A 72,089-nucleotide genomic window follows, 5' to 3' on the forward strand; every position below is an offset into this window, starting at 1 on the left:
GCACGCTGGCCCCGGTGCGCGCCGGCCCGGGGCCGCTCCGTGGTCCCCGCTCACCTGGTCTGAGGACAACGGCGCAGATCAACAGGCAGAAGACCAGACGGCAGCAGGGCGCCGCCTTCGAAGCCATACTCCTCCTCCTCCCGGGCCACCGGCAGAGTCCGCGCCGCAGGAGGGGGCGTCGTTCCGGCCCCGCGCTGCCCGACCGCTCGCGCGTCAGGACGCTGGGGCAGCGGCTTCTCGCGCACACACTGCCCCCGGGCTGGGGCGCGGCACTTCGGGCTTCTGGCGTCGCAACTTTCCAGCCAGCGGTGTCCCCAACTCCTCCTCCCTCGCCCTAGACACCTGCCCTCGGCCCCTGGCTACTCCTCCGGGCCGGGCCGGGCCGGGCGACCTGTCTTTCCGGAGGCACCTGAGTAATTCGGCAAGGTGTGCGTGGCTCTCTTGGCTGGCTCTGGTTTTCCTCCTTCGGGATAGTAAGAGCGGCCCTGGCGCTGCGCGGGGACAGCCGGGCGCTGCGCGGGGACAGCCGGGCGCTAGGAGAAGCCTCGGGCGGCCTGGGAGGTCTCCGCAGGTGGCGGCGGCGCGGGCTCGGACTGCGCCGAGTGGCGGAGCTGGAAGGTGTGTGCGGACTGCCGCTCTCCTCCTCCCGCCCCGCCCCTCCCTCGTCCGCTCGCAGCCGCCTTGGCCGCGGGCTGAGCAGGTGGTCGGAGCGCCGCTGGCAGCCGAGAGGCGCTGCAGGACTGAGTCCCGCCGAGCCTGAGCCTGGGAGCCGGCGGCAGAGGCGGCCGCGCGCTGAGCAGGCGGTCGGAGCGCCGCTCGCAGCCTAGAGGCGCTGCAGGACTGAGTCCCGCCGAGCCCGAGCCTGGGAGCCGGCGGCAGAGGCGGCCGCGGCCCGGGCGCCGGGGGGCGGGCTTCCGCCAGGCCCCGCCCCGGCCCGCCCCCGCCAATGGGGAGCCGGCGCCGAGCCGCGCGCGCCCGGGCCGCCTCCCCGGGTTCGGCCACTTGCCCGGGCAGCGCCAGCGCGCTCTTGGCTCGGGCTCGCGCGCTCCGCTGCGCACCTGTCCGCGCCGCGGTTGGTACGGGCAGACTGCGCCCTTCTTGCCCCCAGGTGCCCGCTCCACCGGCTCACACTCCTGGGCTTGTCCGGGGTGGGGTTGCAGCGTCGCCCTGCTGTAAGCAGCGTGGTGGGCGAGGGGGAGCCTCGCGGGGACGGGCACCCTGGTCCAAGGGCAGGAAGGATGGAGGAGGAAGGAGCAGGAGGAGGTGGAAAACCTGGGGTTTCTCCTGGTTGTTAACGGCCAGAGCTTGGCCGGGGCAAGGGGAAGAGAGGGGGACATTCCAAGTACAGGTTTAATATCCCCTCTTTCTCGGCTGCCAACAAAAAAGGTCAGCAGTCCGAGTCCACCAGCCCCTCTTTGGACACTGGGGGGGGGGCGCCTCTCCCCTGTCCTGTAGGGTCACTATGAGTGGGAATCGACTGGAAGGCAGAGGGCTTGGTTTTTGGCTCTGCATGCACGCAGACCACTAGGATCGACTGCCCAGAAGCAAATACGGAGAAGATATTTGCTTTTTTCCCGGGAGAAATTAAATCAGGAATTTCTAGACCAGATTTCGTCGCGCGAATTTTCCCAGTGTCTGCAAGAGCCCCAGCGTGTGTCTCTGGTATTTTGAATTAAGCGGCGAATTTAGAGTCATAAACAGAAAATTCTCAAGTTACTTAGGTTAAAAGACAGGCTCTTCCTGGTCGGTTCCTGAAAGCCAGGCGTCTCAGCAGATGGACAGGCTTCTCAGACAATATCTAAAGATTGAAACACCTCCCAGGCGCAACACGGGAAGCTGTGTCGCTTTCAGATCAGGCAGAGAGCATGAAGGAGTATTTTTCTCTAGAACACCGTGGTGGAGCTGTCGGAGGCTTAACAAAAAAAAAACACTGCTTAAGTGGCTCTAAATCAGGGATGCGGGATCGCAACTCTCCTCCCCAAGCGCAGTAAAATCTTGGCTCCTGAATCCCTTCCCTGGGGCATTAAATAGCCTTTCGCGCATCACAGGATCACCCCAGTGTGAAGCTGGCCTCCAGCAGAGAAGCCCAGCTAGAAATCATCACGTACTGCGTTCTCATCAGAAGCCACCGACTAGATGCGCAGAAGCTTAAGACAAAAAAAAAAAAAGTACCCAGGCTATTAAACTCGATTTTCATCTGTGGCTTTTGTCAAAAGCTTGCCGATCTTGTACTCTGGGTTATCTTTACATTAACAGTATTCTAGAGTAAGCTTTTATATTTTTCTTCTCAAAATAAGTAGTTTCTCCTACTTGGTTTTAACATTAGCATTTTATTTGCATCTTGTGAATCAACGGGAGGGTTAATTTAAAAAAACTCGCTGACTCACAGTGACTCTGTAGGACAGAGTAGAACCTTAGGATTTCTGAGCAGCAGCTGGTGGGTTTGAACTGCTGACCTTTTTGTTAGCAGCTGAGCTCTTAACCACGGTGCCACCAGGGCTCCAGGAAGGTTAATGCTAGGAGGCAAATGCCTTTTAACAGTACTCCATGAACTAGGTTTGGCTGAATTCCTAACATTCCAATGGGATCTTGTAGGATTCCTTTAGGGAATTACTTTTCTTTCAACAGCGGCTTACATGGAGCGTACTAGAAGTCATCCTAACTATGTACTTAACCTACTCTTTCTATCTGACCGCCTTTATTTTGGGATGAGGATTAATATAGCATAATTGTTAAGAAGTCAGCCTACAAAGATTTGGGCTCTGACATTTACTACCTGTATGCAGGGCCAAGGAGCCCTGTCGGTGCAGTGGGTAAGCTCCGCTGCTAAGACCTTGGCTCGAACCCACCAGCTGCTCAGCAAGGGAAGATATGGCAGTCTGCATCCGTAAAGATTTACAGCCTCGGAAACCCTACAAGGCAGTTCTGCTGTGTCTGATAGGGTCGCTAGGAGTCAGAATGGGCTCAGAGGCAATGGCTTATGCACGGTTAAGTCAGCCTCTCTAAGCCTCAGTTTCCTTACTTGTAAAAAGTGCTAACAATAGTGCCAGTCTCTTGGGATTGCTGTGAGGATTAAATTAAATGAGACCATGCAGATAAGTGACCAGGTATAGCAGGAAGAGATTGGTTTTGGGGAATAGACAGCCTTGTTAGACTTTGCACTTGCTCAGCAAGTGACCTTGAGCAAAAGTCAGTCCGTCACAAAACGTGGTGACACCTTAGAGTACCCCCTTCAAAGGTGTGCTGCTCATTAGGAACAACACACAGTACATAAACTGGAGCTATTTCACATAAAAAAATATATACACGTGAATATATACATAGTCAGTTGCTTCCAGAATTGCATCTAGAGAGGAATATGTCCTAATTTAGGAAATTGCCTTGATAAGCCACTTGGAACAGTAATTCCAAAGGACGTTAGTCATATTAGCTAAGACAAAAAAAAAAAAAGATGGGTAAATTGCTCTATGTTAAACAGAATAATAATAAAAATAGAAATTTGGTAGTGAAGTGATAGAGGAATGCCTCAGAAGAAGGGACAAGGGCCAAGCCGTACAAACATGAGTTTGGAAATGGTAAAAGGCCTGTAAATACAGTTTAATTAATTAGAAATATTTATTGAATGCATGCTATATGTTAGGTTATCTGAAGCACTTTACATAAAGTAATGGGTATAATCCTCTCTCAAAAAAATCCTTTGTTATAAAAGCTGTTATCTTCTCTCTTCTACTCACGGAGAAACTGAAGCCCAGAGATGAAAACACTTTCTCAAATTCACACAGTGATTCATAGTAATAGTAAAGTCAGGATTCTACCGCAGGCCATCTGATTCTAGACCTGCATTCCTACCCACTTTGCTCACTAGAAATGTCTACAATAAACTTATGACTCTTAAAAAAAAAATTGGGGGCCTCATTTGAACACAAATTCTTGCATCTTCCCAAAACTTTAATAAAGTTTTCCTTGAGGAAATTAACTAATAGGGCAGTGTACCCAATCTGTGTGGGCCAGGTACAATGCATATGAAATGACAAGACAATTTCTAAACTGAAATAATTCAGCGTAAGCAAGAGCTCAGAGCCAGAGATAAACATGACTATGTAAAAGCCACAAAAAATGCAGTAGAGGGAGAGTATTTGTCTTTCAAAATCTGTGGAATGAGGGTTGAATCCACCTTAGTTCTTAAGAGTGGTTCCAGCTGCATTTGAATGAAAACTGGTTTGTTACAACTTAAAATACATACTATTACAATGACATTTGTCAGACAGGTAAGTTATGAATCAGAGCATGATGAAGGGCCCTTCTTATTGCAAGAGGTAAAATGAATAATACTCACCCAAGGAAAAAATATTTCAGGTTACCTGGAGCATGAGAAGAGCTCTGCATCCTAAGTATAAAAGAATTGGTCATCAATCAGGACAGTCTGTTCAAAGCAGTGATATAACATAGTAGACAGGTTTCCTATGTAGGGTCTGTTGGTATCAGAAGTCAGGACCCATGAGGCACAGTCCAGAAACTTTTGTCCTGTACCAAAATATAAACCCCACCAGTATGTGACAGCATAACCAGGTCAAGTATGAGTGCCTTCGAAGTATTGAGGGCAACGGAAATGACCCACTGATTTCATGTTAATTTTGCATTTTTATACTAAGAGAGATGAAATAGAACATATAATTCTTTTTCCGGATTAACCTAAAAAATTTCCCACTGGAGATGAAATTTCACCAAAGATGTTGACATTTGTCCTTTATCACCTTACGTCATAGTACCCTGTGTGCCTTCCTTGTCTTTAAACAAAGTTGTCTGCATTTCAGGAGCATGCAACAAATCTGATTCATTTTTTTTCCCTCCCATCCAGTGATTATGCATTTCTAGCCAGTATTTTGAAAATATATCAGGATATACTTATGAATGAATGATAATGAAAAAGCATTCTCTAAGAGAATATTGGAAAAACACTAATAAGGGGGATGGTTTTTTTTTTTTTTTAATAAGGAGACTAATGGGGTTTCCTCTGGGTCTTCAATGACTGAAATAGGGATATAAGGTTTGAAGGGGGAAAAAAAATGTGTCAAGTCCTAGTTAGTCACCATAGTGAAAACATGGACCTATCAAGTAAGGACACTTAACCTATAAGAGGAAGAGGCTTATAAAAACTATCTGCCATCAACGAGAGTAAAACAGAAAAGCTCATGCTGAGAGCAGAAGCCTGATTAGTAGAGGTTCTAAGTGACCAGGTGAGAGATGGGCAATGGCCTGGGATAACATAGTGATAAGGAGTCCTGGTGGTGCAATGGTTAAGGGCTAGGCTGCTAACTGAAGGGTTGGCAGCTTGAACCTACACAGCAGCTCTGTAGGACAAAGTCCTGGTGATCTGCTGCTAGAAAACCCTACAGGGCAGTGCTACTCTGCCACGTGGAGTCTCTATGAGTCAAAAATTGACGTGACTGCACCCAACAACAACAACGTGGCAATGACAGCTATTGAAATAGGGCTAAGTGGGATTTAAGTCTAGGAAGGTAAAACTGTTTTAAAGAGGCATGGAGATTATGTATGTATAAGATAAAGCTCTTTTATTTCTGTCCCCAAGGTTCTTTAAGTAAATGACACCTACAATCGATCACTCTAGATATATACTGCAGAACAGATATTCTCCTAAAAAGTATTCCATTGAATTTTATTGTTTAATTTCATTTGTTAATAGTAATATCAGTTATTGTATTAATAAAATTCTGCAGCTCACATCTTGAATACTGCTAGCTAATACAGATATCACTGAAGGGCAAAAACTTTCAAAACCTGTGGTAAACATTATGTTCTGACTTCAGACTGTAGATTGCTCAGAGTCTGGGCACAGAAAGAAATGCATAGCTTTTTCAGTCTAACTGGAAATCAACTTAGTCATTTTCTTTCCTCTCTTAGACATGAGGAATGGAGAAAGAAATCTAGCTAAGCTATTTGACTCTGAAACTTACACTCTACCTATATAATGAATGTCAAAACCTTTCAGTGTATTAAAAACTCATAATCCATAAGTGATTTTAGTAGGTGCATAAAATTTCTTACCCCCCCCACAAAAAAAACAAATAAACAATCAAAAAACCAAAACCTTAACAGCCTTGGTTTACCCCACTACTTGGAAGTTCCTCTTCAAAGGTTGTTGCATGTTTTTAAGTTTTGTCTGAAAGATGTAGCTCTTTTAGCTTTGAGTAAGCAGAAAGTGACTCAGAGTGAGATTATTCAGATATGTGATACCTTAACAGAAATTTCAACTTGATTAAATATTCTCAAAAAGTTCCCCAGAGTTTCCTCTACTCAGTCATGTATCTACTAGCTGTTATGTTCCACAACAGGTTTCATTCAGGAATACGAGGTGGTCAAAAAATGAATGTAGAAACATGAAAATGATGTATACTTGATTTTCTAAAGCAAACAAATAAAGCATGGATTTAATAAAGTTCTAGAAAACCACATTAAATGTTAGGCCCTCGTTATTCATACTATTCCCTCCTAAAATAAGATAGTTGAGTTTACAGAAAACTATTAAGAGGCAATGCTCATATAAATATGAAATGGCTGAAGAGCAAAAGATCTTCAGTTCTTAGTCTGCCAAAAAAAAAAAAAAAAGATTTCACAGCAGTGGACAAAGACTCATTGATTATGCAATATAAAAAAGAACCTGAGTATTTTTTAATGCTTCTCAGGGCCTAAAGAACAAACCATTTTCTTCTAAATTAGGCCTGTGGCAAAAATTCAATTTCCTAATTCCCACTTGCTCTATTCACTCTAACCATACTGTTCCCCTCACTGTTTCTAAATACACTTGATGTACTCCCACCTCAGGGCCTTTGCACTTGCTGTTTCTGCTTCCTGGAGCTCTTTTTCCCCAGTTAACAGTGTAGCTTACTCTACCGTTGCTTTGAAGGCATCTGGTCAATGTGACCTTCTCACTGAATTCTTCCATGAACAACTATTTAAAATTTCAACTCCCAGCCCCAATACTCCGTATCTTCCTTTCTCACTTTATTTTTCTCCGTAGAACTTATCATCGTATAACATATTTGTAACTTATGTATCTTGGTTAGTGTCTACCTCTCTCATAAAAATGAAAGCTCAGTGAGATTTGTTTCTGCTAATATCGTGGACTGGTGCAAACAGTTAAGCACTGGGCTACTAGCTGAAAGGCTGTGATTTGATCCTACTCAGAATTACCTCAGAAGGAAGTCCTGGAGATCTCATTCTGAAAAGTCAGCCACTGAAAACCCTACAGAGCATATTTCTACTCTGACACGCATGGGGTCACCAAAAGTTAGCATCAGCTGGACGGTAACTGGTTAAGTGCCTAGAATGTTGTTGCTGTTAGGTGTCTAGAATAGACAGGCACATAGTAGGCACAGGACACTATTTGATGAATGAATGCGTGAATGAATAATAAATTATTGTGCAAGGTAATTCATGTACAGATAAAGGTGAGGCTCCTTGGCTGAATTTTGTGGAGCAGCCTGAGGCCTCATCTCCTCATGTAGACACTCTAAGGCTTTTCGGCAGAGTTAAAACAAACCAGCATCAAAACCCCAGGGGAGTCTAACTACACATATGACAGAGGAGGTAATAGAGGTGCCATCAGTCAGAAGACTGACCAAAATTCACACAGTAACGACTCCCATACTGGCTTAAATGCAAGTATACTACCCTCAGGTTGAGCAAATACACAAGATACCCTGTAATTTTTAAGTCAAATTATCAGGATAATAAAAAAAAAATCTGGATGCATGTCAGACAGCACTGATCAATGCCAAACACAGTGCATTTACCCCACCTCTTTCAGAGTAAACGTTCTCAATCCTGTTCTGTGTAACATTTCACTAAGGCGTGATTACGGAGGCAGTGCCGATATTGCAAAGCCTACAGAGTTAGCTCAGGATTATTTAAGGTTTTAAACCTCAGTGTTCTTTATACTCTGTTCTTGACAGGGTGAATTTTGCAAAGCTATAATTCTGAGCAATGTATTCCACAAACATAGGTGATTCCTAACCTGTTCAGCTAACAGTGCTATGAAAAAGAAAAAATATATATATTAATATTTAATTTAAAGTCCAGCATTTTAACATTATCTGAAAGTGTTTAATGTGCCTGCTTTTTTTTGGTCAGGGCAAGAAATTGACTTAATAATTGCACCTCAAGGCAAAGAGCTTATGAGAAAACATAATACGTATTAAAACAGCTATATAAGGTAATACATAAAAAGACTTATAAAGATGCACATACTTTCACTGAAATTGCCAGAATCTGTGTGTGTTCTAGCTGACAAGGAGGTGTGTTCAATTATTTTTGCCTATCGCTTCCAGTTTTAAAATTCTGTTAAAACTAGTTAATTGGTATATCTCTTAAGGGAAATGGCTTGCCTTTTTATGAAGAGTGACATCCAAGTTACAGAGTGAAGCATTCTGTCCAAGAGTGGTTAACATATCAAGTCAGAAAAGAATCCCCAAAGAGCATAAGTCTCAATTATTTTTTCCTAGACTCAAGGACATTTCAAAAGAATGCAAGACCCAGGGTTATTCCATTGAATACTCAGGTCTGAGAAAAATCTTAAGTCCAGGGTTAAATAAATACGAAATTCAACCTTAAAAGGCAAAGCAGCATCAATGGTCAGCTGAGAAGTGTCCATACACAGGGACTCATGCCCATTTAGCCTGGCGAGAAGGTGGGCCTCAGTTACGCATGTCTTTTCCCCATACCAGCAGCTGAGTCACATTCTGTTCTCACTTCTCCCTCTTAATACCTGCAGCTCTGAGATCCTTCCTAGAAAGACTGAAAAAAACCCAGATTACCCCTTCTTGAGGTGGCTTTTCCCCATTTGCTTGAATTCCTTACAGGAGTTTTAAGATGACAATAGCTTTCCTAGTGCTGATTTGTCCTTCCATTTCTAAAATGATCAACATCTTCTTTTTCCTTTTCTTCCAATCTCAATACCTTGACTTTTGCCTATTCTGAAGGCTCAGCATGTTGAGCTAAATAACAAAGCCATGATAATTTATGAATGAAGGAATGAGTGGATCATGGTCTGTGTACCAATGAAAGACAGAGATGTCCAAGGAGAAATGAGTCATAGATCAGAGAAACAAAGTAGAATACATTAGCATATCTTAGAATACAGGCCAAGAAAGAAATTTAGCTCTTGGTGTTTCCCCATCCTCCCTCCTCAGCTTGTTTAAATTAGGGAGATACCATTTTTCTAATCCTTGTCAGTCAGCCAGCAGGAGTCTGTCATCAGGTTGGGAAATTTTTACTAAGGTTTTTGTATTGGTCAGCATACTTTAAGCGGAAAGTGGCAAAATCCCCACTACAACCAGTTCAATAAAAGAAAAAAGAGGCGGGGTGACTTACTGGTTTAAATGACTGGGAATTCCAGAAGTGTGTCTCTGTTCCTGCATAGCTGGACCCAGGCATTGGAGCAGGTTGTCAAGTCTCTTCGCCCCTCTTTCCGTATCTTAGCTCCACATGCCTTTGCTTGTCTTGGTTGAATTTCCTTTGCTGCAGCCCAGCTCCTTCCATACTGAAAAGATGGTTTACTCGAAGATCTGACCCTACAACCGTAGAAATTAAAATTTCAAAGGAGGAGAGCCTTTCTCTCTCTCACAGAAGAAGTTTGATTGGCTCTCCCCATTTCTTGAGTAATTCACTGTGAACAAGTATCATGACTGGTAAGGCCTGAGGCATATGCCCACCTTTGCAGCCAGAGAGCAGATGGGACATCATATTTCACAGAACCTCAGTATCTCAAGGGTAGGGGCGGTGAGCAGTTCCCCAATAAGCAGACCTAACAAATATCAGACGTTCACTTTATTTCCTCTATATTATGTTTTTTTAAAATCAAGAAAGGTGTGCATTAGGACTGCATCCTTTCACCATACTTATTCAGCCTGTATGCTGAACAAATAATCCAAGAAGCTGGACTACATGAAGAATAGTGTGGCATCAGGATTGGAGGAAGACTGGTTAACAACCCGCAATATGCAGATGACACACCTTTGCTCGCTGAAAGAGAAGAGGATTTAAAGCACTTACTGATGAAGATCAAAGACTACAGCCTTCAGTATGGATTACACCTCAACATAAAGAAAACTAGAATCCTCACAACTGGACCAAAAAGCAACATAATGATAAATGGAGAAAGTACCGAAGTTGTCAAGGATTTCGTTTTACCTAGATCCACAATTAATGCCCAAGGAAGCAGCAGTCAGGAAATCAAAGGACTCATTGCATTGGGCAAATCTGCTGCAAAAGACCTCTTTAAAGTGTTAAGAAGTAAAGATGTCACCTTGAAGACTAAGGTGAGCCTGACTCAAGCTATGGTATTTTCAATCACCTCATATGCATGCGGAAGATGAACAATGAATAAGGAAGACCAAAGAAGAATTGATGCCTTTGAATTATGATGCTGGCAAAGAATATTGAATATACCAGATCTGCCAGAAGAAGCACAGCCTGAGTGCTCCTTGGAAGCGAGGTTGGTGAGACTTCATCTCACGTATGTTGGACATGGTAAGTCCCTGGAGAAGGACATCATGCTTGGTAAAGTAGAGGGTCAGTAAAAAAGAGGAAGGCCCTCAAGGAGATAGGTTGACACAGTGGCTGCTATAATGGGCCCAAACATAACAATTTTAAGGATGGCGCAGGACTGGGCAGTGTTTTTTTTCTGTTGTATGTAGGGTCCCCGTGAGTTGGAACTGACTTAATGGCGTGTAATAACAACATTATATTTTTATTGAGGCTTAGGACTAATATACTTTAGCATACAAATTATGTACAACAGGAGCCTTTCGTTGGCAAGGTAAAAAGAAATAGAAATACTCTACAACATGCGAAACCCTGTAAGCTTTATCTTTTTGCTTTCTCCTCTTACAGGGCTAGTTTACTGGCACAGAGGGAAAGAGAGCATTATCTGCAGGTACTAGCTAATATTCTCTGCACTATCGTAAGCTCAGGTGCCCCAGTGGTGCAACGGTTATATGCTCAGCTGCTAACCCTAAGATGAGTGATTCAAACCCACTAGCCACTCTGCTGGAGCAGAAACCTGGCAATCTGCTTCTGTAAAGATTGTTGTTGCTGTTGTTAGGCGCCTTCAAGTTGGTTCCAATGCATAGTTACCCTCTGCAACAACAGAACAAAACATTGCCTTGTCCCATGCCAGCCTAGGAAACCTGCAGGGTAGTTCTGTTCTGTCATATGGGGTCCCTATGAGTCAGAACTGACTTCAGGGCACACAACAACAATCCTACGTGCTGTCTGATTATGTGGAGAATAAGCAAGGACTGGTATTGTTTTCTACATAGGAACCAAAAACTCTTTGCCGCTGAGTCAATTCCAACACATTGGAGACCCTATAGGATGGAGTAGAACTACTCCATAGGGCTTCCAAGGAGCGGCTGGTGGATTTGAACTAACAACATTTTGGTTAGCAGCCAAGCTCTTAACCACCGAGCCACCAGGGCTCCTTATACATAGAAAGGTGTGAAATAAAGTGATAAATATTTGGAGTTATTTGCAAATATATTTATTTTCCCTGAATACAAGGTCAATATAAGATACACTGAGAAAAAACAAGCAGGTGTTTCTTCAGGATCTCTTTCAAAGGTGAACACTGAGTAGCTGTATAATTTTATTGGCCATATTTTGCTAAGGTTGATTTTCCAGCCATGTATCACCTCACCAGCCTGCTGTTGCTCTTTCCATAAAGAATGAGAGAAGTAGATGAATGGACAGGAGATCATATAAATCAATCTTTTTGATTCCTCTAGCTATGATTTTAGTCTCGTAAGTATGTTTTCAATTTTAGAAGTCATTAAGACAAGTGCTTTCCAAAAGTTTCAGATAAAATAAGTCATATTTAGGTCTTTACATAAATTGCCACTCCTTAAAAGTTGTGATTTTCACCAAGTGACTGCCCCTAGCCAATCTTAAATCAGTCTTTCCTCTTGATTCAATGGCAATCAACTCAACCTACAACCTTCCTTGACTATAATTAACCCAATCCCCACTCTAGTTTTCATTCATAAGCCTCTTTTTTTCCCTCCAAAAGTTCTCCCAAGTATCTTCCACTTCTCCTCTAAAATATTGCCCAAGCATCTCGTTCTCCCTGGTCTAACTGTGTGCTGGAAGCTCTCCAGGGCTGATCATGCACATCACCTCCCAGCGCTGCAATCAGTGATGTCACGTCGGCAGCTTGCAATTGGTCTTGTTGGGATTATTTACACTATGGAAATCTGAAATTGCCAAGTGCTATCAAATCAGGGCTACCCCCTCCCCCTCCCCCCGCAAAGGGCTGTTTTTTAAACATTTAGTAGCATCCACAGAGCCGACTTCTTCACTAGCTATTCTAATAGCAGCATCAGGCAATGCTTAAGAAGCTGAGTTTGATGTCGGATAAAGTGGCATTTGAGTTCTGGCTCATCTACTTAGTATTTATGAGGCAGTGAGCAAGCTATTTCACCTCCCTAAATCAGTTTACTTATTATAAGTGTTATAATAACTACACCTACCACACAGAGGCTTAAGTAAAATAATACAAATGAAGCCCCTGGCACAGGAAAGTACTGAATACCATTAGCTCTTTCTCTAATAGCCCTTAATCCTTTGTCTCTACACTATACAAGATGATGATTGCTATGTTTCTGGTTGTATGTTGATGTCATTTATGTCTGCTCTTTCTTTTACCATTAAACCCCTAGTTCTTGGAAAGGATCATCACAGTGCCTTGCTTAGTATTTGGTAGATAACGAATCCTCAATAAATGCTATATTAGGGCATATTGGTAGAGCAGAAAGCCAGGTAGTCAGAAATATGTGCCCAGTGATGTCTGAAGTGCACTTAAAAGAGGATAAAGGCAGCAGAGGCTAGTGAACACTAGATTAGGGAAGGATGTCAAAGTTTTAATCTCGGCACATAAACATTGCATGAACTGCGGGATCAGATGGCCCCGGATTTGCATGGCAGCCCTGTCTGTAATTATCTGTACAGCCTTCACGTTACTGATCCTCAATTTCCTCACCTGGTCGATGGTGTTAATAATAGCTTTGTCTTTACTCTGAAATTTGTTGGGAGGATCAAATGTATTAAAGGATGTTAAGTGTGTGGATAGTAGTCTCTACAAAATAGGTATCAAAAAAACCGAAACCAAACCCACTGCTGTTGAGTCCTTTCTGACTCGCAGAGACCCTGTAGGACAGAGTAATACTGCCCCAAAGGGTTTCTGGTGGATCGGAATTGCCAGCCTTTTGGTTAGCGACTGAGCTCTTAACGATTGCGCCACGAAGGCCCCTCATAAACGATAGCCATTATTATCCTTCCACTAGTTGATTGCATGGAGCCCTGGTGGCACAATGGTTAAGAGCTTGGCTGCTAACCAGAAGGTCGGCAGTTTGAATCCACCAGCTGCTCCTTGGAATCCCTGTGGGGCAGTTCTACTCTATCCTATAGGGTCGCCATGAGTCCGAATCCACTAGACAGCAGTGGGGTTGGTTTGGTTTTAATTGATTGTATGGTTTAATCTTCCTAAGATTAATAGAATTTAACCACAAATGGTTGAGTGCTCAACTACTTGCCAAAAGGTAGGCCGTTCGAACCTACCCAGAGACTCCTTGGAAAATAGACCTGGCAATTTGCTTCCAAAAGGTCACTGCCTTGAAAACCTTATGGAACAGTTCTGCTCTGTACACAGGGTCGCCATGGGTTGGAGTCAACTCAGTGACAACTAACAACATAAAAGTAAAGGGCCTCTTAAGAGACCTTCCTATTTTGAACGAAATTATTTGTGCTTAAGCCCTTTATTCTAGAAACAGAGCAAAGCCTAATGACTATATTCTTGGGAGAACAAAAATCTTCCTTTTCAATCTCACTACTCCTACCCCAGGCCTCACCTATCACAGCTCTACAGCACCATTCCAACCAGCCTGTCTACCATCTGGCTCTCTCTCACTCCATTCTCCAGGTTTTCTCTGGTCATCTTAAGGAAGGACAACACACACACACACACACACACACACACACACATGCACACGCAAACTTGATTATATTACTGACTTTCTTTAAGATCTCTCCTGGAATATTTTTACCTACAAGATGAAAGCTAAACTTCCTAGCAAGATCTCTAAAGATCTTGACAGGTTTTACCCCTAGTTTTATATTTACTTCTCTTCAGCTTCATTTCACAGCCCTCTCTCATGAACCTTATGCTTCAATCACATTGAATGCACTGTTTCCTAGACAGACAATGATGGCCTTTCTCAACCAGCCGCATTACGCGTATGACTCCCTCAGCCTGAAATGCACCTTCCACCCCCATCCTCTTGTTTGCCTAAAATACTCCTGCTCATACTTCATGACCCACTTCATACGTCCAGTTATTTCTTAATAAGCCTTTCCTGATTTCCCAGACAGTGTTAGTCACTGCTACCTATTTATTTCCAGGGTTCTAGCACTTACCACTTTGGATTGTATTTACCTGTTTATAAGTATGGATCCTCCATTGAGACAGTGAACTCCTTAGTAGTGATGTGCCACAACTCTGGAGTCAGACTGTCCGGGTCACAAACCTCTGCATTACCATATACTAGATTATGATCTTGAGGAAGCTACGCCACTTCTTTCATCCCCAGTTCTCTCACCTATAAAATGGAGCTAACATAGTACTGATCTCATAGGGTCCTCTAATAATTAAATGAGGAAATGCATGTAAAGCTCCTAACCCTATGGTGGCATATATTAAGGGCTCAGTAAATGTTGTAAAAGATTAATTTCATGATGATGGTGATGGAGGTGGTAAATCAGGAAGAGAGAAGTTGAAGAAAAAGAAACCCCAATTTCTTTTTAGCCCCCAAAGATCTTCACAGTGCTTGGCACCTGTTTATGTGTTTATTGTTTGTTTTTTGAATGAATAGTTGATGATACACTATGTTAACTTTTCAGCAAAGCCAAATTGAGAGATACCAGTTGCTGGCTGCCAACTCACAGCGACCCCATGTGTGTCAGAGTAGAACTATGCTCCATGGGATTTTCAATGGACAAGGCTTTCTTCCTAAGCACCTCTGGGTGGACTTGAACCTCCAACCTCCAACCTTTTGATTAGCTAGTGTTAGTGCCCAGTGGTTAACAGTTCACACCATCCAGGAAATAAAGTGATACCTGATTCTCTCTCAAATCTGAGTCAACTGTGTTAACTTTTGGAACACCAGAAGTCTTCGTACTGGTGGGGAAAAAGGGAGTAGATAAAGAAAAGGAGAGGGGAAAAGATCTTGGGAAATATTTGCTGAGATGCAGAGTATAGGCCAGATTGCCCTACTCACGCTTTGTCTAAGCATTTCGGTTGTTTTTATTACCAGAAACAAGCTTAAAAAGAGAGAAAGAGAGAGGGAAGGAGGGAAGGAGGGAGGGGGGATGGAGGAAGGAAAGAAGGAAGGAAATTCAGAGAAAAGAGCGAAAATGTGCGGATTACAAATCCAGAGAGCTGCCCCACCAGTAGGCACCGACTCAGGGTGGAAGGGCAGTCAAAGAACAACTCTTTTGAAGTGCTCGGCGAGCCGCAGGCAAAATAGCAACCCAGCGAGGGGTTGGAATGTAAGTGCCCTGGAATGTAGATGTGTGTTCCTGTACAGAGGTGGGCGTGGAGGGAGAAAGGGACAGACCTCGCCTGTTAATGACACCGTTGAACTAGAAAGGACTGAAACATTGGGTGTGGAAGTCCAAATCAGCGAAATAGTAAACTCTGATGGCATTTAAGCAGATAAACTCCCGGTACGCAGGATGTAAGAACTGAGACAAATGCTTCGTTAGTCCAGAAGACCAACCGGGAATTAGGCCAGGAGTGCGGGAGGAAGGGTGTGCCAGAGGATAGATTGGGGTAGGTTTAAAAAAGAGAAAGAACCACTGAAAAGTGCAGCTGCGTTTATTTCAAAGAAGGGAGGAAAAAGCGCTCGTTTTTAATTAAATAATAGATGCCCACCCCCGGGCCAGAGTCCTGGCTGATTCCCTTTTGCGCTTGGTGGGGGAAATTGAAATAAACGAGTCCGCCAAATAAACAAGTACAGCAGGAAAAAGAGGAGTGCTTCTGCCTTCTCTTTTTCTTCTTCCCTTCTTCCAACTCATTCTTTCCTTCTGCCCCAAAGCTCCCGACATTTTTTTTTTTTCTCCCTTTGCTGTTCAAAGGCCTGCGTCCTTCCGCGCCGCCAGCGGCTTGCGATCGCTTCCATCCTCCTAGTCAGAGCTGGGTTTTTTCCCGAGATCACAGAGGCTGGGAAGCTGACCCAGTCCCGTCCTGCCTGCCTGCCGTGCACCGTCACCGCCTGATTTTGGCCATCTTAGCACAGCCGTGCCAGTTCTGACTTCGCCAATGCCCCCAAGTCAGAGTTCCACCTTGCCCAGGTCCCTCGTCTGCTTCTACTGGCTGCCATTTACTGGGCACCCTCGGGGGGCCGGGAACTGCGCTGACGACTTCACAGGCATAGCTTCATTACTCCTCTCTGTCCCTCAAGAGGTGGGTGTTATTGCCATGATAAATGAAGACACTTCGATTAGAGATGGTATTGGCTTAAAATATAAGCAAGCCTACGTCACAAAGAGTGAACATTAATGTAAACTGTGAACTTTAATTAAAATCTCCCTCCCCTCCGCCCCCTTCCCCTTCCTCCGCTCCTCTCCCCAGTGGTCACCTCCTCCCCCGGGCGTCTCCAAGCTCGCTGGCCAGGAGAAGCCGTCGATATTCCTGGGGAGCTGGGAAAAGGGTCCCCTCGCTCTTTTCTCTTAAAGAAACCACTGTCTCTGTGAATGGAAAGTGATTTCCAGGTCCGAGGTACATCCCCGTGCATCCCGCGGGCAGACGCGCGCACCGGCCTGCGCTCGGGCGCCGGGGCTGGAGCGGCTGGAGCGGCTGGAGCGGCTGGAGCGGCTGGAGCGGCTGGAGCGGCTGGAGCCGCCAGGGCAGGCTGCGGGCTCTGTGGCGGTGGCTGCGGGCTCCGTGGCGGTGGCTGCGGGCTCCGTGGCGGTGGCTGCGGGCTCTGTGGCTGCGGCTGCGGGCTCTGTGGCCGCGGGTGCGCTCGCTCCCAGCCGCTCCGCCAGGCCTGGCTAGTCCCCCTCCCCGGTCCCTGTGGCTCCTGTCAGCATCTGAGATCGCGGTTAGGGTGTGGCCCCTGCAAACCCCCCTGGGATTCCATTCCTCTGGGTGAAGGGCCCCAGCCTGCCTCATCGACCACGAACTGTTGACTCATCATTTGGGGGAAGTGGACAGACAGGGCGGAATGCTTACGTCGTTCTGTCTTGCCGTTATCGCTGGCAAAAAGAAGTCCAAGTTTTTCCCAAGCCTTTGCCCGGCAGCGCTCCTGGTACCCCTGTCCCCCACAGACTTTAATGATGAATGGAGCTCTATATTCTAGTTAAGGTTGTCTAGAAACAATGATCGCGCTTAAATCAATACCTGAACCTACCAAGGGTAAACACAACCCTTTTTACTGTAACCAAGAACGTGTGACTTCTAGGGCTACGGCTTGAATTGTTTCTCCGGAAAACGGGTGAGGGCGTTGTGAAATATATGACAATCCAGCTGAGTTGGTTGCCCAAAGTGAAAGGCCTGCTCACTCTTGGGGCTTCTGGGGGATTGTTTTATATTTAGGTGAAAATGCTGATTTTGGCATAATTGATACATAGGAAGTTATGGAATTGATGGGGGAAAGAAAACCGTAAGGAATCCTCGGGCAATTTCTGAAAAGGAGCATTTCATTCTCTGTCACTCAAGAAAAAGGAAGAGTTCAGCTTTCAGAATGTACCCACGTTACACGGTCAGCCAGTAAAACATATTCCCCACTCATATATTAGAGTAAAGGAGGGCTGGCAGTTGGGATTTTCAGCTTGGTTAAAGCAAATAAAATACTGTAGAAGGCATGAAATCAAACTTGTTGAAACTTGGATTTGCAAAAGTATAAGGCAGTTTGGAGAAGATGAATTCAGGTGGAAAATGACCTTTTTTTATGTTCAGGAAGGCATTAGAATGTCAGAAGGAATGCTCGAAAGGAGACTTATTACCATAAGCACAGTTGACAAGTTCTATTTTGTCCAGTCTCTTGGATAGAGAAAGGAAACCAGCATTTTAGAAGGTGATTAGAAGAGCTCTGGGAAGTCTTCAGTAATCTAAACCCAAACCCAAACCCATTGCCTTCAAGTCAATGCCGACTTATAGCGACCCCACAGGACAGAGTAGAACTGCCACAAAGAGTTTCCGAGGAGCGCCTGGTGGATTCAAACTGCTGGCCTTTTGGTTAGCAGCTGTAGCACTTAACCACTATGCCACCAGGGTTTCTTCAGTGATCTAAGGAAGGCTGAAAGAAGGAATGGGTTGTCCTAGCCAGCTTAGAGACCGGGGAACCTCATAGGATCCTATTTTGGGGTTTTCACCACAGATTTCCTTGTGAGACTATTTATATAAGTCAGGCTGTGTGGAATGGGGTGGATCCAATCTGTGTGTATCCTCCTCACACCCTAAAGAAAACTTCTGTCATCTGTCTCTGAAAGAGATCTGCCTTTCTCTCCGTATATACATACACATACATACATATATATATACACACAGAGAAAGAGAGATTCAGAGATGAGGACATTTTCAAAAATATAAATCATTTTTGTAGTAAAGTTATGTTGCATGGATATATTGTTTTACTTTTTGAATGCTGTGTTCAAGTTCAATGACTCATTTGAGAGACACATTCACCTTGTGTGGGAGATAGGTCTAGTGTTAGAATTTCCATGTTATAGATGAGGAAATGAGGATAAGAGAAGGGAAGTGAGGTTCACAGTGTCCTTTTCTCTTTGTCACAAGACCTTTCATGGTATTTACGATTCATAAGCATGAACTAAAAACACGTGGTGCTCAACACATCCCTTTTTTTGTCCATTTTTTCCTCTTTCCTTTTCAGTATCAACATTCCCCATACACTCTCACTTTATAGTCATCTTTCCTGGTTTCTTTTTCTCCTTAGCCCTTGTCAGTATTTAACATTCCTTATCATCTTACATAGTCATCGTCTGTGTATGTGTGTGTGTGTGTGTGTGTGTGTATGTGTGTATCCAGAGAATATACTAAATGAAGTGAAGATAAGGGATTGCTTAAAGGGGAGAGCAACTACTTTTTTTTTTTTTCCTGATATATTTCCTTTGTCCAGAACCAAACTCATAGCAACCCTATAGCCTGGTAAATAATGGGCACTCGATAAGTATTTGTTATATGAATGCATGACTGAACCAATGAACAAATGTATGAAAATAGTCCATTGGATCTAATCAGCATCTTTTTTTCTTGTGTGTGGCTACTTTGTTAAGTGAGGGGTACTATTTAGTTACTTACAAGAAAAATAATGCAAGTACGCTCACAGCAGGACCCTCTGTCTACACTTGGCATGGAGGTGATATTCCTTCCTTATTTCCCCCTCTTCTTTTGGTAATTAGCAAAATGTGTTTGACACCTCATTTCATATCATCAAATGATGCTTCTGCCAAGGCAGTGAACATTTTTGCATGTCTTTGCTGCTTCCTACTCCCCATTCAAGGAGCCCTGATGGTGCAGTTGTTAGGTCCTCAGCTGCTAACCAAAAGGTAGGTGGCGATTTCAACCCACAAGCTGCTCAGGGAGAAAGATATGGCAGTCTGCTTCCATAAAGATTACAGTTCGTAAACCCTGTGGCAGTTCTGTTTTCTCCTATAGGGTCACTATGGGTCAGAATCTACTTAAGGGCACCCAACAACAACACATTGCATTCGAAGGTACCCAAAAGATGTGAGGCTGGAACCCAACAGCTGCTGCTGGAGAAAGATACGGCGTCTGCGTCAGTAAAGATTACAGCTTTGGAAACCCTATGGGGCAGTTCTATCCCTTCCTATAGCGTCACTGTTAGTTGGAATCGACTCCATGGCAATGGGTTTTGATTTACTCCTCATTCGACTTTTTCTCATATATGCACCACCCTTTTTTTTCAGGTAATGCTCCGGTGTCTACAACCATGCCAGGAATGTATTTTTCCTGGAGCAGGGCCCAGCACTTAGGATTCTTTCCAGACTTTCTCCCTCCCTCATTGAATTTTACCTGTTCCCTTTTCCATCCCCTCTGGTGCCTACTTTCCATAATGTTTTATGATTTCAAGGTTATATATTTCTATTTTGTTCTAATCATGGAGTTAGATAAGAAAGAAACATAGAACATCTCCTCTCCCAGTGCAGCAAGTCTTTGCACCACATTGACAAGTGAGAAGCTCTGTGGGTAAGAAGGCAGTCCCTGGAGACAAGACAGATGTGCTTTCTGCCTTTTACTAATTGTGTGACTTTGGGCAAATTGTTTAATGCCTCTAAGCTTTAGGCCCTCCAATTAGAGAATAAGGACAAAATAGTTTCCACCTCCTAAGGCCGCTGTGAGGATTAATGGAGAAAATGCAGGCAGAGAGCACAGAATAATTCTTTGTTAGTGGTAAAGATTAATAAATACTAGTTGTTACTGGTAACCTCCCTGATAAATGGTCTTCCAGCATCCATTTCAATGTCATCAGTGTTGGGGAAGAAGACTACTACTTTTTGAGTTAATGGGTTCTTTTTGAAGACACATTGCCCAACTGCTATAAAGATCCTTCATAGATAACTTCCATCCATGGTGCCTGGTCTTTTTTGGAGAAATATAGAGTACATACGTGTCCTTTCTTTCATAGAGCTACATTTAAAATTGTTAAATACAGGTATCAGGCCCATCTACATCTTCATTTTGAATTAAGTTTTCCCATTTCCTTCCGTCCTTCTTGTGATGAAGTCTAGTTTACCTATGTGCCTCTTTAAGAGTGGCACCAGAGTTAGGTGCTAAAAGCCCTATCATTGTCTAACTAGTATAAATTACAGAGATATTATCTCTCACAATCTGGACGCTCTATTCTCCAAGGAGGCTGAGATACCATTAGATTTCTTAACAACTATGCCACATAGTTGGGGGCATGCCAAGTTTGTCAACGACAAGTTAAAAACAGAGCAAGTATTCCAGGTCTTTTTCACATGATGTGTTGATAAGCCAGTTCTAGCCTGTCCCGTGCATGAGTGACTAACGGTGTATCTAACAGCAGATTTATGCCAATGTATGCCAATGAAATCACACTTAGGAAACTTCTGGAGACAATGCCTTTAAGCAGTTGTTCTGAACCTTTTTTCTCCCACTTAATATGCATTAATGACGGTATTCATATGAAATACATAATACCCATGGGAACACCCGTGATTTATTTACAATTCCCATCTGTCAGTTAAAACTCCACCCTTTAATCTTCTGTGAAAATCAGCATATCAGACACTTGAATGAGTGAAAATAAGTACTATAGAGGTAATATATATAAACTCAACTTTTTTTGTCAAATAAATAATCTCAAATCTAATTCAGATGAAAGGACTGAATATGAAAATAACAAAACTTTTAGAAGATTTCATAGTGAATAGCTTTGTGATATTAGGGAAGAGAAAATTTTCTTTAAAAAAGCCCCCCTCATCCTCTCCGCCAAAAAAAAAAAAAAAAGAAAGAAAGGAAGGAATCATTAATAAAGGAAAAATTGGATGCATTTGACATCATTAAAACAAACAAAAAACAAAAATATCATCAAGGCTCCAAAAAGAGAGTGAGAGTTATCTGCAACACATGAAACTGACCAAGTACTAGTATACCTCCCCAAACTCTGAAGAACTTTTACATATTAATAAGAAAAAGGCAATCAAATAGAAAAAAAAAATAGGCACAAGACTTAAACAAGTACTTCAGAAAAGAAGAAACCTGATTGAAAAAAATCAATAAAAATTTTGGCATCAGTAGTCGGAGGGCTGTAATGAAAACTCAGTGGATATCACTGATACCCGCCGGAGCTGAGCTGTGAGCGGGCAGCGGGGGTCAGTGGTAGAGCTCTCACCTTCCGTGCAGGAGACCCAGATTCCATTCGGGGCCAGTGCACCCCCAAGCGCGGCCACTACCCACAGGGAGCCTTGGTTGTCGCTATGATGCCAAACAGCTTTCAGTGGAGCTTCCAGACTAAGACAAACTAGTAAGAAAGGTCTGACGATCTACTTCCAATGATCAGCCAATAAAACACATGTGCACAGCGTCGCCGTGAGATGGGGACTAACTCCACAGCAGCTAAGGACAACAGAGTTGTAAACGTTAAAAAACGAACACCACCAAATGGCAGGGAGGGGCTGCAGTAACGGGAGTGCTCACACTCCGCTGTGGGAGTGTAAACTGGTACCAAATGGCAGGGAGGGGCTGCAGTAACGGGAGTGCTCACACTCCGCTGTGGGAGTGTAAACTGGTACAACCCCTTCAGACACATTTTGGCACAACTGAGTAAACATGTACATGCTCTATTTATTGCACAGGATAGAGGCTAAGGTGCTGGGGAAAACAAGCAAACAAAACCCAAAAGCAGTGGTATTTATCTCTCACGTATCAGTCCCGAGTGAGTGGTCTGGTTTGGGGGGTAACCTGGTCCTTCAAGGATCAGTGATTCTTCCATTTCATCGCGTGGCCATTTTTTTACCTCACTGTCCACATTTTCATGGTCGATAAGATGGACTGTAGGCACATCCATGTCCCAGCGTGTGAGAAGGCAAAAAGAGCCCAGAGGAGTACACGTCCAGGGTTTTAAGGTCCAGACCAGGGCGTGTCTTAGGTCCTTTTCACTTACACTCCGTTAGCAAGAACTTAGTCACATGGCCACAAATAGCTGCAAGAAAACTGGGAAATACCATCTCCAGCACTCTGTTATTATGGAAGAAGAGGAGAATGGATTTGGGCAGTAATGAGCAGTCTCCACCATACCCTATAACACAATAATTCTACTTCTAGGTTGTACCTTAAAGATTTACTTCCAAATGGACACCAGGAGCTGTACAAACATATTCATAGAAGCATCATTTGCAGTAAAAAAAAAAAAAAAAAACTCAAAACAATTCAAATATCCATCAACAATAGACTGGATAAATCAATTGGGACGTACAGCGGAATACTTTATAGCTATGCAAATGAACAAACAAAAGACGCACTTCAACGTAAATCAGCGTCAGTGTCACAGACATGTTAAAAATGAGCAAGTCGCAGCATAGTCACAGAATGCATACATTGCATAAAGTAAAAAAGAGCAAACTATAAAATATAAAGTTTAGGGATACCTACATGGGTGGTAAAGTCAAGAACAATAAAATAATGACATCACAAAACTAGGATAATGAATAACTAGGGGAGGTAAGAGGATGAGACTGAAATGCTCTATTTCTTAACTGAGTGGTGATTTATGAAAGTTTGCCTTGTTTAAACTGTACACATGTTTGCTGTAATTTTCTGTGTGTACATGTTGAACAAGTTTTTATATTTTTTCTGAAAGATAGATAGTCACCACTGAATTAACTCCAACTCCTAGTGACCTTATACACAACAAAACAAAATGTTGCCCAGTCCTGCATCATCCTCATGACCAGTGGCATGTTCGAGTCCATCGTTACAGCTATCGTGCCAGTCCATCTCACCAAGGGCCTCCCTTGCCCTTGCTGGTCTTATAATCACCAAACATGATATTCTCCTCCAGTTATTGATCCCTCCTAATAACTTGTCCAAAGAAAATGAGTCAGGTGATATTCTGTGATCCATAAGGTTTTCATTGGCTAATTTTTGAAGGCAAATCACCAGACCTTTCTTCCTCACCTGTCTTAGTCTGGAAGCTCCAGTGAGACTTGTCCACCATGGGTGACCCTGCTGGTGTTTGAAATCCTGGTGGCATAGCTTCCAGCATCATAACAACACGCAGTATGACATACTGACAAATGGGTGGTGGCTTTCTCTAAAAAAGAAATTAAAAAAAGGAAATAATTTCTTAAAAAATTTTTTTAAGCACGTAAGTAATTATTTGTGACATGTAGCTTACAGCACACATGTCAAAACAACATAATCATTGCCTTTACGCAGAGGATGGATTCATAGTGGGAACCTTAGCCATTCTGAGACCAGACTTGAGGGAAAATACCTTGGGGATATTGGGAGATGAGTGTTCCTTCCATCACATATTATAGACTCCTTCTTTCCGTTTTCTGCCCTCTTGATGGGTCAGCTCTGATTCTGTTCCTACCTGTATGCAAATTGTACAACAGAACACAATCTCCTTACTAAGCATGTAACAACATTTCTGATGAAAAAAAGTAGCAAGTCTGTAGCAATGTTTGCCCCCAATTCCTTCAATGCAGCACCGTGATGACAGTGCAATTCTAGAATCTGACTGCCTAGGCTAAGGTCCTGGCTCTGCCCTTCACTACCCCTGAGCCACAGACAATCTTCTTAACATCACCAAGCCTCCTTCTTTTCATCTATAACATGGCTATTTTAACATACCTGCTTTATAGAATTATCGTGAGTGTTAAATAATGTAGTATACAATAATTTTATACACACCTATTACATAGTAGGGGCTTTAAAATGTTAACGTAAAAGTATAATAGTAGAAACTTTTTTTTCAGCTAGTAATTACATATCACCAAGATATGTAATAATGGTACACAATGCTTGCTCAGATATAAAGTCTTTTTAAATTTGTTTAAAGATGTGCAAAAGCTAGTCCTAACATGTGGCACTTGTGGCATGAAATGGGCACTCAATAAATCTTAGCTTCCTTTTACTTTAAGGTATTTGGAAACTTTGTCCTGTTACTTCAATGTATTATTATCCATGAATCTACTAATTAGAGTCAGAAGTTGTAATTAGGAGATAGAATACCCTTCAGAAGAAAGTCAGGCTTTTATAGCGTTGTGAACTTTTTGTTCTGAAAATTTTGCTTTTGTCTAGAGTTCAGTCTCCCAGGTGGTCAATGATACAACGTGAAATAATGTAAAATCATATGGAATAACTATATACATGGGTTCCCTTACTTTAATGGCTCCTCAAAGGAACTTAGTCCACTTGAGTTTTCTTTTCCTCATTTGAACTTGCTTTTGGATGCTGTATAAGACATTGTAAAATATACCCTTAATATATTTTTGTCTTTGGGGTGTGAATCTGATTTTTGGAAATAGCAAAAAGCCATTTAGAGCCAAGTGTGGTGAATAATGTGAGTGAACAAGTCATGTAATACCATTTTTGGTAAAAAATGAGGAGTGACAAAATTAATGTTTTTTTTTTTTTTTTTTGCACAGCTTGCAAACTGGCTTTAAAAGCAATTGCAAAACGAAGTTCCACAAGTTAGCCAGTGGCAGTATCTTTGGAATGATTTTAAAGTCTCCTTTTCATCCCGTCAAGCCATGTCGACAGCCATATGCACTGGTACAGCCATATTTGTTATAAAAATATTGAAATATTTATGTGCCTATTACTAAAAATCTTCCCTCGAAATCTACTTCAGCACTTTGGGCAGTGTCCATTCTGATTGGCTGGTACCGCTGTTATTCAACCTGCTGATTCTCTTCAATATCACTCCTGTCTACAAGCACAAGGTAGTGTCTGACCAGAAATTTGACAGTCCTGGCAATACTCATTTGGATGTTAATATCAACTACAATATCTTTCTGAGATGTCTGGAACAGAACATTAATAGTCCTTCTTTAGAATACCTGATTACCCTCAAAATTATTTCTTTAATTGGGTTCTACATGCATCACATTAAGACTTCAGATACATTTCCTATTAACAAACAGATACTTTCCCACTGTTTGCCATACAGAAAGGAAAAAATCCTGAATACTTCTGGACTTGTTCCAACACCCTGATAGATGTTAAAGCATAGCTAATTCTGCTAACGATAATTCCACAGGGTTCTTAGGTATGACAAAAATACAGAGAATTAACTCCTGGGTGCCTATAAAGCGGACAGTACAGATTCATCAAACCAGGAGATGTAGTAGGGGAAATCTTAAAAAATCAATTTGGGTATTTACAGTCTGTCTATTTTCATAACTGTCAGTTGTTCCTCATTGTATTCCCTTCATTGATATTTTCCTTGATCACAAGTATGGTGATCTTTTTTCACAGTTGTCATAAAAAACCCCTACCTAATTGGGAGTTTGCTATCAGAGTTTGATTTGGCGTTAATTATAACTGCCAGCTAGTGACATCATGTGATCACTCACACATCAGCTTGCAGCGGCAGTTTACCTACGCTAATCCCCAAAAAGCTGTAGTGTGAAATGAGCACTATTGCAAATAGCAAGTTCTGACTTTTTTCTTGATGTGCTTCTTTATATACATTTTAAAGTAGTTCCATTTTACCTTTTTCCTGTCCCCAGAATTTTGCAGGAAAGGGGGCGGGGGGAGAAAAAGAAAAATAGACGCAAAGCACTTTAAGATTGCCAGGGTCTCCAGCACCTAACATAGTGCCTGGCACGTGACAGCCCTCCACCAATGGCTAGTGAGTGGGTAACTATTCACTAGCCCTTGTGAATAGGGAATATGGACCCAGAAATTACGTGCTTAAGAAATTTTATCAGTTATAACTTTGGAATACTTGGCTGCAGGCTCTGTGATGGTCCTGCCAAGAACAGTGTCTGGAGCAGCCAAGGCCCCCCCCCCCCTTTTCCTTTATGTTTTGCTTTGAGAGAATTGGATGGTAGAAAATATACAGAAGGTTTCTAGGATCTGCTGTTAAAAGCCTTATCATTTTAAGGAAAAGAGGGTTTTTTGCAAGTTAAAGAATGAAATAAATGTTACAGGAATGACAAAACCTGGACTAACATATGCTTACTTCAATCTTGTGTCTGAAATAGCTAGCACATCCACTCCTGACTTATAGACATAGTTTGGTTCCAAAGACCAGGTTGTTATGTGAAAATTGGCATTGTGTGAAAAAGGAAGATGAGCTTGTCGGATCACCAAGTGGAGGATGACTGCATCGCTACATAACTGCCAAATTACATCATTACATCACTGCTAAACCACTGAGAATCATGGCTCAGTCAAGCTGACGCATAACCGTAACCATCACAGTCAGCGTTACTCTTGCCTTGCAACTTGGCTTTCATTACTGCCAGACGCACTTCATTAATGTGCAAAATAGTAGGATAGTAGATTTTTTATTATTGTTGTAAATGCGAAGTGTCAGATAATGAGATAGTCAATAAATGAGGAGTAGGTGTATAAACTAATAAAACAGGGTGAAGGGTATAGAAACAGAAAGATGATCTTACGTTCATTGTCAAAAGGGCTAAAATCTTGTTTTGGGTTGGGGTCTTTTTTACAAAGTGATAGAGTCCAGGTGGTTTTCAACTTAGTAGCAAATTGAAATAGTAGGAAGCTTTGCATAACTTCTTTTGTCTCTTTGCTATGGATGCAAATTAAATGTTTTATCTTAAGTTTGTTATGGTTTTGTTCCTTGGGAAAAAGTCAAAGTAGAATGATGTGTTAGTTATGTGTTGCTGCGTAACAAATTACCCTAGTACTTAGTGGCTTAAAACGAAAGTTGTTGTTGTTAGGTGCCTAAGAAGCTGTTATCTTTGTAAGCTTGGAGCAGTCAAGCACCCCCCCTCCCCTTTTCCTTTATTTTTTACTTTGAGAGAATTGGATGGTAGAAAATATGCAGAAGCTTTCTAGGATCTGATGTTAAAAGCCTTATCATTTTAAGGAAAAGAGGTTTTTTTGCAAGCTAAAGAATGAAATAAATGTTACAGGAATGCCAAAACCTGGACTAACATGCTTTTTGTGGGTTAGGAATTCATGAGTAGCTCAGCTGAGCAGTTCTGGCTCAAGGTCTCTCATGAGGCTGAGTCAAAATGTGAGAGGGGTCTATAGTCATATGAAGGCTTAACTGTGCCTGTAGGATCTGATTCCAAAATGGCTTACTCACATGACTGGAAAATTGGTGCGGGTTATTAGCAGGAGGTCTCAGTTCCTCTCCATACTGACCTTTCCTCAGGGCTGTTTGAATGACCTTATAACATGGCTGCTGGCTTTCCTCAGCATGAGCGATCCAAGAGAATACAGAATGGACACAGTGCAGTCTTTTATAAGCTAACCTCAGACGTCATACACCACTACCTCTCCAGTATTCTGTAGGTCAAGTAGACCAACTTTATTCACTGTGTGTGGGGGGGAGGAGGACTACATAAGGACATGAATCCCAGGAAAAGAGTATAATCTGGGGACGATCTTGGAAACTAGCTACAACAAAAATCACTGTTCACTGGTGGGTTGGGCAATGCTTATACTTTGCCTGCAATTCCCCATCTTTGCAACAGATTTTATTAATTTCATACCTACTAAAATTATCTCATTTAATTTTTACCACAATACTGTAAGTGAGATATATTATCGATGTCATTTTCAGAAAGGAAAATAGAGACTTACAGTGATTAAGTAACTTAATTAGTCTGCACAACTAGTAAGAGGTTGAGTTGGGATTTCAGTTTACTGCCACTCATGGATTCTAGTTAACCCAGTGCAGTAAAAAAAAATCACTAAAAATATACATTGGAGCACTACAGATTTTTAACTAATAAGTATAAGAAGATGAGGGAGAATCAGACGGTTTACATTCCTATGTGGAGTTCTACTCAAGACCAAACTTGCCTGAGTTTCTATCAAAAGTAACTGCTCTAGCTCTTAACTGTGAAGCTAGGATGCTCCCCCAGATCTAAGCAATAGATTTACAGGCTAAAAGCATGATTTTGCCTGAGTCTCAGGATCTTAGGCACCAGGGTAGTCACTCAGATTTTTAAAGCTAATGAATAATTGATGGATAAAGCAAATTCTAGGTAATTCCCTAACATTACAAAATCTAATTTTCCGGACAATTAGGTGCTTGCTTTGACCAGATTAGCACATTCTCTCTGTATTGGGAGTTACTTGGCTAACTGTATCAGTCAGAATAGTCTAGGTTATGCTGCTGTAACAATGCCAACACCTGAGTGGCCTGAAACAACAAAGGCTTATTTCCTCATCCTCATTGCAGTCCTTCAGGGAACTAGGCTGACTCAGGCTTTGTGTTATCACATCCTTCCAGGGCCAAATCCAGGATTTGTGGGGCCTGAGGTTTATATAGTCTTGGATGCCCTCTTTAAGAAAAATAATTCAAAATTCCATACACAGAATTGGACATAGAGCCTTGAAATGGACTCATGCAAATGACAGTGCCTAAAGTTTAATCAGTCTTATGCTTCTGTGACTACCTAGTCAGGGTAAAGGAATATGGTGATTCACACACTAACTATCCAGGCTTCAACCTGGATGTGACACAACCCAACTTCAAAGTGGATTGGGAAGCAATCCTACCATGGTTCCCCAGGAGGAGTGCTGAAATACTTGGTAAATAGCTGTAGTGATTACCACAGTTAGCAAGAAGCAGAGGCAGGGGAGATACATGATTTCAATCCACAGTAGTATCAGCTTTTATATTTTGATGCTTCCACTTGAGTGAAACAGAACCTCCTGTCTCTCAGACAGACTACGACCTCAAGTTAGCTTTCTTGGGTCTCCCTCCCAAGGACAGTAAAAAGATGGGTATGGACAACGCTTATTTCAGGAATTTTGTTTTGTTTTTAATTTTCTTTTACAAGCGATGGCCTCCTTTTCAGATGGATACGTTCTTTTTTGATATGATAATGTCTTTTGCCATGTTACAGACCAGTTTTTTTGTTTGTTTGTCTTTTTCAGGTGACTTTGTGTTTTAGTCATCTAGTGCTGCTGTAACAGAAATAGTACAAGTGGATGACTTTAACAAAGAGAAATTTATTCTCTCACTGTCTAGTAGGCTACAAGTCCAAATTCAGGGGGTCAGCTCCAGGGGAAGTCTTTCTCTCTCTGTCAGCTCTGGAGGAAGGTCCTTGTGATGCATCAGTCTTCCCTTGGTCTGGGAGCATCTCAGCCCAGGAACCTCTCAGGTCCAAAGGAAGTGCTCTGCTTCCAGTACTGCTTTCTTGGTGGTATGAGGTCTCCATGTCTCTCTGCTCGCTTCTCTCTTTTATATCTCAAAAGAGATTGGCTTAAGACACTACCTAATTTTATAAACCCACCAAACCCAGTGCCGTTGAGTCAATTCCGACTCATAGAGACCCTATAGGACAGAGTAGAACTGCTCCATAGAGTTTCCAAGGAGCGCCTGGGGATTCGAACTGCCCACCGTTTGGTTAGTAGCTGTAGCACTTAACCACTACACCACCAGGGTTTCTAATCTTGTAGACCTCATCAATATAACTACTAGTTCACCTTATTACATCAGAGTGATAGGATTTACAACATACAGGAAAATCACATCAGAAGATAAAATGGTAGACATCATACAAGGGAATCATGACCTAGCCAAGCTGACAGAAATTTTGGGGGGCACAATTCAATCCATGACACTTTGCTGTATTGATTTCCTGGTTGCAAAATTGCCTTATTTTCAAGTTTATGGAAATGTACTGCCTAAAATACCTTCTTCTAATAATGACGCCCAGGCCCCAGATTAGTGAGTATGATCGCTCCAGGTTCCTGCTGCTGCGCTGAGGGTCTGAAATCATCATCGGAATCGAGTTTAGTAACAAGAAAAGAGGATCGTGTTCGTCTAATGTCAGAGGTGTAGTTTTTAAATTGGCTATATTGGTGAGAAAGAGCATAGAAAGAGGATTCAGAATTGACTAGTGTCTTTGAAACACAGATTACTTGGCTGTATTTCATAGCTGTATATTGATAATAACTACAGTATTATTTGAAAGACAAATAATTACTTGCAGTTAATCTGGAAATAAAAAACAGATATATGTTCTAGTACATGGCCATAATAGCTATCAAAGGAATTATATTTGACTGCTTGTTTTCTCTATTGTGGTTTCTTATACTAAGCTCTTAATCATGTCCGCTAACAAAAGGGAGCTATGGCTTGGGCGATCTTTAAAAGAATGATATTAGTAATCTTAAAAGGTATTGAATTTCTACTAATATACTAAGAAATGGTGATTTAAATTCATGCTACTTAGCTATATGTCCATAAAAAACTAAAAAAAATTTTTTTAATAGCATTTTATAAAAGACAATTTTCTTTCTCTATTGCTTGGTTTAAGTTTTACTGAACTTTCAATGCCCACTCTAATAAAAGAGAGATTTGGCATAAACATCTGAAAAGGAAAAATAATGATAATGGTTAAAATGGAATAAGTATGCTATGTCCTAGGCACTATGCTGCTCAGTGTGTGTAATCTCATTTCATTTTCACAGTTACTCTGTGGGGTAGATTCAATTTTTCTCATTTAACTGATGAAAAAGCTGGGACTCAGAGATCAAGGAATTCAGGGTCACACAACTACTGAATGCTGAAGTAGGTCAGCCCATTCCAAAACTAAAATATACGGTTTAACAAATTTCATTATCCTTTGTTTTTGTTCTTAGGTGCTGTGGGGTCGGTACTAACTCATAGCAACCCTACTGAACAGAGGAGAACTGCCCAGTAGGGTTTCCAAGGAGCAGCTGGTAGATTTGAACTGCTGAACTTTTGGCTAGTAGCTGAGTGTTTAACTACTGTGCCACCAAAAAAGCAAACAAACCAAATTCATTGCCGTTGAGTCAATTCCGACTCATAGTGACCATACAGGGCTCCCATTATCCCTGCACTCTCAAAATCCTGAATAAACTGGTGGACAGTAATAATGAGAAAATGGTTCATCTGTAGATAATCTACACAAGACAGTTAATTTATGTTTCCTTTTAAGAATAAAGAAGGACAAAGGACAGAGTATAAAAATAAAGATCATTCAGTGCAGCTAATTGTAGAATATTCAGAACTTAATTTTCAATGGAATCAAAATCCTATTTGAACTCTTTTCTAAGTTTCTAAGCTTTGGTCACAGAAGCCTCATATTATAACAAGGGAGTAAGTGCAGCAACTGTGATTTGGAGATATTGCTTGTATGATTATTGGTAGAGATAGGGATGTTAGAAAAAAAATCTGTAAGATTTATTGTTGTTTCTTCATGCTTTGAGAATTAAGTACAGGTTCTTGAAGTTTGCCGAAAAGATCTTTGAACTAATGTCATTGTGTATTATTTATTTTTCCTGTGTTTCTTCCTTATATTACTATGATGAAAAAATATTCAGAAGGAGTAGGGAAAGAAGAGAAAGGAATTTAAAACCACAGCATATGTTTTATGTAATTAATCTCTCCACTACCTGTCCTACTCCTCAATCATTTCCGTAACTCAGATACCTCATTGTAGAATACACAGATTATAGTTTATTCAAATACTTATTTTACAGGTATGTTTTTAATTCTATTACAAGTTCACTTGCACTTATTTCTGGGGCATTTAAGACTAAATCACTAGTATATGTAAAAAGGTAATATAATTTTATTATTTAATGTCAGGTCCCTGGGTGGTGCAAGCTCGACTGCTAAATGAAAGGTTGGGGGTTTGCGTCTCCCCAGAGGCACATTGGAAGAAAGGCCTGGCGACCTAGTTCTGATGAATTAGTGTTGAAAACCCTACGGAACACAGTTCTATTCTGAAGTATATGGGGTCACCACGAGCTGGAATCTACCAAACGGCAACTGTTGTTGTTGTTGCTGTATTTTTTTTTAATTAATGTTTCAGGACCCCGTTCACAGGTTATAGGGACTCCCAATTACAGTTAGAATGTCCTTTCAGCTCCGTTTATGATACCTGTATCCCAAGTATCATCTTCCTATCAGGTCGGCTCACTGCAGTTTCTTACTCTAAACTCTCAGGGCGTGATTACTTCTAACGTTCATTCGAGTCACGTCCACTTTTTATTTAAATTCCCTAAGCAAGATTACTTCTCCATCAAATTATAGGAAGTAAGTTGATGTATGGAAATAAAAAAACCCAGTGCCGTTGATGTATGGAAATACGTACTTTAAAAAAAAAAAAAAAAAAACTCCCCCTGAGCCTAGCAATTTATATTTGTTCAGTGAACTAAGGAAAACACAAAAATTTTTCAGACAACATACAACCTCTTCAGAACTTGTGTTCATGGTACATACATTGACATATTAAAGATCTTTTAGTCAGAAAAATTGTAGATAAATTTTTTTTTTTTTCCTTTGGCACTTCCCCTTCTTACAAAGCAAACACAAAAAGGTACATGGTCAAAATAATTCCTGAGGAATGATGATTAAAAGAAGAGAAGACAGCAGAGAGTGGCAGCATGGGTAATTTTTGTTCAGTGTTTCATAAAGCACAAATGCAGATTATTTTAATAAAAAAGTAAAAGTGGAAAAACACAAATGTCAAAACAATTATTTATGTCAAGTTTGCAATTTGATAGCTGGATGACTCCCTGTACATTATTAAATTAAGTCACCAGTTGATTTTCAAAAATCCATTTTCCAGGCAGTCCAACAGATGTTTACTAGTCAGTTTTAAATGGAAATGCATATTAAAATATTTCAAATTATTAATAGGCAATACAATTTGTCCAAAGACGAAAATGACTGGATGAGTGGCAATTTCAATGTACTTGTTTGAAAATAGGATTTTAAAAGTATATAAGGCACTCAAGGAAGTTGGGAGGGAGGTCTTGTTATTTGTCAGACAGTTTTCTAAGTGCTTTTACATATATTTGTTCATTTAATATTCTCTAGATTACTATGGGTTTTTGCTACTTGCTGTTGAGTCTGCTCCAACTCATGGAAACACCGTGTAGAACAGAACAAAATGTTGCATGGTCCTGTGCCATCTTCATGATCGTTGATATGTTTCGGTCTATTGCTATGGTCACTGTATATTTTGAATGCCTTCCAACCTAGGGGACTCCTCTCCCAGCACTATATTGAACAATATTCTGTTGTAACACTCAGGGTTTTCATTGGCTAATTTTTGGAAGTAGATTGCCAGGTCTTTCTAGTCTGTCTTAGTCAGGAAACTGCTGAAACCCATGTACAATGGGTGACCCTGCTGGTATTTGAATACCAGCAGCATAGTTTGAGCATCGTAGCAAAACATGTCACTACACTATGACAAACTGACAGACAGGTGGTGTAGACATTATTATAATCCCCATTTTAGAGCTGATGAGAATGAGGCCCCTGGAAAGATATTTTGATCAGGCACCTTGCAGAGTGTGAAGATACAGTAATCTCTTCTTTTTAAAAATACACTGTATATTTTAAAGCAGTTTTGGGTTTACAGAAAAATTGCTCAGAAAGTAAACAGCTTCCATATATCTCCTCTCGCCTGATTATCTGATTATTAACATCTAAAAAAAAATTTTTTTTTCTTTTTTTTTTTGCATTAGTGAGGTGCATTTGTTACAAATGATGAGTCAATGTTGACATGGATTGATAACTGAAGTTCATAGTTTACATTGGGGTTCACTCTTTGTGTCGTATAATTTTATGAGCTTGACAAATACATGTCACATGTCTACCATTAAAATATCACGCAGGATGGTTTTACTACCCTTAAAATGCCCTCTCTTCCATCTTTTGATCTTCTCCCTTTCTGCCAGCCCCCCAGCCCCCAGCCCTCATGAACCTCTGGTAACCACTGACAAAGTCTGATCTTTTTACTGTCTCTGTAGTTTTGCCTATTCCAGAATGTCATAGTTGGAATCCTACAGTATATAGCTTTTTCAGACTAGCTTTTTTTTTTTTTTTTACTTTTCAATATGCATTTAAGGTTCCTTCATGCCTTTTAGCAGCTTGATGGCTCCTTTCTTTGTAATTGCTTAATAATACTCCATTCTGTAGCTGTACCACAGTTTCTTTATCCATTCAACTATTGAAGAACGCCTTGATTGCTTCCAGCTTTTGGCAGTTGTGAAAAACTCATGGCCTTTGAGTCGATTCTGACTCATAGTGACCGCGTAGAACAGGGTAGATCTACCCCACAGGGTTTCCACAGCTGTTACCTTTACAGAAATAGGCTGCCCCACCTTTCTCCCATGGAGCAGCTGATGGGTTTGAACCATCAACCTTTTAGTTAGCAGCCAAGCGGTTAACCACTGTGCCATCAGGGCTCCTTGCAATTATAATAAAGGTGCAATAAACATTCTCGTGCAGGTTTTTCGTGAACATAAGTTTTCAACTCATTTGGGTAAATGAATACCTAGGAGTGTGATTGCTGGATTATAAGGTAGCCCTGAAAGGAAAAAAAAAAAAAAACTGCTGGTCTATCTTCCAAAGTGGCTGTACCATTTTGTCAGTAAGCTCTTCTTGATGATGTTTCCTGCACAGACCGTCATGCTTTTATTCACTCTCAGTATTTCTCTGCTTACGATATCCTTAATTTGTTAGCATCTGCCTGTTTTGTCTGTAAACCGTTTTTCATTCTTCAACCAGTCCAAGAAAGTTTCCCTGACCTTACTTAGTTCTTCTGTGAGTGCTCAGAGAAAGAAGTTACCACACAACACTGAATTTATCCATCCCAGCAGTCATTTGGCCGCTTAACTCCTTGAGGTTAGGGATATTTCTTATTCATCTTCGGTTTAAATGGGTTCCCTACAAAACAGAACCTGTTACGTATGGTACTTCATGTAAAGAGGCAATTTCAGGGAAGAATGTGGAGGTGAAAGGGAACTTGGGGAGAAAACAAATACAAGGCTGTTATTCTGGGCTGACCACAGCTTCACAAGAAAACAGCTGATTGTTTGGCTACGTTGGATGTCTGCCGAGGGACCACATGGAAATAGTACGCCTTAGGACATGCATGTGGGCAGGAGGATGGGTTTAGAATGTGCCCACCTCTTCCTTCTTATCTTTTGTCTTTCACCGGTCCAAGTTAGACCCACTGAACTTTCCCTTTCCCTACACTTCTAGATCGGGCAGGGCAGCACTTAATCTGATCCCTTTAATGGTGGGAGAAACCACCATTTAACATTTTGATTTTATTGTGGATGGGTTTTGCATTTATTTTGATTTTTTAAAAATATTTCATTAAAATATAGTTTTTTTTTATTACAGAGTTTTTGGTATGTCCTTACAGTTTGCATCCAAGGTGAGCATCTCAGTCTCCCTGCCCTAGTTCTGCCCTATCAGACAGCCATATTCCCACGTGTGTTGGTTACCCTACATAGCACTGGTTCAAAGGGAGTTATTTGCTTATCTTGGGAGAGGGATGCAGGACCTTGGAGATCCCCAGACACCAGACAAAGCCAAAATCACCCTAAGGTTTTTTTTTTTTTTTTTTCAGTAACTTATTTAACAAATGTGTGTTAAGATTCTATGTGCTGGTAACTGCCAGAATGACAGACCTGAAAATGTATCATAAAATCTAGTTCTTATTGTGATACCCTTCAATTTTTTCTTCTGGAAATTTGTATGGTAGATAACTAGTCTCTGAATAATGTGCATAATATAATTATGTCTCACCTGTTTGCTTTCATATCAAAATTATTAATTTACAGAAGAATATTGAGAACAAAGTATATAAGCATTTCCCATTTATGAAGTATATATTCAAACCATATTTCTATTTAAAAAATTTTTTTTTGGTAGATAGGACCCTCAGATTTAAGTACATGTAATGCTGTAGGAACCTATGTATAGTCTTCTAATTTTTTCTTTATACATCATATATGACGTCTACTAAAAGTAATGTTTCTTTTAGTCTGCATATTTCTTTTGTCCTTCACTTTTTATTGTACATGTTTCATGAGCTGTGAAACATGTGAGGTGAGATATAACAGACATAAAGGAAAAATGGATAGATAGATAGATTTACTCTTTACTATATTTCAAAAACAGCTGATAGAAAGTAGAGTCCAGAGAAGGGTAATTGTTCCTTGAATTTCCCTGTAAATAAATTTACCATATTGAAACACTATGTCAAAACTCACTAACTATACTAAGGATACTAAGTACTTCTATGTATACTAAGTATGCAAATACTGTTATCATTGTTTCTAAGGGGGAAAACATTTGAAGCAGAAGTTGATTCATTATTGAAACAGGAAATTATTTAAACCTTAAACTCCAGTTGTTTTTGAGTTGATACCTAGGACATGCTATACTGGGTAATGAGCAGATGCAGACTTGAATAAGTGACTAAGAACATATGGTAAGAAGAAACTCAGAAAGATAAGCTACATAGCACTGGGAATCTTAAATAAGTCAGGGAAACAAAGAAAGAAAAATCACTGGATTTTTACAACAATAAAGGTATGAACAGGGTATTTTGATAAGATTAATAAGAATACCTGCAACAATACCAGCAATACCTGCTGCTTTCCCTTATGCTAATTGAAACTTCTGGATGATACGCTTTTGAAGACCAGTAAACAGGTCTGCAAAATTATGGTTGTTGGTGATGTAGTAAAATACAGACACCACTTTATCTTCATATCTTATTTTCAAGACAATAAGATAAAAGTTGAGGCATTGAAGAGGAACTATATTAAAAATTCCATCTCAAACTAGCCTATCTCTTTGACCTTATGAAGGAGAAATATATTAAATAATTAAAATAGAAGACTGAGTATAAATCCCCAGAACGTGGCAAACAGAATTAGAAAATGTATTATGACCAATCATGGAAAAAAGTACTCATAAAATCATTTGCTGTCTTACGAACACCATGACATGAGGAAACTTAAGCTAAAAATGGGACAAGAGTCGTTGCTGATAAACTGTATCTATTAGGTGTGGTGAGTGTATTTCCTAATTTTCTTTGGATGAGCCAATTTGTCTCATACACTATTATTTATTCTAACAAGACAATGCATAGTAATTACCCATATATTTTCTCATGTGATTAAGATTCTTTGTGCGTTGTTGATAATCAACCCTTATTGATCTGAATAAGTTAATGAAATTAAACCTGTTCATATACATCATCCCCTGTTTTGATATGCATGTTTACAGAAATCAGGGCCCAAAAAACCTTTAATCTCCCATTCACTTGCCCTTTTAAAAATAAGACTCCAGTCAAATAATAGGAAAGTTAAGACTTCATTAATTTCTATACAGATATATATTGAGTTTTTATGGACTATTTTAGAAATTAATTAAAGACAGAATCACTTAGTAAAAATCCTATGTTTCAATATATTTTCCCCTGATGTATTACAAAACAAAGGCATATCTTATACTCATGATGTAGTAAATAATAATGAATATAAGTATATATTGCTTTATTTGCAGGGGATGTTCATTGAAAGCATTGCTAAGGGGAATACTCAGAATACATATCATTGTGACTAAATATTCCATGATTGTCAGTTTTTAGTGATTTAAACCATTTAGGAAATAACATTAATTATTATTATTTCTGCAGCCTCATCCATTATAAAAACAATTTAAGGGAAAACATTTTTCTTTTATTGGAATGAATTATTATGAAACTTTCCATATCGTCATTTACAGCAAAACACTTTAAAGATAGCATATTAGACCACCGGTGAGGTTGTGTTCCTGATGTACAAACTATATTACTTCTCACCCACAAGAATAGTCATAGCTTGGAAAAGAAATGCCGTGGTTGCTTCTCAGGATCTGTGCAATAATAAAAGGGATTCTGAAAATTCTTTTAGATGGGAGAGAAGTTTCAAAGATATTTTCATTCAAATCCCAGTTATTTTACCTTCGCTCAGAAGACTTCTTTTTGAAAGCTCAATTTTGAGAAACTATTTATAACCAGAGAAAACCCTTAATGGGTCATCCCAGGGGAGTAACTTTAGAAGATTCTTTGTGATTATTCAAGAGTAGTAACATGAAAAATACTATCATGGATACTGTTTTGGAATCCTTTTGTACTTTCTAAACTCAACAACTGGGACAAACGAGGATGATAGAATAACTAACATAGGGGTAATATGGGAAGATCACTGCATTCTGCTTGACTAAGGCTTGGAAATGAAAGCCCAGTGAAGCAATTAGATAGTGGGGAGCTGGTGTGACCCATGGAGCTTAGAGGCATACTGCCTCTGAAAAGTAGAATATTGGCCTAACTATTACCGGAAAAAGAAAAATCATTTCAAATTACTAGTTACATGAACACAGAGTCATACAGTCTGGGTAGACCAGATGATTTTTTGAAATAAAGACTCACACAAAAAAAACACCCATGTATCTATTTTTGTTAAATTCTCCTACTCCCAGGCTTTAGAAACTATATTTCTCTGTTGTAATTGTGAAAGACTATAACATTCATACGGTTCTTATAGCTCACTCAAAAAAAGAAGAAAAAGACTCGTTTTCTTTCCCATAGCATCCTTATCAATCCCTCTGAACAACTCTGATTAGTCTAGTTGGGTCATGTTCTCACTACTGGGCCAGTACTGTGTCAGGGCAATGAGGTGTTCTAATTGACTAACCTGGGATGAGGCACCCATAGTTTGACAAATTCCTATGCCATAAAAAAAATGCCATAGAAGTAGAGAAAAAACAGTTACCCAATTAAAGGAGTAAAGAGAAAACTAAGAAAGTAAAATATATCTTCTTCAAAATATGGATAAAATCACCCCCGAAAGCAACTAAAATTTAATGATTGACTTCTTGTGAGAAGAATAGAATTATTTTTTATCTTCCATCAAACAGCCTGATGTTTTTTAAATGTTATTCCCTACCAAATTTTGATCTGTGCAGCTTTTTCATTCAGAAAAGAAGAAATATTGATGTCTGCCTAATGCGTTTAACTCTAGGGGGATTGGAGGCTGTGTCGTTCGGTGAAGTGAAGATGGCTCAGAGCCAGAGTTTGAAAGGCGGTCCTGACTGATGAGTGACCTGAGGAAGGTAAGCCTGAGTGAATCACCCACAGTTATGTCTTCTCTGCTATCGTAGCCTAGTGAAAGTTGGGTTTGATATCATGGGCTTGTGGACAGATTGTAAAGATTGATGTGAGAATTGAAGTTTAGTGTTTGGAAGAACAGTAGTACCAAAAACATCTGTGCAAAGGGAGTAGTCTGAGTAGTATGTCTAAATTTCAGTTCTGATCTTTCAGATATTTGCCCCTTTATATAGGTCACTTGTCTCAGAGACATACTCCTCAATACCCTCTCTCACTTTCACTTTCTTAAATCTGACTTCAATCCTCACCACGCTACTGGTTGCCCTGTGCTCTTCTTCTTGCCAAATCCACAAACAAGAACGTTTCCTCTGTTTTCCTTGTTCTTGACCTTTCTGTGGACTTTCTAGACTGTTGCTACTTTTGGAAATTCTGTATCCTTTAACGTCAATATCGTTAATGCTTTCTTGGTTCATTTCTGCAGCTTTGTTTGATCCTATTTTGTAGCCCTTTTCTGGCTCCTTCTCAGTCTTCATTCTCCAGCTACGGGGATTAACAAAGACCTCGGACATTTGGTTTCTTCTTGCTTTCTGTCCGTTTCTTAGATAATTGCCTTTCTTCTTTCCATTTCTCCCTAGATCCTTCCCTCCCTCCGAATCTCTCCGCGATGCTGGTGTTCTTTGTTTTGTTTTTGGTGAAAGGGTAATCTTACTCTAAACTAGTGACCTTGATGAACTGATCATGGCTCACACTTGTATCTCCAGTTTATACTATTAGCTCTAAATTCCCGTCCTATTGATCAGTTCCAGTTGAATGTTTTACCATTGTTGTCATTGTTAGGTGCTTTTGAGTCAGAGCCAACTCATAACGACCCAATATAAAACAGAAAGAAACACTGCCCAGTCCTGTGCCATCCTCACAGCCATTGTTATGCTTGAGCCCATGTTGCAGCCACTGTGTCAATCCATCTCATTGAAGGTCTTACTCTTTTTTCTGACCCTCTACTTTACCAGGATGATGTTCTTCTCCAGGGACTGACCCCTCCTAATAACATGTCCAAAATATGTGAGAGGAAGTCTTGCCGTCCTTGCTTCTAATGAGCATTCTGGCTGTCCTTCTTCCAAGACATATTTGTTCCTTCTCTTGGCAGTCCATGGTATATTCGATATTCTTCTCCAGCACCACAATTCAAAGGCGGCAAATCTTCTCTTGTCTTTCGCATGCATATGAGGCAATTGGGTCAGACACACCTTAGTCTTCAAGGTGAAATCTTTACTTTTTAACACTTTAAAGAGGTCTTTTGCAGCACATTTACCAAATGCAATGTGTTGTTTGATTTCTTGACTGCTGCTTCCTTGGGTGTTGATTGTGGACTCAAGTAAAATGAAATCTTTGACAATTTAAATCTTTTCTCCATGTATCATGATGTTGCTTATTGGTCCAGTTGTGAGGATTTTTATTTTCTTTATGTTAAAAAAAAAAAATTTTTTTTTTTTCAGGTGTAATCCATACTTTGATCTTCGTCAGTAAGTGCTTCAAGTCCTCTTCACTTTCAGCAAGCAAGGTTGTGTCATGTGCGTATGGCAGGTTGTTAATCAGCCTTCCTCCAACCCTGATGCCCCATTCTTCTTCATAAAGCCTAGCTTCTTTGATTATTTACTTAGCATACAAATTGAATAAGTATGATGAAAGGATACAACCCTGACACACACCTTTCCTGACTTTAAACCATGCAGTACTCCCTTGTTCTGTTCGAACAACCACCTCTTGATCTATGTAAAGGTTCCTCATGAGCACAATTAAGTGTTCTGGAATTACCCATTCTTCACAATGTTATCCATAATTTGTTATGATCCACACAGTTGAATGCCTTTGCATAGTCAATAAAACACAGGTAAACATCTTTCTGGTAACCTCTGCTTTTAGCCATTACTTGCCATTACTTCAGTATAAACTTTCATAAAGCAAACATTATCAAGATTATCATTACCATCATGCTTTCCATTTTTGTCATTGTCACCAGATTTCCATCAGTTTTGTAGCTTTTAAAAACTTTTCTACTCTACTTCAATATGCACTCTATTGCAAAAGAAGCAAGCAGACAAACAAACTCGTTGGTTTAATCCTCTGATGTATCTCTCGGATTTCACTGCTGTTGCTGTCTGATACTTATCACCTCTTCATAGGATCAACTGCTACAATTTTCTATCTGTTCTTTCTGCTTTTTTTCTTTCCTTTTTTTTGCCTCAGCTTACACACATTATAGGACCCCTGTGTATGGTTCCACCACTTGTCTGTCTGTTTGTTGTACTGTGGTGGGTTGCGTGTTGCTGTAATGCTGGAAGCCATCCCACTGGTATTTCAAATACCAGCAGGGTCAACTGTGCTGGACATGTTTCAGCAAAGCTTCCAGACTAAGACAGGCCAGGAAGAAGGAACTGGCAGTCTACTTCTGAAAAAATTGGCCAGTTGAAACCTTATGAATAGTAGCACAACATTGTCTGATATAGTCCTAGAAGATGAGCCCCTCAGGTTGGAAGGCACTCAAAAGTCAGCGAAAGAGAGGAAGACCTACAACGAGATGGATTGACACAGTGGCTGCAACAATGGGCTCAAGTATAACAAATGATTGCGAGGATGGTGCAGGACTGGGCAGCGTTCTGTTCTGTTGTACATAGGGTTGCTATGAGTCGGAACTGGCTCAATGGCACCTAAACAACACTAATAAACAACATGTATGGTTAATTCCTTTAACACTTAATATGTGAAAACTGACCATTCCAGAACACTGATTTATTCAGGGTGTGCCCAATTGTCATATACTTCTCTTTGAATTCAATCTTCTCAGTGGGACAGTCAAGAAGGTCCACAATCTGATCTCATGTTGTCTTCTATGCTCTGTTCACACATTTACTCATGTCAAATTCTGTTCATGCTTGAAAGTCCAGTGATGGCATAATCTTTTTCATGAGGTTTTCCCCCCAGTAATTCTAGCCTAAATCCTATGGTTTCTGCCACATATTTAATATCTTTATTTTAGTCTCTTATCTATTCTACAATATTTAGTGTTTGAAATATACTACATAAATATATTATCTCATTTGGTCCTCAAAGCAGCATTATTTTTACATCTATTCTAAAAAAATAGGAAACTGAGTGTTACAGTGTTTAAACAATTTTCCCAAATCACAAGGGACAGAGCTGGAATTAAAATCTTGGATTTAATAGCATAATTTTTGCACTACAATATACTGAAATATTTTACCTCATATTATTATACCAGCACTTAATAAAATCCTTGATCACATGGGTGTACTAAAAAGAAGAATGCAACGATCAAATGAGTGGATCAATACTTTAAAATTTTATGTCGAAGTTTCCCAAAGGAATGACAAGCAACTTGAAGTCTAGGGTCATGATTTATTATGACCTGCATATCTCTAGTGGCTGTATAATTGTAAACACTATATTGCTAGTTTTTATCGAACTCTTACTATCCTCCAGAGTCTGTAACATTGTAGCTATATATATATAATATTTTAATTTATATATATATAAAACATTCCTATATATATATATAACCCTGGTGGTGTAGTGGTTAAGTCTTATGGCTGCTAACCAAAAGGTCAGTAGTTTGAATCCACCAGGTGCTCCTTGGAAACTCTATGGGACAGTTCTACTCTGCCCTATAGGGTCGCTATGAGTTAGAATTGACTTCATGGCAAAGGATTTTTTTTTTTTAATGTGTATATGTATTATTTAATCATCAGAAAAAACCTAATTAGATAGCAGTTTTTCACTTTATGTGTAAGGAAACAGAGGTTCACAGAAATTAAATAGTCAGTGTGCATCCAGTAAGTGTCAGAACCAAGGATGATATTCGGCTACATCTACCCTTCTTGTTCATTTTATTACGCAGCCACTCAGTAACACTGGGTGACGAAATCCACGTGTCCTTCCGAGCTCTCCTGGGGGATCCCAAGAACTGAGAGCCAAATGTTACTGAAAACATGCAGAGGCATACCCTTTACTCTGTAGACTGAAGCTGCTGACTTCAGTGCTCTGACAGTGTCATCTTGCCTCTGCTGGGGCACTGCACATGATGCTTGAAGGTCTCCTTTTCCAAGTCTTCTTGTTGGAGAGGCTATGTAATCCTTTTTTGGTTTCCTTATGGGAAGAAGCTGAAGCCATCACTGTTTGCAGTGTTGTGAGTCCAGGTGAGTCAGAAAGCACAGGAAGCTACGTGCATACAGAATCAGAGTGAGAACACTGGAAAAAATAGAGTAAGTGGGTGAAGTGGGTGACTTAGTTATGTATTTATGCATCTACATCATCTCTGTTACGGTCAAACCGAAAACGTAACCTGCATTTGTGAAATGTTTAAGTTACTAGCATTTGTCGTTTTGTTGAAAAGAATATAGCTTTCAGTTGGCCTTTTTTTTTTAACCTAAATTGTGGGCTATGGACTGGAAAGTTGAGAAGAAAACAGACTATTGTAAATTACTTGGAATAATCAAAGCTTCACCTAAGTATTTAAGAGTATCACAAAGCCCTGGTACGTAACTTGTTGTGCCTACTACTGGCTCAGGAATGTTGTAGATAATGAATGAGCTCAAGTTGTTGACAAAAATAGGAATTTTCTAAACATCAAAAAAAATCATTTTAGAGAATAGTGATTAAGTGGGAGATAAATTATGTTATCTTAAGTAAAAATAATTTACTGAAACTTTTGGCAAATTGAATGTCAGCATGTAATTTGTTTTGTTTTCAAGACACTTTTTTCTCTACCCTAAGCACAATAAGAAGTATATATTTTTCTTTTTACCATCACATAATTACTGATATTTAATATTAACAAGATCGCAACCATTATATCATCCCTTTTACATTTCTATTTCTAGTTCAGTGAGTAATGAAAGTAAATAATATTATGCTCAGTTAAATGTTAAAATGCAAAAGAAGTATAAAACATGCAAAATACTAGTGCAGCCAATATTTATGAGCAAAAGTGTTTGGCTGGTCTACATGACATTAGCATTTTTCAATAATCACAGAAACTCAAGCCAAAAGAAACAAACAAAAACTGTTTAATGCAAATCAAAGGATTTCAGTCAACTCTAATAAAATCAGTATTGGCAGGCGGGGTGGGGAACCCTGTGGAGGGCACTGGGGGGCAGGGTAGACTGAGAAAAGCACATGCAACTTGGCAATTTCATTTGAAATATTTTGGCTCAGGATGAGTTTATTTCAATTCTAACTCTGCAGTGAATGTTCCATCATTTCACTGCAATGTCTACATTGTAAAGAGTGTGCCAGAGCTTGTTTTCAGATAACTGATGGAAGTAAAAGCTGTGCTAAAGAGACCAGAGTGAAAATCTATATGGGGACATATTTTTAGATAGATGAAATATTTTGGTATATGTTGTGGTCTGTTTCAACACAAATGCTGTTTAGATGTCTTTCATGGCATAAAAATGACATAAGTTATTAAGATTTATTGAATGTCAGTAATATACAATATTTGAATTTCCATTTACACAAATTTCCTTTTTTTCCTGTGGGAAGATCAGTGTAGTGAAATGAAATATACGGGATATGACTACCCAATCAGGACACTAGGGTAAAGAATGTTGATTGAGTTCAACACTATTGGATGCCTCTTCTTAGCCAGAACTGAAGTTATTCTTTATCCCAGGAATGTATAAGAACAACAAAATGATTAGCTAATAAAATCATAATAAAAGCACTTTAGTCAGTTCTATACAACTGTACAACTGGAGTTAATATAAATAGATCAAACAAACTAAATATATGTACTCGTAAAAAATAAGGTAGATCTGGACATATCTGGTTACAAAAGACAATATGTAATGACAAATAAGTTCCTAATATGTGCCAGGACATTTATAAATATCACTTTTACTGATAGAGGAATTGAGACTCAAAAGGGAAATGAACTTTGCTGAAGATCACACCACACACTTGAGTGGTTTACCTGACTTGGATTTTCACCTCAGGCCTATTTGTAATCTAAGAAAGCCCCATGTTCCATTTACTGTACCGAATGGGTTTTTTACACAAAACAATTTCCTACTCACATGGTGTGGCGCAGTAAGGTACTTAATATGGCCTTTCCAGCCATTTGTGGTCTTGTGACTCCCACGAAATCACTGTGTGGGTCCATGTAAATAAGCTACTTGTGGCCCACCAAGGAGATTTAACAGCTTGCTAGCAATGCAAATAAGCTGCATGGAACCCTTGTGGGGTGGGACGTGCAAATAAGGTATATGAAACCCTGACAAGGGGACTGGTCAGATTGCCATCCCACTAGGCTTAAAAGAACCATTCTAGTAGCAGGAAGACGGAACCTCACTACCACCAAGAAGAAGAGCCAGGAGCAGAGAGCGTCTTTGGACCCATGATCCCTGCACTGAGAGCCTCCTAGACCCAGGAGACAGATTGCTGTAACACCGGAGAAGGTACGAGACAATGAGAAATGGTGGCAAGTGTGGTAGAGAATCAGCAGCAGCAGAACCAAGAGACTGGCACAAGACAGCTTGGTGGCTTTCCCAGACTACGGAAGAGGTGGTCATAGCGGGTACGCCTGTCCACGGAGTGAGACAGCTGAGCACTTTCTGGATGAAGTTTATTGTTGGAGTGGGGTGCCTCCAGGCACTGACTGGAGGAGCTCAAGAGGTTTTTAACACTTGCCTGACCTGGGCAGAGGCCTGGCTGAAGGGCCATGGGGCCAAGGGGCTGAGAGAGAGGCCTGCCTGCGGGTATGGGCAAGCAGTTGTCCTGACCGAAGAACTGCATCCTGAGCTATTCCTGACCCTGAACTGTAACCAGGGCTGGATGTGAGGGCCGTAAACATTGACAACAGGTGGTACCCCTTCCTCTGCTTACTCATGCATTCAGACCGGACCAGGCAGTTAGATATACACGTGTACATGCATGTGTGTGTGTGTCTGTGTGTTGATGTTTGTTGGCTATCACTGATGCGACTTCTTTTTAAAGTGACCATGATATTAAGGACTGAACACAAAAGCGGTGTATGCCATTTTAGTGGAACGAGGTGAACTGGATTATAAAATTTTTAGTGGATGCAGGATGCTAAGATTTTTTACAGGGTACCACATTTTCTACAAAAAGAATATTCCACATAGTCTACAACAAAGAAAATGAGTCAGTGAATTTAGTCGTTTCAACAATCAATGTAAAATTCCATTGAACTCCCAAAATGAAAATTGACTTTCACCAATTTTGCTTTTAAATGGCTCATACTTCAAGTTTGATGCTTGTTTTGTAATAAATGCTGTAATTATAAATGGACAAATGAAAAAGTCTTAAAAGAAAGTTTAACAATCAGAAAACAAATATTACCACAAATGACTACATTTTATTTTTAGATAGATCTTTCATCTCTAACATGTTACAATTAAAAACTTTTCTTTCTATCCTTTGCACTTAAAAATTCTTCAGTGATTTCATCACGTACTGGAGCTGGATTTCATCACGCATCAGTTTTATTTAGTGCCCTGCTTGTTCCCTTCCACTGCAGCACTCAATTTTCCTCATGTCCTGTCTGCTTGGCGTCTATGGGGCTTTGCTTTGGACAACTGGTGCCCCTGTTTTGTTGATGCTCTAAGCACATGCTTACCTTCCTTACTGGGTGATCCATCCCTGATAGTAACCTGTTACTTCCCTAATAAATCCCATAACTGTGAGTATGGTCTGTAAGTTCTGTGTGACCATTGCAATAAAATTGTCGAACCCAGCAGAGAAGTAGAAAGTGCTGTGGGAGGGGTGGCTGGTGCCAGAATGGGTAAAAAGATTGAAGAGAGGAGGTATGTCTGACCTAAATCTCACAGGAATCCGCCTCGGGCTGATGCTGATGACGGTGATTCCTCTCCCCTGCTGAAGTTAGAGGACCTCTGAGGCCACCGTGTCATTTTTACACATGGTGACTCTAGCAGTGTCTGTGTCCAGCTCTGGATACTCTTACGTATCTTTGGTCATTTTCCTTTTGATTCTTCCCCCCACTTTGTTACTTCGATAACCCATGTCATTCACATGGGTTTATTCCAAGTTGGTATATTCACCATAATGGGTGTATTTTCTCTATTTTCAAATGCTTAGAATTCAGGTCCGAAAATATTAGATTTTGGCTTTAGCAATAGAGGCTGTTTGTACTCAGATCTTGGCAAGCAGACAGAGGTGATATATATTCCCTGCCTCTGGTTGTTTACTCTTGACCTGAGGTTATTCCTGCTCTGAAAGGGTTTGATAGGCAGGAGGAAGACTACAGATGGGATTCTCTTCTTTCTCTCTCTTGCCTTTCTACTGCCTCTCTCTCATAGTGCTCTTATTTTATTATGGAGAGGACAACAGCTATAGCTCTCTAGGAACTCTAGACAACTCATGAGCAAGCCCTGCTTTGGGTTATCAAAGAGTTGCCTCAGAAAAAGTGTCTGCCATCAACTTTTGATGTAAAAAGGATTTTTTTCCTTCTTTCCACTAAATTGTGAAAGGGTATGTCAATCAGCTGAGTTGCCAATGTCTTTTTTCTTTAAATTAAACTAACTGAAGAGTCTTGCCCTGCAGATAAAGACACAGTTACTGAAGGCATCAGCGAGTGTTTAGTTTCCGTGAAGAAGACTGGTTAGACATGAAACAGTCAGGTTCGAGCCACTTAAAATAATTTTTGAGGAATACAGTAAGTGACTCAAACTCTCCTATGCCCCTAGCACTATAACAAGGTGAAGGGAAAAGTTTATAGTTCAATGATTCACACAAATATATACAATAAAGGAGGTGACTTAAATCATTAGATACCATGAAAAATGTGAAGAACACCGTTTACTATACTGACTTAATTCATGCAATCTTTTCTGGCTCTTCCACAAGTGCATTCATTTGAGGGGTCTTGTAAAATACAGAAGAAATTATAATGGAGTCCATTTTACTGAGGGTTTTGATTTGCTCATGAGGGAGTGAGCAGGGCTGGGAAGGGGAAGAACTAAGTGATCAACTCCCCCATTCCAGGACCCTGTAACCTTCTTCGTGCCCTGGAACACATAGGAAATTGGAATATTGGCATGAAGTGTTGATGCAAACCAAAAAGGTCACTTCAAACAGGTTTTGTGGGTCAGTTTGGGTGTGTAATTGTTCTGTTTTTGCCTATCTCAGACCTGACACAAAGCAGTTAAGTATTTCAGCCCACCTGTAACCATTAACAGCACAGTGATTATGAAACTCTGACAGGATATATCTTAATTAGGTGATTCACCATTGAAGGATAGAAAGAGCAATTTGTTTAAGTACCCGCAACTTCCAGAGATGTGAAGGGACCCCCAAAAACCCATAAAACCTAGCAGCCGTAGCACTTAACCACTATGCCACCAGGGTTTCCGTGAAGGGACCAATAGCCTGGAAATATCTTGCTTCTTTTGTCCTCAATTGTGCAAGGTAATTTTAAATCAGATAGTTTATATTTCATTTTCATAAACAAGAAAGGAGTGCTTTCTCAATTGAGTCAATTCTTTTCAATCCTTTAAGAGACATTTCCCAAAAAATCTCTTTGCTCATAATAGTAGCCATAGTACCTCAGCATGGTTCATAGCCAAAATAACATTCTTCCCTATTACTCTTCTGTTGACAGAAAGAGAAAAACAAACAAACAAGCAAGCAAATTTTTTCGCCAAAGAGCGCTCTGACCTACTATCACAACTTTCTTCACTTGTGTTCAAGATCGTTTACTTTCAACATCGTCATTCACTTTCAACATCAGGAAATCCTAAAAATTGAGGGGGAAAAAAAAACCCTTGTTTTTCTACGATAAAGGCCATTGTAGAAGACAAACTCTTAAGGTAACCCTCATTATCCTGTTCCCCTGGTGTTCATAGTCTTGTGTGATTACCTTCTCTTGAATGTGGTTAGAAAACAAAACAAAACAACAACAGCAACAGCAACAGCAACAAAAGAACATTTCCATCAAGCTGATTCTGACTCATAGCAACCCTATAGGACACAGTAGAACAGCCCCATGGAATTTCCAAGGAGGGGCTGGTGGATTGCTGAGCTTTTGGTTGGCAGCTGTAGCTCTTAACCACTGTGCTGTCAGGGCTCCTGAATGTGGTAGGGAACTGTGAATTGTTTCTAGCAAATAGAACATGGTAAAGGTGAGATGATGCATTGTGTCTATGCTGGCTTTGATAAAGCTGGCTTTGGAAGGTCACGAGGAAAAGACTGATAGCAGCTTTTATTAAAACCCTTTTGTGGGCCGTGGGGCATACATCACCCATGTACATTTTCCACCTTTGGGGATTCTTGGCAAGCTGTTTTCTCACCGACAGTACTGCTACTGGCAGGCGGGGACGTGTATAACTGTATGGAATCTAAGAAATAGTTGCGTGCCAAAAATTACTGTTTTTATAGGGCATTGTATTAAGTGGTACATCCTAATACATCCTAATATATAATAATCCATTAGGAGGTGTGATTGTGCAAAACGTCTGTCTCCTTTAGTTTTTCTACAGCAAGTTAAGCCTCGTAAATACATTTCCAGGTTCCTTTGTGTCATCTGGAAGTTGTGTTTGTCTCGATGATTGCAGGTATGCATGAATACCGCAGCTTCAGATGACATCCATTGTTTGAACCTGTTAAGGGATCTAGAAGGCAATGCAGAGTGCAGACGGACATATGTGCCTCACACAATCTTATCTTCAGAGTGCAGAGGGATATACGTGTTCCACACGGTATGTATCAAAATCCATATATCATAACAAAATTTCAGAAATGCTCCTTGATTCAACATGTCTTCCATTAATGAAAACACATAACAAAAATATTCAAATCAGAAAATAATTGGGTCATGAAAACTCTGGACGATTCCAGTCAACAGCAGCAAGAAAATGACATACTTGTCTCTGCAACAAACTGCATTCGGCCAACAATTGTGTGAGCAGGAAGAACCCATTTGAGCCTCCAGTGGAGAACCAAGTCCAGATGATACCTTAACTGTCATCTCAGAGGGAACTCATATAAGCTGCACCCAGGCTCCTGACCCACCGGAACTATAAGATAATAAATATGTGTTGTTTCAAATTGATAAATATGTAGCTTAAAGTAATTTAATTTAAAAAGTATTTTAAGTAGAAGTAAAGTGAATACTACTGCTAAATAATATTGTTACTCAGCTTAGAAAACTAATACAGTCATTTTGTTTCCCACTCTATCCCCACGATCTAGAGTTGTATGAGGCACTCACTAAGCAACCAACAAATGTTTGTTTAGCGTGTGAATGATTTTTAGTGACCATGACTTAAAATATTATTAAGAAGAGAAAATGGGAGGTTATAACCAGAGAGAGCACTTTAATATAATTCCATAAAGTATAAGCTCCCTTGCATAATTTAGTATTATGCAATGTTGGTGTAACTTGTTGGGAGACATTTAGCTACAAGAAAGATAAATCAGTTTAAATAGATGTATGTATTACCTCATTTAACAAAACTTGAGCTGGGGTTGCTCTACGGTTGGATAATTTAGCAGCTTAACAATGTCATCAAGGACCTAGATTTTCTCGTCTTTAAGTCTGCCATGTCTTTGGCTTGTTCCCCTAATGGTTAAAAGATGGCTGCCACAGTTCTGGGTATCAAATGCAAAGAGATATTCAGGAACAGGTGAGGGACTGTGCTTTCTTTTTGAGAACATAGACATCTTTCTCAAATCCCTCTGTAGATCTCCCATCATGCACTATTGTTGTTGTTGTTAGGTGCCATCGAGTTGGTTCCGACTCATAGCGACCCTATGCACAACAGAACGAAACACTGCCCAGTCCTGTGCCATCCTTACAATCGTTGTTATGCTTGAGCTCATTGTTGCAGCCACTGTGTCAATCCACCTCATTGAGGGTCTTCCTCTTTTCTTTTGACCCTGTACTTTGCCGAGCATGGTATCCTTCTCCAGAGACTGATCTCTCCTGACAACATTTTCAAATTATATAAGATGCAGTCTCGCCATCCTTGCTTCTAAGGAGCATTCTGGCTGTACTTCTTCTAAGATAGATTTGTTCGTTCTTTTGGCAGTCCATGGTATATTCAATATTCTTCACCAACACCGCAATTCAAAGACATCAATTCTTCTTCAGTCTTCCTTATTCATTGTCCAGCTTTGGCACGCATATGATGCAATTGAAAATACCATGGCTTGGGTCAGGCGCACCTTAGTCTTCAAGGTGACATCTTTGCCCATGCACTATTAGTAAGAAATAGTTCACAGGCCCAGACTTAACCTAATTACCAGAAAGGGTTTGGGGTTACTACTGTTCTACAAAAATCCTTAGTTTTATTAGGGTGGGGATACAGTCACCTTCCTTGAGCACGTGGCAGCATGGAAGAAGGTAGGAACTCAAATGAAATTGAAGCTCTAAGCATATAAGGTGGTATTGGTGAGTATAGCTGGGAGGCAGGTAATGAATTTTAACTGTGAACTGAAAAGTGTCTCTTCTAGACGTGGCCTAAAGGATAAATCCAAAGAATTATCTCTAACTAAGAGCCTAACATTAAAAAAAAAAAAACAAAACATTATTCCTTAATAATTATCATCCTTTTTTGTTTGACCCTCTAAAAATGCATATTTTAGTCAAGGTTCAAAATGACCACAGTCCCTGTACTTTTTTTATTTCTAAATATTTTGTTTTGCTATTAAGTCTCCTGTTATGGATTGAATTGTGTCCCACAAAAATGTGTGTCAACTTGGCTAGTCCATGATTCCCAGTATTGTATGGTTGTACTCTATTTTGTGATCTGTTGTGATTATCCTGAGCTGTAAATCATAAGCTCCTAATCTAATCCTCTAAACTGGATTAGAGGCAGTTATCTTAATGATGCATGACACAATCTATAGGATTAAGTTGTATCTTGAGTCAATCTCTTTTGACATATAAAAGAGAGAAGCAAACAGAGAGGAGAGGGACCTCGTTACCACCAAATAAGAAGATCCAGTAGTGAAGTGTGTCCTTTGGACCTGGAGTACTTATGCTAAGAAGCTCCTAGACCCAGGGAAAGATCGATGACAAGGGCCTTCCCACAGAACTAACACAGAGAGAAAACCTCTTGGAGCTAGTGCCCTGAATTTGGACGTCTAGCCTCCTAAGCTGTGAGAGAATCAATTTCTAATTGTTAAAACCATCCACTTGTAGTATTTCTGTTAGAGCAGCACTAGATAACTAAGAGAGTTTTCTTTTGCCTTTGAAAATACTTTTTTTTTTTTTTAATAGCAGTAAATATGTATAACACAACATTCTCAAGTTCAAAAATTTTCAGGTGTATAATCTAGTAATATTAATTAGTCCTTTTACTTGTAATTTATTTCTCCATGTTGCCCCTGAGTCTAACCAAAGGGCAAAAAACGGTTAAAGTAGAGAAACACTTGCAAGCAGTGTTCTGAGTCCAAGGAATTACAAAATATCCTCTCAGTTGTCTTTTAGAAGGAAACTTTGATAGGAAGGCTTAAATTAATTTTGATTGCTCTGTGCTTAAACTTACCTCCCAACCCTGATTTCTTGATCAAGACTTCCAGGGAGTTGAACAAAGATAAAGAAAATATAATGAAAATAATTGGCAAAGTTAGACAACACCTCAAATGGAGTTCAGATGAAGTCACACATAAATGTATTAGGTTAAAATCCTTTTATAAGTAACTTATGCTTTAAAAAATATAATTAAATCGATGGGAGTGCTGGGCTTAGCCCTCAAGTCCAATCTAATAATGAATGTACACTGGGGCATGTTATTTCTCATGGAATTATTTCTGTAAGATGAATGATTGAGATTATCTAATGATGGCTAGGTGTATTATTTCTCTGAGTTTTAAAGTGTTATGACATACTTGGAGCCCTGGTGGTGCAGTAGTTAAATACTTGGCTGCTAATCAAAAGGCCAGTGGTTCAAATCCACCAGCCACTCCATGGAAGAAAGATGTGGCAGTCTGCTTCCGTAAAGATTACAGACTTGGAAACTCTATGGGGATATTCTACTTTGTACTGTAGGGTCACTATGAGTCACAATCCACTGGACAGCACACAACAACAACAACATGACATACTCATTTACATTTTCTACCTTCCAGGATTTTCTTTCAGCTAGATCCAGTAACTTCATTGATTTTAAAAGTTTAAACCTGAATACCTATTGCCATCAAGTTGATTCCAACCCATAGCGACCGTATAGGACAGAACAGAAGTGCCCTATAGAATTTCCAAGGAGTAACTGGTAGATTTGAACTGCCAGCCTTTTTGTCTGTAGCCTGAGCTCTTAACCACTGTGCCACCAGGGCCTAAGAAAATATTTTTTTCAGAGGGATTTCTCAGTCTCAATACTAAATGATGGTACCATACCTATGTTATCCTAATTAAAAATTGAGACGTATTTTTCTCTGAACTGACTCAAAATTTAGTGTATTTTATATTCATAGGAAGTGCTTTATCCACCCCAAACTGGACAGCTATTTTTTCCTGAACATTCTCTCAAACTGCAGTGCTAACACCTTTCACAACAAATTTTAAGACTGAATTTTTGGATCTTCCATAATTGCATACAATCCATTAATGACGACTGCCACTCTGTGAATACAAAAATACAGGAATTATACATAAGTATACGAGAAGTATATTAAAACTATGTATAAAAGAATATTAAAAAAAGTATCAGAGTTTTCCCACAAGTTTGTTAAGACATAGTTAGGAACTATCTGCTGGTTAATGTGTGTAATCTTGACATGAGTTAACCATAACATTTAAGTTAAATCAATCTGATTCTTCTTGAAATAAATTTGACTTTCTGTCCTATTTTCTTTGCCAAAAGGACAAAAACCTTCCCTACCATATTGAAAAGTTTCAAGTAATGAATGCATTGTCAAAAGCTCTTGAATTCCTTTCTTTTGGCATGTGGCCTGTGGTCTCATTTTAATTTTAAATAAGTCCAGGTAAAAGATATTTGAAGTTTATAATCCTTAATTTAACCTGGTTTTTAATAAGATTTTATTTCAAAACATCTCTTCCATATTGCCCAGAATAAAAATTTTTGGTAATGGGGGTGGTAGAAGTAGTATTAAGTGAATACTTTTTCCAGGACATGATCAATTCTATTTAAGTAGACTTTTAGACTTGTCACAGCTAACAACTCCTTTCCTCAGTTACATTGGGCCTGGGGATATTTAAAAATGAGCCTTTAGCCCCAGCACCTCCACTCATAGTTTGGAAGTTCGTAACTTTTCCTTCTGTGTTGCTGACTTTTACTGGAATTTTGCTTCTCTGCCGAGCCCCTTGTGATGGATACCTGAGTAACACTTTGATTGTGTTTTACCCCTAGGCACTGTCCTGATATATTTAGCTCTACAATCTGCCCCTTCAGAGTCAGCCTTACCTAAACTCAGACTCAGAGTCCAGGGCTCTTGCTTGTCCATGTGAGAAATTTAGATGGATTCTATGCCTCTTTGAGAGAGAAAAATAAATGAGGCTAAACCTATGACTGAGAGTCGCATATGCAGGGTGGATTATCCTATAAGCAAGGTGAACACGGGCTTACTTGTGCTTGCTTACTAATCTGTAGTGCATAATTTTACGGGTGAAATTGTGCATTTCAGTTTAGTAAGTAAACACAATTGAGTCCCTGTGTACCCTGCTTACTGGTTAATCCACCCCACACCTATGTATAGTTTAGAATATTTCTCTTGCTGAGAATACGGCAGCTTCTAAATTTTTTAAACAGATTTGCCAGCTACCTGAATGTTTGGCATCTAAAACATAAGGATTTCTTTCTAATAAACATAACATAATATCACGTCTTCAGGCAATGTCAGGAAGTCTAATCAAGAGTTGACCGTGAGCCAACATTTGTCATCAGCTCTGTGGAGGCATAAGAATGGAGGCTAAGAATGTATTAACTATTCAGTCCTCTGGTTCTCTAAGCTCGGTCTCTGTACAAGTGAGGTCACCCAGAAGAACATACCTGAGTGGTATTACCTCAGTTCCTTTCAGAAATGCTTTCACAGAGATATGATTTAATGTTATGCCCTACATTTTTAAAGACGGTCAACGTAAGAAATGTCCACTTGAACGTTTCTTTATTGCTTGAAAAATGGCAGTTGAAGACATTGTCCATTATGTAACCTAGAATCTCTCATATAAGATTCCACATGATAAAGACTTTCTTAAATTTTGTAACAGGGGAAAAAAATACGTTTTACCAGTCAAATTTGTATTTTTTTTTTATCAGCCAGTGAGAGGCATATAAGACAGCACGTTTCCTTTACAATGAAAGAATGTAGAAAACTAAACAAAAAATTTCCCCCTCATTGAAAATGAAGCTCCTCCTAACATACCTTAAGGAGTCTCCCAGAATAACTTCTCAAAGTTTAAACATTGATTATGAACACAACCCCAAACCCTTTCAACCTCATCTCTCAGGGAAATTGGACTTTGATTAAAGATAAAATAGCAAGTGAGGCCTCTCAGAACGATGCTGATTACAGTAATCTCCTTTACAGAAACTTGATAGGAGGCAGTGGAGTTTTACTGGTGGGTGGTTAAGAGTTGAGAAAGGCTTTCTAAGTGTAAATTCCAGATCTCCCTCTCATTAGCTGTGACCTTGGGCTATTTACTCAACTTCTTAGTTTCACTTTCCCACCTGTAAAGTAGAAATAATATAGTACTACCCTCTAGGATTGTGGTAATCTTTGTAAAGTACTTAGCACAGTGCCTGGTGTGTAAGAAGGTTCAAGACACAGTAGCTGTGGGTATTTTTTTATATGGATATAGTAGATTTTGATGGTGATGATAATGGTGACGACATCATGGGAGGTAACCTAGAAAAGAGTAACTCTCTCTTCTTTCACCCTCTTTTTGACGCACGTCAAAGTGCTGAGTTGTTAGCTTTCTGCTGAGAAAGCACCTGCTTTCAGAGTTTGAATAGATCTAAGTAGGAAGAAGGGATAGTTCCTCAGGAATGACTCTGGACGGTGTTTTCTGGGAAAAGTATAAAAAGTGTTAGAGCTTTTCTTTCTCCAAATGGAGACATAAGACTTAGACTGAATGAACTTTCTTTGAGTCTCTTGCTTCCTTCACAAAGACCAGTAAGACTGCGTTAATCGTAGGCAGAGGGAGGACCTAGCTTTATCTTGTGTTTTGGGGAAGAAAGATAAAAGGAACTCTTTAAAGTTCATGCTTGGTCTAGCCCACATCTTAGAGATGGGTGATCAGATAGCAGTTTGTTCAGAAGACCCAGGCAGAATAAAAAATAATATTGCCTGGAGCAGTGATTCTCAAGCTGACAGTCACCTATACGAGTAGAAGGCTCGTGTTGACCTGGAGCAGTGATTCTCAAGCTGACAGTCACCTATACGAGTAGAAGGCTCGTGTTGACCTGGAGCAGTGATTCTCAAGCTGACAGTCACCTATACGAGTAGAAGGCTCGTGTTGGCCTGGAGCAGTGATTCTCAAGCTGACAGTCACCTATACGAGTAGAAGGCTCGTGTTGGCCTGGAGCAGTGATTCTCAAGCTGACAGTCACCTATACGAGTAGAAGGCTCGTGTTGACCTGGAGCAGTGATTCTCAAGCTGACAGTCACCTATACGAGTAGAAGGCTCGTGTTGACCCAATGGATTGTCGATCTGCCTGTGCTCTGCTGTCGGTGTAGGATGCTTTAAAGCCGTGATATGCAAAGTGCAGTCCCTACATCAGCAGCGTGAGCATCACCTGGAAGTGTATTGGAAAGCCTTGGGCCCTACCTACACCGACTGAATTAGCATCTGCATTTAAAATGTGTGTATTCTCCTATGATTGTTATACACAGTAAAATTTAAGAAGCACGAGCCCTAAAGATATATCTCTAGGAGACATATCATTTTCTTTTATTAGATGCAAATATTATATAAAAAGAAAAGGGTAAGAATTTCCTGAAATAAGGTGCATTGTGTGGCAGTTCTCCAAGTCCTGCACAATGTACTTGTTTTTAAAACCATTTTTGCAATGTTTCACTCACCAGGGTGACAGTATACTTTTCTTGACACATGACCTCTCTTGTCTAGGAACAGTCAAGACATGAGGTGGTCCTTCAGGAAGAAATGGCATTTCTCTTTCTGTGTCAATACGTGATGAGGACAAAGCATTTTTTACTAGAGGAGCTAAAAAGACAAAACACGGTTATGTGCATTTTCAACAATTGAAAAATTTTCTCGCTCCTGCTGTCTTCCATTTTTTTAAAAGTATTCAGTGAGGACATCCCCAGGCCCAGTACACTTACAATGTGTTTGAGTCCCTGTTTCCTTGTCAGATCATTACTAAGTTGTACACCTATACTGAACTGCTTCACAAATTAGTGTGTTGTGTCTAGGCTGGAGTCCAGCTGTGCACCACAAAGTGGAAAATAGCTGGATGTCTTAGACATTTCTCCTGTACCTTTTGTAGATGAGAGTTGAATGCAATTTCCCAGTAACTGTACTATGAGACTATGAGAGTCTGCTGAAAATCGCTCCTGTCAGCAGAAGTATTCACTCTGGACATATAGATTTACTTGGTGAGAGCACTTGTCTGATGGTAGCAACACCAATAACCTATCAAATTGAAAAAAAAAAAAAAAAAGTTTTTCATTTTCATAAAGTGCTGTCATTGAAAGTCCTTTCTGAAGATGTTGCCAGCAGTATCATTATATTTGTAGATCCTAAAATAATGCATGCTGGCATAATAGCTGTAACCGATCTTTATCCTGCCATATGTTGTCTTCTATTTTAATGACAATACTAGCTTTTAGCAATAATTTCTACAATTGGAATTTATTTGCACACTTAAGTTTGTAACGGATGTACGCTGTGAGGATGAATTTAAATTTAACTTACTCAATTATATTGTTCTATAATAAAGGTATTCACTGGTAATTCTATAACTTGACCCCTGTAAATTAAAATAACAACCCTCTCACCCCCATATATTGACATTTGAGAAGCCAGCTGGTCTAGTTCATTCTTGGAAACCAGTGTCATGGTTTGTGTCCTCCCAGATGTTCCTAGCAGATATTTGCCAAAACTTGCCCACATAAAAATGGGAGAACAAAAGGTGTGTTTGAGATCTTTCCTATAAACTGTAGAAAAAGCTTACTTTGATACTTTTCAACACAGTCATTTCTAAGATGATGTAATCATTAAACACTGGAACAATTATAACATGGTATCAGATAAGAATCATTGGTGTTTTTCAACTTAAACAATAGTTCCCTCTGGTTGGAGGGGCTGACCTTGGAATGTCTGATGGAGAGGTTGTACAGGGTTCCAGTGGTTTTTCAGTGGTTGCGTTTCAACAGCTGTACTTCTAAAAAATAAATTCGAACACATGGCAGTGTGTTATGACTCAATACCCATTTTATTTTTACAAGAAAGAAGGAACTTAGGCACCTACTATTAATTACGTAAAATTTGCCAAACTCTACCTTAAGATTATTTTCTACAGAAAAGCCCTAAATCTTTAATAGAGGAATTTACGAATTTGTATCAATGTGCTAGTTAAAATACTTTTTTACAAATACAAAAATTAGAAGAAACATAGTAAACACCAATTTTCCATTTTTTAAGTCAGCTTTATTGAGTTATAATTTAAATAAATAAGATCTGTCCTTTTTTTTTTTGTCCTTTTTAAGTGTACAGTTTCATGAGCTGTTTAAAAAATGCATCTAGCGGTATAACAACCACCGCAATTATAGTATAGAACATTTCCATTACCCCTCAAAAGTCTTTCCTGGCTCTTTTCAGCCACCCCACCCCTCACAACCCTAGTAATCACTGATCTGATAACTTTCTATAGTTTTGCCTTTTCCACTACAGACAGTATGTAGCCTTGTGAGTCCGGCTTATTTCACTTAGAATAATGCTTTTGATACCTATCTCTGTCATTGTGTGTATCTGTTTTGTCTTTTTTTTTATTGCTGAGTAGCACTTCATTGTTTAAATTTACCACAATTTGTTTATTCATTTACTAAATGGGTTGTTTCTACATTGTGGCTGTTATGAATAGAGCTGCTGAAAACATTCACCAACAGGTCTTTGTGTGGACGTCTGTTTTTAGTTCCACTTGTAAATACCTAAGAATAGGATTGCTGAGTCATATAGTAAGTGCATTTTTAACTTCTCAAGAAACTCTCAAAACTTATTCAAAGCAGCTGTACCATTTTGGAGTCCACTAGCAATGTGCGAGAGTCTCAGTTGCTCTACCTATTCACCAGCGCTTAGTATTTTTAATTTTTTACTTTCATTCATTCTAATAGGTGGGTAGTGGTGTCAATTTTCATTTTCCTAATGACTAAAAATTTTTGAGCATATTTACATGTGCCTTCTTGCCATCTACATATGTCTTTGATGAAGTGTTTTTTTAACTGTGCCCATTTTAACTGTTGATTTTTTTGTCTGTCTTTTCTTCTTGTAAAAGTTCTTTATATGTCCTGGATACAATATTCTATTAGATATGTGCTTTACATATATTTTCTTCCAGTTTGTTGCTTGTCTTATAATAATAATATTAACAGTATATTTTGAAAAACTTCAGAAGTTTTTAATTTTCATGAAGTTCAATTTATATCCATTTTTTTTCTTTTATGGTTCGTGCTTTTTCATATGCTATGGTATAATTTTCATTGAGTCCAAGTATTTCCTAATGTCCTCAGTGTGCCTCATCTTGGTGAATGTTACACGTACACTTCGAGAAACACATGTATTCTGCTGTTGTTTGGTAGTGTTCTATAATGTTAATTAGGTCAGGTTGATTAATGTTTTTGTTCAAATCTTCTATATCCTTGCTATTGCTTTTTTTTTTTTGTGGGAGTGGATGGGACGATTTATTCTATCATATTCTGAGAGGGAAATGTTAAAGTTTGTCTTGATTTTTTAGTGATTCCATAAAATAACACAACTGGGAGGCTGTGGTGTAATGGATCATTTTCGTATGGCCTTTCTTGCCATGGTCTTGTAACTCCCACCCAGGTGATTGGGGGGAACTGTGCAGATAGGGTAATTGTAGCCCACCAAGAGGATTGGTCAGTTTTGTCATACCACTGGGCTTGAAATAAGCCACTCGGGAGTGGGAGAGAGAAGATTCCACCACCACCAAAGAAGAAGAGTTAGCACGTCCTTTGGACCTGGGATCCTTGTGCTGAGAAACCCCTGGAACCAGGAGACAGAGAGAGAATGATAACACCAACGGCAGTGAGAAGCAGTGGCAGAGACACAGCATCAGAGACCTGGAAGCCAGAGATAACACACTGGGCTTCCTGGCCATGGAATGAGAAAACTGTCTTTGTGCAGACGCAGAGGGCCAGGGAGAAGCATGGCTTCGCGCACGGCTGGGAAGAGGCTATCCTGATGTTAGAACTGTATCCTTCAGTGTTCCTGAGCCTGAATTGTAACTGTTACTTCCCTCATAAGACTCTATAATCATCAGCATGGCCTGTGAGTTCCAGGTGGCCATTTCAATGAGTTATTGAAGCCAGCTGAGAAGTAGAGAGGGCGTGATGGTTGGTGTCAGAATTGGTAAAGATGGCAGAGAGAGGAGGCATGTGTGGCCCCTGTCTCATAGGAATCAGCCTTGGTCTGTTGTTGATTCTCCTTCCCTCTTGTGAAGTGAGAGGAGATCAGACACTGCTCCCATATCGTTTTTATAGAGGCTTTAAAGAACAGAAATTTATCTTCTCATAGTTGTGGAGGCTAAAAGGGCAAATCAGAGCCTTGGCCATGTTGATTTCTTCTATGGGCCCCTCTCTTAGTTTCTGCTGACTTCCATCAATCCTTAGCATTCCTTGGTGTCTGTCTTTCTCTTGTGCTTGTCTTTGTGTCTATTTTGCTCTTTTTATAACTTAGAAGTGACTATGTTTAGGATAGTCTGGTAAGGGAGCCCTGGTGACATAGTGGTTAAGCACTTGGCAGCTAACCAAAAGGTTTTTGGTTTTAACCCACCAGCTATTCTATGAAGGAAAAATTTATAGCCTTGGAAACCCTAGAGGACAGTTTTACTCTTCCCTGTAGTGCCATAATTTTGAGTTGGAATCAATGCTATGGCAATAGGGTTTTGTTTGGGGACCCTGGTATGACCTCATTAAGATAACAAAAGAAAACCCCTGTTTCCAAACATGGCCACATCCATAGGCACAGGGACAAGGACTTCAATACATATTTTGGGAGGACCTAATTTAATCCATAACCAAAACAAAACCTATTGCTGTCGAGCCAATTCTGCTTCCTGGTGACCGGATGGGACAGAGTAGAACTGCCCCACAGGGTTTCCAAGGCTGTAATCTTTACATAAACAGACTGCCACATCTTTCTTCCCTAGAGTGGCTGGTGTTTTCAAAGCACTGGCCTTTTGGTTAGCAGCTGAGCGCTTTAATCACTGCAGCATCAGGGCTCCTTAACAATGTCTAGTTATGGATTTGTCTGTATCTCTTGTTAGTTCTATCAGTTTTTGATTAGGCATTCTGAACATCTCCTAGTAGATGCATGCAACAACAACAACCTCAGTCTTACACATTCTTTTTAAAAAAGTGTTTGTTATTCAGTCAATAATTTTGAAGCACACACACACAAGCAAGGAAAAAAATTACTGATTGTCAGGAAAAGAAGCAGTCAACAGAATCAGACCCAGAGATTACCCAAATACTGGAACCATCAGACGGAAGACCCACTGGACTCAGCGGTTTAAAATAACTGGAGTGGATATATTATAACATCTAGTTGAGTGAGTGACCAGCATGCCTGAATAGAGGGTAATTTCAGTGGCCAGATGGAAACAATTAAAAAAAAGCCCAATGGAAACTACAGAAATGAAGAAATAAAAATTCCTCTAATGATCTTATCAGCAGGCTAGATACAGCAAAGAATCAGTGATCTTGAAGGGAGGTAAAGAGATACACAAAGAGGAAAAAGAGTAGAGAAAGAAAAAAAAAAAAAAAGGAAGAAGGAGGTACCCCAAAACTGCAGAATAATATTTCATGGTATAGAATGCATGAAATTCGAATCTTATGAAGAGAAGAAAGAGAGAGAGGATTAGAGGACATATGTGAAGGGAAAATTGTCCAGCATATTCCACAATTAAAGAAAGTCAATAAACCACACATCCAAGGAGATCAGAGAACCCCAAGAGGATAAATGCAAGAAAATCACAGCAAGGCACATTATAGTTCAATTGCTGGAAACAAACAAACAAACAAAAAAAAAAGAAAATCTTGAAGGCAACTAGAAAAAAAAAGTAAGAAACATACAGAGGAAGAAACCAGAATATCAAGAGAAACTATGCAAGCTGGAAGATAATGGAGCAAAATGTTACCAAACTGAAAGAAAAAAAACAAAACAAAACTCTTAACTCAGAATTCTACATCCAGGAATAAAGTCTTTTAAAATAAAGGTGAAAGAAATACATTTTCAGACAACAAAAGCTGAGATAGTTCTTTGTCAGCAGACCTCCACTACATTTAAGAAATGTTAAAAAGTTCTTCAGACAGGAGTAAGATACCAGATGGAAAATTGTATCGACACAAAGAAATAAAAAGCATTAGCAGTGGAAACTATACACTGTTGTTAGGTGTCCTTGAGTCAGTTCTGACTTGTAGCAACCCTATGTACAACGGAATGAAACACTGACCAGTCCTGCACCATCCTCCCAATCTTTGCTATGCTTGAGCCCGTTGTTACAGCCACTGAGTCAATCCATCTCGTGGAGGGTCTCTCTGTTTTTCGCTGACCCTACACTTTACCAAACATGATGTCCTTCTCCAGGGACTTGTCCTTCCTTATAGCCTGTCCAAAGTACAGGAGCATTCTGGCTGTACTTCTTCCAAAACAGATTTGTTTGTTCTTCTGGCAGTCCGTGGTATAGTCAGTATTTTTCGCCAACTCCACAATTCAAAGTCATCAATTCTCCTTTGGTCTTCCTTATTCATTGTCCAGCTTTTTTACATGCATGTGAGGTGACTGAAAATACCATGACTTGGGTCAGGCACACCTTAGTCCTTAAAGTGACATCCTTGCTTCTCAACACTTTAAAGAGGCCGATTGCAGCAGATTTGCACAATGTGATACCCGGTCTGATGTCTTGACTGATGTTTCCGTGAGGATTGATTGTGGATCCAAGTAAAATGAAATCCTTGACAACTTCAGTATTTTTTCTGTTTATTGTGATGTTACTTATTGGTCCAGTTGCAGAGATTTTTTTTTTTTTAATTGAGGTGTAATTCATACTGAAGGCTGTGATCTTTGATCTTCATCTGTGTTTCAAGTTCTCTTCACTTTCAGCTAGCAAGGTTGTGTAATCTGCATATCTCAGGTTGTTAATGAATCTTCTCCAATCCTGATGCTAAATTTTTCTTCATACAGTCCAGCTTTTTGGATTATTTGCTCAGCATACAGATTGAATAAGTATGGTGAATGGATACAACCCTGACACACACCTTTCCTCAGTTTAAACCACTCAGTATCCCCTTGTTTTGTTCGAATGAATGAACGCCTCTTGATCTATGCACAGGTTCCTCATGGGCACAATTAAGTGTTTTGAAATTTCCATTCTTTGCAATGTTATTTGTAATTTGTTGTTACCACACAGTCAAACGTCTTTGCATGATCGATAAAACACAGGTAAACATTTTTCTGTTATTCCCTGCTTTCAGCCAGGATCCATCTGACATCAATAATGATATCCCTTGTTACAGATCCTCTCCTGAATCTGGCTTTAATTTGTGGCAGTTCCCAGCAACCTCTTTTGAATGATCTTCAGCAACATTTTATTTGTGTGTGATATTAATGATATTGTTCGATAATTTCCACATTCTGTTGGATAGTCTTTCTTTGGAATGAGCACAAATATGGATCTCTTCCAGTTGGTTGATCAGGAAGCTGTCTTCCAAATTTCTTGACATAGAGGAGTGAGCAACTCTAGTGCTGCTTCAGTTTGTTGAAATATCTCAATTGGTATTCTGTCAATTCCTGGAACCTTGTTTTTCATCATTCCCTTCAGTGTAGCTTGGACTTCTTTCCTCATTACCATTGATTCTTTTTCATACACTACCTCCTGAAATGGTTGAACATTGATCAGTTCTTTTAGGTACAGTGAATCTGTGTATTCCTTCCATCTTCTTTTGGTGCTTCCTGTGTCATTCAGTATTTTCCCCATACCCAGAAAAACACCAAACCCAGTGCCGTTGAGTCGATTCTGACTCATAGCCACCCTACCCTTCAACATTGCAAGCCCATGCTTGAATTTTTTTTTCCTTTCTTTTAGCTTTAGAAATGCTGAGTTTGTTCTTCCCTTTTGGTATTCTAACTCCAGATCTTTGCACATTTCATTATATGTTATTTTGTCTACCTGAGCTGCCCTTTGAAATCTTCTGTTCAACTCTTTTACTTCATCATTTTTTCCTTTAGCTATACCTACTCTTTGATCAAGAGCAAGTTTCAGAGTCTCTTCTGACATCCATTTTGGCCTTTTCTTTCTTTTCTGTTTTTCTTAATGACCTTTTTCTTTCTTCATGTATGATGTCCTTGATGTCATTCTACAACCTGTCAGGACTTCGGTCATTTAGCGTTCAGTGTGTCAAATCTTCTCTTGAGATGGTCTCTAAATTCAGGTGGGATATACTCAAGTTCGTATCTTGGCTCTCATGGACTTGCTCCAATCTTCTCCAGCTTCAACTTGAAATTGCATACAAACAATTGATGGTCTGTTCCACAGTCGGCCCCTGGCCTTGTTCCGACTCATGATCTTGAGCTTCTCCATCTTCTCTTTCCACAGATGTAGTCGATTTGATTCCTGTGTATTCCATCAGGTGAAGACCACAAGTATAGTCACCATTTACGTTTTCAAAGAAAGGTATTTACAATGAATAAGTCCTTGGTCTTGCAAAATTGTATCTTGCGATCTCTGACGTCATTTGCATTGCCAAGGCCATATTTTCCAACTACTGACCCTACTTTGCTTTCAACTTTTGTGTTCCAATCACCAGTAATTATCAGTGCATCTTGATTGCACGTTTGATCAATTTCAGACTGCTGAAATTGGTAAAAAATCTTCAATTTCCGTATCTTTGGCATTAGAAGTTGGTCTGTAAATTTGAATGACAGTTGTATTAACTGGTCTTCCTTGTAGGCATTTGTGTATTACCCTATCACTGACAACACTGGGCTTCAGGATAGATCTTAAAATGTTCTTTTTTGTGATGAATGTGACACCGTTCTGCTTCAGTTTGTCTTTTTTTGCATAATAAACCATATGATCGTCAGGTTCTAAATGGCCAATACCAGTCCATTTCAACTCACTAATGCCTTGGGTACCTAAGACCTAGGTATATCACAATATTATTATTATTATTTTGGAAATGGGGCATGCCTTCAACAGAGGTGTGCTTCTGTTGCTTTTTTTTTTTTTAATTTTTATTGTGCTTTAAGTGAAAGTTTACAAATCAAGTCAGTCTCTCACACAAAAACTTATATACACCTTGCTACATACTCCCAATTGCTCTCCCCCTAATGAGACAACCCACTCCCTCCCTCTACTCACTCTTTTCAACCCCCTCTACCCTCTCATCTCCCCTCCAGGGAGGAGATGTCAACATAGTCTCAAGTGTCCACCTGATCCAAGAAGCTCACTTCTCACCAGCATCCCTCTCCAGCCCATTGTCCAGTCCAATCCCAGTCTGAAGAGTTGGCCTTGGGAATGGTTCCTGTCCTGGGCCAACAGAAGGTCTGGGGGCCATGACCACCGGGGTCCTTCTAGTCTCAGTCATACCATTAAGTCTGGTCTTTTTATGGGAATTTGGGGTCTGCATCCCACTGCTGTCCTGCTCCCTCAGGGGTTCTCTCTTGTGTTCCCTGTCGGGGCAGTCATCGGTTGTAGTCGGGCACCATCTAGCTCTTCCGGTCTCAGGCTGATGTAGTCTCTGGTTTATGTGTCCCTGTCTCTTGGGCTCATCATTACCTTGTGTCCTTGGTGTTCTTCATTCTCTAGGTGGGTTGAGACCAATTGATGCATCTTAGATGGCCGCTAGCTAGCGTTTAAGACCCCAGATGCCTCTCTCCAAGGTGGGATGCAGAACTCTTTCTTAATAGATTTTACTACGCCAGTTGGATTAGATGTCCCCTGAAACCATGGTCCCCAAACCCCTGCCCCTGCTGTGCTGGCCTTTGAAGCATTCGGTTTATTCTGGAAACTTCTTTGCTTTTGGTTTAGTCCAGTCCATTTCCCTTTATTATGTTGAGGAATTTTCCTTCTATTCCTATTTTACTGGGAGTTTTTTTTATCATGAATGTGTGTTGAACTTTGTCAAATGACTTTTCTGCATCAATTCATAAAATCATGTGATTCTTGTCTTTTGTTTTATATATGTGATGGATTACATTAACTGTTTTTCTAATGTTGAACCATCTCTGCACCCCTGGTATGAATCCCACTTGGTCATGGTGAATAATTTTTTTGATATGTTGTTGAATTCTATTGGCTAGAATTTTGTTGAGGATTTTTGCATCTAAGTTCACGAGGGATATAGGTCTGTAATTTTCTTTTTTTGTGGTGTCGTTACCTGGTTTTGGTAACAGGGATATGCTGGTTTCATAGAATGAGTTTGGGAGTATTCCCTCCTTTTCTGTGCTCTGAAATACCTTTAGTAGTAGTGGTGTTAACTCTTCTCTGAAAGTTTGGTAGAACTCTGCAGTGAAGCTATCCGGGCCAGGGCCTTTTTTTTGTTGGAAGTTTTTTGATTACCTTTTCAGTCTCTTCTGTTATGGGTCTATTTAGTTGTTCTACCTCTGTTTGTGTTAAGAAAAAATAATAATAATAAATAAATTTTTTTTTATTTTAACCTCTGTGTTAGTTTAGGTAGGTGGTGTGTTTCCAGGAAATCATCCATTTCTTCTAGGTTTTCCAATTTGTTAGAGTGCAATTTTTCATGGTAATCTGATATGATTCTTTTAATTTCAGTTGGGTCTGTTGTAATATCGCCCATCTCATTTCTTATTGGGGTTATTTGCTTCCTCTCTTGTTTTTCTTTGTCAATTTGACCAATTGGTTATCAATTTTGTTGATTTTTTTAAAAAAACAGCTTTTGGTCTTGTTAATTCTTTCAATTGTTTTTGTGTTTTGTATTTCATTTAGTTCTGCTCTAATTTTTATTGTTTTCTTCTGGTGCCTAAAAGTTTCTTTTGTTGCTGTCTTTGTTCAAGTTGTAGGGAGAATTCTTTGATTTTAGCCCTTTCTTCTTTTTGTATGTGTGCATTTATTGATATGAATTGACCTCTGAGCACTGCTTTCAGTGTGTCCCGAAGGCTCTGATAGGAAGTGTTTTCATTCTCATTGGATTCTCTGAATTTCTTTATTCCATCCTTGATGTCTTCTACAACCCAGTCGTTTTTGAGCAGGGTGTTGTTCAGTTTCCAAGTGTTTGATCTCTTTTCCCTGCTTTTTCTGTTATTGATTTCCACTTTTATGGCCTTATGGTCAGAGAAGATAAAGATGCTTGGTAATATTTCAGTGTTTTGGATTCTGCTAAGGCTTGCTTTATGACCTAATATGTGATCTATTCTAAAGAATGTTCCATGTGCACTAGAAAAGAAAGTATAGTTGGTTGCTGTTGGGTGGAGTGTTCTGGATATGTCTACGAAGTCAAGTTGGTTGATTGTGGCATTTAGATCTTTCGTGTCTTTATTGAGCTTCTTTCTGAATGTCCTGTCCTTCACCGAAAGTGGTGTGTTGAAGTCTCCTACTATTACCGTGGAGCTGTCTATCTCACTTTTCAATGCTGATAGAGTTTGTTTTATGTATTTTGCAGCACTGTCATTGGGTGCATAAATATTTAATATGGTTATACCTTCTTGGTATATTGTCCCTTTAATCATTATATAGTGTCCTTCCTTATCCTTTATCATGGATTTAACTTTAAAGTCTATTTTGTCAGAAATTAATATTGCCACTCCTGCTCTTTTTTGATTGTTGTTTTCTTGATATATTTTTCTCCATCCGTTGAGTTCTAGTTTGCTTGTGTCTCTAAGTCTAAGGTGTGTCTCCTGTAGGCAGCATATATACGGGTTGTGTTTTGAATCCATTCTGCCACTCTCTGTCTCTTTATTGGTACATTTAGTCCATTTACATTCAGCGTAATTACATATAGGTATGAATTCAGTGCTATCATTTTGATGTCTTTTTTTGTGTGTTGTTGACAGTTTCTTTTTCCCACTTTAATTTATGTGCTAAGTAGATTATCTTTATATATTTTTCCTTTCCTCATATTCGTTGGTGCTGATTTTGTTTCTGCTGAGTCTCTATTTTTTTCCTTGTATTTTATTTTGATGAGTAGGATAGTTTGCCTCCTTTGTGGTTACCTTATTATTTACCCTGTTTTTCTAAAGTTAAACCTAGTTTTTATTCCTTTGTATCACAGTATCTTCCTCTCCATATGGAAGGTCTATGATTACCTTTCTTAAAAAAAAAAAAATTTTTTTTTTCTTAGTCGCTGGTTATTGTCTTAATGTTGTCTTCTTTTATGTAATAACATCACTGTTACTGTGTTTTGAGCTTTTTTTTTTATCTAGCTTTGTTTTTTTTTTTTGATTTCCCTCTCTGGGTTGACTTCCGATTGCTCTGCCCAGTGTTCTAGTCTTGGGTTGATAACTGATGTTATTGATTTTCTAACTAAAGAACTCATATCAGTATTTCTTATAGTTTTCGTTTGATTTTTACGAATTCCCTAAACTTCTATTTATCAGGAAATGTCCTAATTTCACCTTCATATTTAAGAGACAGTTTTGTTGGATATATGATTCTTGGCTGGCAATTTTTTTCCTTCAATTTTTTAAATAAGTCATCCCATTGCTTTTTTGTCTGCATGGTTTCTGCCAAGTAGTCCGAGCTTATTCTTATTGGCTCTCCTTTGAAGGTGACTTTTCTTTTATCCCTCACTGCTCTTATAATTGTCTCTTTATCTTTGGTTTGGCAAGTTTGATTATAATATGTCTTGGTGACTTTCTTTTAACATCTACCTTATGTGGAATTCAATGAGCATCTTGGATAGATATCTTCTTATCTTTCACAATATCAGGGAAGTTTTCTGCCAACAAATCTTCAACAATTCTCTCTGTATTTTCTGTTATCCCTCCCTGTTCTGGCACTCCAATCACTTGTAGGTTATTTCTCTTGATGGAGTCCCACATGATTTGTAAGATTTCTTCATTTTTTAAAAATTCTTTTATCTGATTTTTCTTTAAATATATTAGTGCCAAGTGATTTATCTCCAAGTTCAGAAATTCTGCCTTCTACTTGCTCGATTCTGCTCCTCTGACTTTGTATTGAGTTGTCTACTTCTGTAATTTTATTGTTAATCTTCTGAATTTCTGATTGCTGTCTGTCTATGGATTTTTCCAGCTTATTAAGTTTTTCATTATGTTCCTGAATAATCTTTCTAATTTCTTCAATTGCTTTATCTGTGTGTTCCTTGGCTTTTTCTGCATGTTGCCTCATTTCCTTCCTGATGTCTTGAAGGGCTCTGTATATTAAACTTTTGTATTCTGTGTCTGGTAATTCTAGGAATGGACTTTCATCTAGAAGATCCCCAGATTCTTTGTTTTGAGAGTTTGTTGAGTTGGTCATGGTCTGTTTCTTTATGTGACTTGACATTGACTGTTGTCTCTGAACCATCTATAAGTTATTGTATTAGTTTATGTTTGCTTACTGTGTCATAGCTTCTTGCTTTGTTTTGTTTTGTTATGCCCAGATGAGTTGCTCGAGTGGGCTAGCTTGATTATTTTCGTCTTTGGAGTTCTGACGTCCTGTCCCCAGATGACTAGAGCTGTTATCAGGTATATCAGTCTAGGAGTCCATTCATTTTCTTGTATGAATTCAGCTTAGGGGTCCAGATAGCTAATCATCAAGTATGTGGTACAGGCTCTGTCCTACAGTCTTAGAGGGGCAGGGGTGATTGGTGTAGGTACCAGTATCTGGTTGCAGCAGGGGGCCATGCTCTGAACAAGGCAGAGGGTTGAGAACCAACCCCTGAGTGTTTCTGAAGAAAGTGTGTCCCTGTTCCCTATAATGTGCAGGTGGGTGGGTTCTGCAGATGGACCGTGGGAACCCAGTGTTTTTGGTTGTAAGGACTGGGAAGTACCAGTTATCCTTGGACCCCTGTCGCCAGTGGCTGGGTGGCCTGAGTGGAGCTACTAGTACTTAGGCCCCTGATGTGGGTAGGTGAGGACCCTGTTTAATAGGCAAAGAAATGCGAAACATCAAACATCCACCTCTCCACCGTGCAGCTGAAATGGTTGGAGTTTGCCAGCAAGGGCCTATTCTCCCAAAATAGACCCACACAAGTCCATGCTGAAGGGAAAGGTGCTCCAAGTCCACAGACTGTTTATGCCTGGACAGGAGCCACTTGTGTTCTGGGCTCCCCCTGTTAGTGGAGCTGGCAAATTATCTTTTCCCCCAAATGCAAATTTTTTCCTTCTCCAAGGCTGGGAGCATGGCTCTAGGCACTCAACACTGCCTGTCTCAGGCCCAGGGAATTCAGCTGCTGAAGCCAGCTTGGGGGTGGGGGGGTATGGTAAAATATACACAAGTACTTAGCTTTTGCTGAGAGCGCTGTTCTTCTCTGGTTCCGGAGGTGAGTAGGCTGTGTGGCTGGCTGCTTCTCCCTAAGGAAACTGCAGCCAAATGCTAGTACCAGCCCACTGGTATGGCTCCGGGAATGGTGCCTGATGGCTCCTCGCGATTCAGATCCTGTAACTCCTCTCTGCTTCTGAAGTGTCTCTTCCTCCCCTGGCCCCTCAGTTCGTTTTTTAAGCTTGCCCTTAATGCTCAGGGCTCCTAGCTTGTCAGAAATATACTTGTTTCACTTGTTTTTTGGGGTCTTTGTTGTAAAGACAGCTCACCGGAAGCATCTGTCTATTCTGCCATCCTGGCTCCGCCTCCTCTGTTGCTTTTTAATTACTTTGTGTAAGGTCCATGGTGGTGACAGAGGGATTTTTCACTGAAGTCTCAGCTTGAGGCCAGCCCTGTGATCTTTAGCTTCAGGGTTGGGGCTTTGTTAACATTCTTACACATTGCCTACTCTCCCCCACGAGCAGAGCAGCTGAATTCTGTCTTGTATTATGATAAGAAGACGTAGAAACTTGTTCTGTTTGCACAGGAACATTTTTCCTGCCTCTCTTCCAGCAGTAGTTGACCTCTGCTTTGTATCTGTGCAGTATCCTGAGTCCAAGCAGCATCCTGCCTCTCCCCATACTGGGTGGTCGTGCTTCGATTTCTCCTTCAGAGAAAGCTTAACTTTTCCTGGTACCAGCAGCAGGAGGTCTTCTAGCTCCTCCACCAGTTACGGCCTGCTTTTGTGTGTATTGTTCCCTAAGAAGC

General features: G+C 40.0%; 1 protein-coding gene across 3 annotated transcripts in view; it reads right to left on the minus strand.

Moving 5' to 3' along the window:
* The window catches only part of ALCAM (activated leukocyte cell adhesion molecule), a 203,539-nt gene extending 203,376 nt beyond the window's left edge, over positions 1 to 163 (minus strand). For all 3 annotated transcript variants that reach the window (XM_023559067.2, XM_023559066.2, XM_064273033.1), the window contains exon 1: positions 55 to 163. In XM_023559067.2, the coding sequence (XP_023414835.1) occupies positions 55 to 127 (73 nt within the window). In that variant the 5' untranslated portion in view covers positions 128 to 163. The remainder of the gene's footprint in view (positions 1 to 54) is intronic.
* Between the last annotated feature and the right edge of the window lie 71,926 nt (positions 164 to 72,089).

The sequence above is a fragment of the Loxodonta africana genome, chromosome 20, assembly GCF_030014295.1.
Source record: "Loxodonta africana isolate mLoxAfr1 chromosome 20, mLoxAfr1.hap2, whole genome shotgun sequence".
Lineage (NCBI taxonomy): Eukaryota > Metazoa > Chordata > Mammalia > Proboscidea > Elephantidae > Loxodonta > Loxodonta africana.